At 45.0% G+C, this 62,634-nt stretch overlaps 5 protein-coding genes across 6 annotated transcripts; all 5 read right to left on the bottom strand.

Annotated features, from left to right (window-relative positions):
* Positions 1 to 20,716: 20,716 nt before the first annotated feature.
* LOC120704631 (ethylene-responsive transcription factor ERF014-like) lies at positions 20,717 to 22,045 on the bottom strand. The gene has a single exon (XM_039989093.1). The coding sequence runs from the start codon at positions 21,746 to 21,748 to the stop codon at positions 21,032 to 21,034; it is 717 nt and encodes a 238-aa protein (XP_039845027.1). The 5' UTR covers positions 21,749 to 22,045; the 3' UTR covers positions 20,717 to 21,031.
* A 4,434-nt stretch (positions 22,046 to 26,479) lies between these two features.
* Positions 26,480 to 29,941, bottom strand: LOC120704629 (aminoacylase-1-like). The gene is made up of 4 exons (XM_039989091.1): positions 28,982 to 29,941; positions 27,499 to 27,636; positions 27,176 to 27,415; positions 26,480 to 27,098 (listed from the first exon to the last, which is right to left on the bottom strand). The coding sequence occupies exons 1-4, from the start codon at positions 29,843 to 29,845 to the stop codon at positions 27,018 to 27,020; spliced, it is 1,323 nt and encodes a 440-aa protein (XP_039845025.1). The 5' UTR covers positions 29,846 to 29,941; the 3' UTR covers positions 26,480 to 27,017.
* A 298-nt stretch (positions 29,942 to 30,239) lies between these two features.
* Positions 30,240 to 32,997, bottom strand: LOC120704630 (transmembrane emp24 domain-containing protein p24delta3-like). Its single transcript, XM_039989092.1, has 4 exons — positions 32,627 to 32,997; positions 30,992 to 31,201; positions 30,810 to 30,886; positions 30,240 to 30,584 (listed from the first exon to the last, which is right to left on the bottom strand). The coding sequence occupies exons 1-4, from the start codon at positions 32,843 to 32,845 to the stop codon at positions 30,440 to 30,442; spliced, it is 651 nt and encodes a 216-aa protein (XP_039845026.1). The 5' UTR covers positions 32,846 to 32,997; the 3' UTR covers positions 30,240 to 30,439.
* A 4,355-nt stretch (positions 32,998 to 37,352) lies between these two features.
* Positions 37,353 to 39,461, bottom strand: LOC120704627 (WAT1-related protein At1g44800-like). The gene is made up of 6 exons (XM_039989090.1): positions 39,127 to 39,461; positions 38,945 to 39,007; positions 38,491 to 38,854; positions 38,225 to 38,386; positions 37,996 to 38,147; positions 37,353 to 37,837 (listed from the first exon to the last, which is right to left on the bottom strand). Exons 1-6 carry the CDS (start codon positions 39,315 to 39,317, stop codon positions 37,636 to 37,638), a joined length of 1,134 nt encoding a protein of 377 aa, XP_039845024.1. The 5' UTR covers positions 39,318 to 39,461; the 3' UTR covers positions 37,353 to 37,635.
* Positions 39,462 to 45,708: 6,247 nt separating this feature from the next.
* LOC120704626 (atherin-like) lies at positions 45,709 to 48,334 on the bottom strand. Of its 2 annotated transcripts, XM_039989089.1 has the most exons (3): positions 48,136 to 48,334; positions 46,516 to 48,005; positions 45,709 to 46,431 (listed from the first exon to the last, which is right to left on the bottom strand). In XM_039989089.1, exons 1-3 carry the CDS (start codon positions 48,205 to 48,207, stop codon positions 46,038 to 46,040), a joined length of 1,956 nt encoding a protein of 651 aa, XP_039845023.1. In that variant the 5' UTR covers positions 48,208 to 48,334; the 3' UTR covers positions 45,709 to 46,037. The 2 variants fall into 2 exon arrangements, with proteins under 2 accessions (XP_039845023.1, XP_039845022.1); XM_039989088.1 differs by having other exon boundaries at positions 45,709 to 48,005.
* Positions 48,335 to 62,634: the final 14,300 nt, after the last annotated feature.

Raw genomic sequence — 62,634 nt, 5'->3', positions numbered from 1 at the left:
TACTCAGCAAGACTTAACCGTCAACGGGTATACATAGGCCACCTAACTAGACTATGCAGGGTTTTGTAAGACTCTGGTTTCCTTTTGCTGAAAAGCAATAAAGAGTAGATCCTTACTTCACATTTTAGCTTTCCATATTCTAGTTGATTAATCATTCTATGCAAGCAACTAATCCTATCCAACCATGGTAGAACTTTAGTCAAACATCAAGATTGATCATAATAATGTTGCTCTTATTACTCTGTGTGTCAAAGGGATTAAGCAGTCCCAAACCGTGAGAAGCGGACGATTCGAATCGAATTTGTTAACCTGGCCAGGCAGACCTAACACACACGTTTGGAACACCGTCGGGTCGTTCCCAAACAACCGTTTACTTTTCATTCCGACCTGTGGATAGGGTCACTCTCCCCGACTACAGGGCACCATCTTCCTCCCTGTAGCCACGGTGTTGCGCATCATAAACATAAATAAAAACCTATCTCTAAGAGAGAGTGAAAGGTATATCTACTCACCGGTCCGATCGGCTACTAGGCTTGCCGCGTACCATATTTACGGCATGTGGCTAGTACGTTCAAAAACTTAACCACCGCTACCACCTACCGCGACCTTAGCAAGTTCATCAACACAGACAGGGTCTCACACAAGGTCATGATATCGAACACGACCTCGTCCGTCGTCCTTATATTGATAGCAGAAAGTAAACAAGCAATTCCTATAGAACTCGAGAGTGACAGGCAATCACTCGACTTTTACCGGTCCTATAAGCTTAGCAATTATTCGAACTCAGGTCTAGTGTTCAGTACATAGGTTCCTAGGATCATGCATCTAGGGTTTCAATTCAAATCCTAAGAACTGTAAATGCACAAGTAAGTAATAATGATAAATTGTAATAATTTGAAATACTGGGTTATGTCCGGGGCTTGCCTTCTCGGTAGTTGCTAGCTAAAACAGCCTTGGGCTCTTCCGGACTTTGGTCCGGGTCTTCAGTTAATACAGCAACATTCACCTGGACTTCTGTATCACCTCCTTCGGACTCCGGGATAAACTCATACGTCCCGTCCGCTAGAGCAGTCATATCTATATGTGATGCAAGAATAGTATTACACAAACACACTTCACGATAAAGTTGTAGTCCAACATTTAGCAAACAAACATTCATATGGGCAAGCGTTTATAGGGTAGTTATTTAACAATGATTACTACACAAAACAACAAGATCAACTTCACAAAACAATTTGATTAAACTTACAAAGTAAGTGTTAGTTACTTTATATAGCATATAAATCATGGTTTGCAAAGAATTGAGCAACTCAGTATACAAATAGTATTTAGATTCAGAAAAAATTACTTCAAACAGGATGTATATAGAGTAATCTACCCTGGAAAATTCATGCCATTTCATGAAGCCATTTAATCAGAATAAAACAATTATTCAGATAGTACTTAGAGCAAGATTGAATTCTATAGGACAAACTACAACACTTATGAAGCTCAAAAGTTTTCACAACAGATACCATATGATTTTGAACACCTCATAAATTTTTAAGAATTTATCTTGGCATAAAACTGAAGTAATAATTTTGACAAAATTAAACCACATATGATAAAACTAATTAGTATAGGAAGTTATATACTGTTTATGGATATGAAATTTTACATACATGAATACACGACCAACAGAGTATTATAAAAAAAATATCAGAATTTTCTAAGCAAGGGAACTATTTATCACAATTAAAGCCTACTTAATCAGCATTAAATCAAAGAAATAGTTAAACAGATCAAAAATTTCCCAAACTTGGGAAACAACAAAGTTTTAATAACATGTGATCATGGAAAAATTTTCACACACAGAACTTGATTATTTCTACCAGTACAAATAAATTAGAAAAACTAGTATATTCAAGAATCTTGAAACTTTGACACAGCTAATGATGTCGAAAAGGTTTCAAATTTTTACCAGATGCTAACAACACTGCAAGACATAAGCTAGCCAAAAATCACATGAAGTTACTGAATAGAACTCCTCCAGGTGCTGGGCGCGCGCGATTTGGGGAGCCGAGGCTCTGCGCTGCGCTGGCCATGGCGGCGGCGAGGTGGCGGCCACAGAGCTCGCTGGAGGTAGCGTGGCGAGGGGAGGAGGGGTACAGCGCGTGGGGAAGTGGGTCCAGAGGCTGCGGAGGTGCCACGTGAGGCGGCAGGCGAAGTAGGAGGTGGCCTGCGGCCTCCCTCGGCGGCGGGCAGCGGTGCTCAGCGCCGGCGGCGCTGAAGCAGAGAGGTGGGAGATGAAGTCTGGACTGGTTTGCAATTTCCAAAAAGTTTAGGGGCCCTACTGTAAAACAAAAATATCTCCTAAACTAGGGCTCAAATGAAAAGTGCCCAACATGAAAGTTGTTCAACTTTTCAAGATCTACAACTTTGATGTTGTGCAAAAATTAATTTGACCAAAGGTTAAAGAATTATTTTGAAAACATAGGAAGGATTTTGAATTTAATGGACTTTTGCCTTTTCCAATGCAAATTCAGTTTAATTTCTAACTAAAAAGCAAAATTTTCTGCCAAGCAATGATTACACTGAATTTTACAAATAAACCCTCCACAAAAGCAATATTTGCTCTCCCTATTCAAATTAAGTTATAGAAAGGACCCTGCATTAAATCATATTTACACAACCACCCTTAGATTTTTACAATAAGATCCTTTTTCAAGCAAAATAAGCACATGATGTATAAAATAAATGCAATTCTACTGTGTAGACACCTAGGGTGTCACAGCCTTCCCCCCTAAAAGGAATCTCGCCCCGAGATTACATGAAGAAAAGGAATGGAAAAGTTTGATACCTGAATTTGTTATAAGAAAGTCGGGAAAGTTTCTTTGGAGAAAATTTTTAGTCTCCCAAGTGGCTTCTTCCTTAGTATGATGATTCCACTGGATTTTGTACATTTTAACTTTCTCCCTTCTAGTACTTCTTTCTTTGGTGTCAAGAATTTTGATTGGGTACTCAGCGTAAGATAAATCGGGTTCAATCTCTATATCTTGTGGTTCAAGAATCTCAGTGGGCACGTTGATGCACTTCTTGAGTTGAGATACATGAAAGACACCATGAATTGCGGCCAACTGAGAAGGAAGACGAATCTGGTAAGCAACTGGTCCACAAGTTTCGATGATTTCAAATGGTCCGATGTATCGGGGTGCCAATTTCCCTTTTATGCCGAAACGTTGAACACCTTTAGTAGGAGATACTCGCAAATATACAAAATCCCCTACCTTGAACTGTAAAGGATCTCTTCTTTTGTCTGCATAACTTTTCTGTCTTGATTGGGCTACTTTAAGATTAGCCTGGATATCTTTGACTTTCTCTTCTGCCTCAGTAACTAGATCTGCCCCAAATACTTTGCGTTCTCCAACTTGTGACCAACTCAAAGGAGTTCGACACCTTCGACCGTATAACGCTTCAAATGGTGCCATTTGCAAGCTAGATTGGTAACTATTATTATATGAAAACTCTGCCAGTGCTAGGCACTTATCCCAGTTCTTGCCATATTGAATATCACATGCCCTCAACATGTCTTCAAGGATTTGATTGATTCGTTCAGTTTGCCCATCTATTTGTGGATGATAAGCTGAACTACGAATCAATTTAGTTCCAAGGGATTCTTGCAATTGCTCCCAGAAACATGCAATAAACTGAGCCCCACGATCAGAAATGATCGTCTTTGGAACTGCATGTAGACGGACAATCTGGTCGAGATAAATCTCTACATACTTCTTGGCAGAATAAGTTGTATTCACAGGAATAAAATGAGCGGTCTTGGTGAGTCTATCAACGATTACCCAAATAGAATCATGCTTCTACGAAGTGTTGGGTAAGCCAACGATAAAATCCATACTGATGTCCTCCCATTTCCAGGATGGAATGGGTAAAGGTTGGAGATTACCAGCTACTTTCAAGTGACTAGCTTTAACTCTTTGACAGACATCACACTCAGAAACATATTTGGCGATCTCTCTTTTCATCTGAGTCCACCAGAAATTCTATTTAAGATCCTGGTACATCTTGGTACTACCGGGATGAATAGAAAACTTTGATAGATGTGCTTCATCAAGGATTTGTTTTCTAAGCTGGTGATTCTTGGGTACAACAAGACGAAATTCAAACCATAAAACTCCTTTATAATCCACTCGGAAACACTTGTACTTTGCTTCTCCTTGGGATAGCTTTTCCTTGATGATTTTGATACCTTCATCATGTAATTGTGCCATGATGATACTATCATGAAGTGTAGGCTCGACAGCTATATGGTTCAGACTTTCTTGAGGTACCATTTCTAAATTTAGTTTCATCATTTCCTGGCATAGAGTTTCGTTGAATGACTCTACAAATAGACAATGGCATTGTGACTTGTGGCTGAGTGCATCCGCAACCACATTAGACTTTCCTGGATGATAGTGCACTTCTAGATCATAGTCCTTTATCAATTCTAGCCAGCGTCTGTCTCATGTTGAGATCGGCTTGGGTGAAAATATACTTGAGGCTCTTATGGTCAGTGTAAATGTTACAGTGAGTTCCCATAAGATGATGTCTCCAGAGCTTGAGAGCATGTATGACAGCTGCTAACTCCAGATCATGTGTTGGATAGTTCTTCTCATGATTCTGGAGAGCTCTTGATGCATAAGCGATCACCCGGTTGTCTTGCATAAGTACACAACCAAGTCCCGTACCAGAAGCATCACAATAGACATCAAAAGGTTTGGTAGTGTCTGGTGTAGCCAGCACTGGAGCAGTAGTCAATCGTGCTTTGAGAGTTTGAAAGGCCTCTTCACATTTATCATTCCAAACAAATTTCACTCCTTTCTTTAATAACTCCGTCATAGGTTTGGCTATTCTAGAGAAATCAGGAATAAATCAACGATAGTATCCTGCTAAACCGAGAAAACTACAAATCAGATGGACTAAAGTAGGAGGTTCCCAATCCATCACTTCTTGCACTTTAGTTGGATCAACTGATATACCTTCACTGGAGATAGTATGACCTAAAAATTTCACACTTGGAGAATTTGGCATAAAGGGATCTCGTAATCGTTGAAGAACGATGCGTAAATGATGAGCATAATCTTCTTCATTCTTGGAGTAGATCAAAATGTCATCGATGAACACCACAACAAATTTATCAAGCTCTGGCATGAAGACTGAATTCATCAGGTATATAAAATATGTCGGGGCATTGGTAAGACCAAAAGACATAACCAGATACTCATAAAGTCCATATCTAGTCGAGAAAGTTGTTTTCGGAATATCATAGGGCTTGATTTTTATTTGATGGTAGCCAGAACGAAGATCGATCTTAGAGAAAACCTTGGCTCCAGCTAACTGATCAAACATGATATCAATGCGGGGAAGAGGATACTTATTTTTAATAGTAACCGCATTGAGTGGTCGATAATCAACACATAGCCTCAAACTGTTGTCCTTCTTCTTCACAAATAGGGCTGGACATCCCCATGGCGAAGCACTTGGACGAATAAAACCCTTGTCAAGAAGGTCTTGAAGTTGGATTTTTAATTCTGCCAACTCATTTGGAGGTATACGGTACGACCTCTTAGAAACAGGGGCTGTGCCGGGTTGAAGCTCGATAACGAATTCGGTATCTCTATCAAGGGGCATTCCAGGTAAATCATCTGGAAATACATCTGCATACTCACACACAACAGGAATATCTTCAATCTTAACTTCTTTTATGGCATAGGCACAAGAGTTGAAGCACTCTCGTTGTGGTAGATAGAGTATGGTGGCTCCTTGATATGGTGAATCTATCTCGATAGCTCGGGAAGAGATATCTAACAGTACTTTATGTCTAGTCATCCAATCCATGCCCAAAATAACATCCATGCCTTCTAAGTTCAGTAAGATCAAATATGTCTTTATCCATTTGCTACCCAACTTAATTGGCACATGTCTAATAATTTGATTGGAAGCTATCTTCCCACCAGGGGGTGCTATCATGAAAGGTCCCTTAGTATGACAAAAATCCAATCCTATTCTTGCTCCAAATTTGGCACTTATAAAACTATGAGTTGCACCAGAATCAAATAATATGTCTGCGGGTTTATTGTGAATAGAGAAAGTACCCGCCATGACTGGTGCTCCTTCAGGAAGCTCTGCAAGAGTAGTGAAATTAACTCACCCCTGTCGGACTTGCACCATTTGCTTCTTGCCCTTGCCCTTGTTGTTTTGATTAGAGTTCTGCCCTGGATAAGACTTCTTGGGTTGCGGGCAATTCTTGGCAAAATGGTCAGTACTGCCGCAACTAAAGCATCGATTGTTGCCATTCCCACGATTGAATTGTGGGGTATTTGGCCTTGGGCCAAACTGTTGCGGCTGCTGAAAGACTGGAGGTCTGAATCCTCCCTGTTGCTGAGGCGGCCTAAAAACAAATCTGCCCGTTGGGGCATTTCTCTGTGGAGGTCTGGGTGGAGTATTCTGCACCAGACGATACCTCGGTGGCTGAGCACTCGAGGGTCCTGTTGGTGCCTTTCGCTTCTTCTCGGCGCGATGCGCTGCGATACAATCTTCTTGAGTAATGGCCATATTGACCAGCTCATTATAAGTATTTGGTTGAACAAGGTTTATGCGTTCCTTGAGTTTGGTGTTGAGGCCACGACGAAAATGATCGCGCTTCTTGGCGTCAGTATCCGCATGATGGACCGCGTACTGGCACAGATGATTGAAGGCATGTGCATACTGAAGAACAGTGCGGGTTCCTTGATTCAAAGCCAAGAATTCATTCAACTTTCTCTCAATCAATCCCTTAGGAATATGATGTGTCCGAAAAGCATTCCGGAATTCCTCCCAAGAGATAACATGTCTAACAGTCTGCATAGCACAATAGTGATCCCACCAAATACGAGCGGTGCCACAAAGCTGTTGGGCGGCAAACTGTGCCTTGTTCGCATCAGCACAAGGTACTGCTAGCAAGGCAAACTTGGACTCAATAGTACGGAGCCAAGCATCAGCATCCAAATGTTCATCAGTTCGGCTGAACAGCGGAGGTTGGGTACCAAATAATTCTTGGTAACCCGCCGGTTGTGCATCACGTCATCCATGTTGCTAGCGTGGCGGATTCTGTTGCCCTTGCACCAGCTAACGAAGTAATTCGGTTTGCATGGCCATTAGCTCGGCCAGATTCGGCGGTGGTTGAAAGCATCTAGGCCCCTAATTCGAGTTTTGGTAATTAATGACAACAGTTTGTGGATTAACGATTTCAGTTGAGATAATGAGTATAGGTTGATCCACAGATGGAAGAGATTTGATTGTGAACGTATGGAGTTTTGGAGATGATGACCAAAGCTCGGGCTCAAGGCAAAGGTATAAAATATGGCTTTTGTATTTTACCGGTCACAAGGCGTTTAGTGGATGAAAAGTGACCGGATTTGTTGGATAGGTAGCCGTACTATCAAGAGGGGTTGTGTACTCATGCTTGACGGGTCTTTAGTGCCATTTTGCTCAAAATGTCTAGTTGTATGCATGAGGGCTAACGGCGTTATGAAAAGATTTGAAAAAGACTAAGTTTGAGAGCTGACTGAGTAACGGCAGACAGTCCGCACCATAGGGGCGGACAGTCCGCGCCCGTTCCAGAGAGCTTGCAGAGTCTCTGGTGGGCTCGCGGACGGTCCGGCCCAGGTGGGCGGACGGTCCGCCACTGTTTTTCAAATGTGTACCAGAAAGGGTGTCTGTCTGGTGCGAGCTTCAAAGTTGAACGGCGGACAGTCCGCCCATGGGGCGCGGACGGTCCGCCGGCTAATCTCAGGTTTGTACCAGAGAGGATGTTTCTCTGGTTTGGGCTCAAAAGTTAAACTGCGGACGGTCCGCTGCTGAGGCGCGGACGGTCCGCAGGCTAATCTCAAAGTTGTTCCAGAGACGATGTTAGTCTCTGGTAGTGTGGAACTTTTAACTGCGGACGGTCTGTGACTGGGGCGCGGACGGTCCGCCAGGGCTTAACGGCTAGTTCTGACATGCATTTATTGCACTCTGACTCTCTGGTTTATAACGGCGGACAGTCCGGTTTTTGAAACGCGGACGGTCCGCGACTTCGCAGAAAAGAGTGTAACGGCTAGTTTTTTGAGGGGTGTCTATATATACCCAATGCCCGGCCATTGGGTGGGTCTCTTGGCCATTTGGACAGCATTCTTGACACATTAGAGCTAAGGCATCCCTCTCTCACACACACTTGCTTAGAGATTGCATTCTTGAGAGTGTGAGAGCTTCCTAGTGCATTGCATCAAGAGTTTGAGCTTTGTGGCATTAGGGAAACTTCAAGCAAGCGTCATCAACTTGTTACTCTTGGGAGTTGCCGCTCCCTAGACGGCTTGGAGAAGAGGATTTCGTGGAGCACCTCCAAGGAGATTGTTGAGGAGCCCCGATTTCGGTTGTAAGAGGTTTTGTGCTCACCTCACCGGAGTGGTGAAGAGCAACTCTAGTGGAATCGAGGTGTGGAGCGGTTTCTTGATTCAAGCCGGTTCAAGATCAAGAGGTTCTTGATAGAGGAGCGGTTGATTCTTGGAATCCACCTCAACGTGGATTAGGGGTGACCGGCAAGTCATCGACACCACGGGATAAACTCTTGTGTCAAGCTTAGTTACTTCTCTTGCTCACTTTAATTGTTGTTTTACTTTGAGCAATTTACTTTACTAGAGCTTGATTTGTATCTTGTCACCCTAGGTTGCAAACCCATCTAGAGATAGTAGTAGCATAACATAGGGCTTTCCTTTGTTACTAATTAAATTTCTCTAGTGTTATTGGTTTTAGTTTTTAAACCGCCTATTCACCCCCCCTCTAGTCGGTGTTCTTGATCCTACAGTGGTGGCGTTGGCTGCTGAGATCCACTGCCAGTTTCACGGCCGAAACCTTCAGGCGATCCACGGGTATGACCAACCATCTGTATTTATGGAAGACATCCATTAGATACATCATTCTTACTCCCAAAATTATTGGTATGTGCAATGATCATACATTGGACATCAAAAATCAAATCAAATCAGCAGAATTAACAAAATGCGGTGTAACACAATATGCATAACACATATTTGTTCAACCAATATAACTCAGAATTGGTCAGCTGTTAGATGACTTCATACTCTTTCATTTCGATATGCATCAAACAACCTAGAAATGCACCGATAAAGAGATAAAAATTTGGAAAGCAGAAAGATCAAGATTTCCAAACTGGTAGCCATTATTTATACTACATCCAAGGTAGTCTTTATAGTACAAACCTAGCATCACGCTTTCTTACCACATATGCTACAACAAGTGGTACTCCTTCCTAGCGCTATTTTACAACATCTCCTTCCTTATTTACATATACTACAACAAGACAGATCACATGCTATCTAGGACTATCCTAAGATGCCTAGAAGTCGTCGAGGTTGCCCACAGAGGAAGCACTACCGGAGGAAGAGTCGTCCGGCTGAGGGTTAGGCTCGGCAAGCGCGTGCTCGGAATCTATCTCAGAAACTCCCTCAATCTCCTCTGGGTCTTCTTCTGCTGCTGCAGGCTCGGCTGGAACAACTGGGGGTATTGGCTGCTCATGGAGCATACCAATATGGGCCATAGCATCATCCAGATCCACTTGGAGCTCGTGAACCTGCTCCTGAAGAAAAGCAATCATCGTGTTGCGCTGCACTATCTCAGTACCATGCTCCAGAACCTGAAGCTCAAACTATGCAATGGCGTGATCTCTCCCAGCAACAGCCTCATTAAGCCCCTGAATCTGAGTGTCTCTCAAACTAAGACCTCGCTGAAAAGTCTGGGCCAAGTCCATCACCTGATCCATGTGCCTCTGCTGAAGGATCTGATAGTGGGACTGGGCATTCATATACCTGATCACCGCCTGGATAGTCTCCTCAGCTACATCTCCAACTAAGTGTCCAAAGTGGGTGGTCCTGAAGAGCCACTCTACGTTGCCAGCACTGACTGCCGGAAACAAGCCAATAGGATAAGCGGCTACTTCATCGGGATGATGCTCACAGAAGGTAGTGATAGCTTTGAGAGCTGCTGTCTCAAAAGCATCCACAAGACGATATCCAACCACCTCAATCTCAATAGGTGGCCAACCCAAGGTGGGGTGCTGAGGAATGGTCATGGTGACTCTGCTCTTCTGAACTCCATCCTCAGAAAATTGTCGTCCCTTGTACCAGGGTAGGTCTGGGTAGTGGAAAATACGGAGCGTATCCCACAAAATCCTCGGAAAGCCCTCCCAGTATAAGCAATCAGTATGAGAACATCCATCCTCATCCCAAAAGACATTGTGACAGTCCGCCATCTGAATCAAAAAGGATTCAAATGTGAGTTATACGCTTATCTCAAGACTTCTCAAATAAAGCTTTTAAGAAGACTGCAGAAAAATGTGAGTCTGATTCAAAAGATTTTACGGTTTTCACAAACTCAGGAGGTAAACAAACCACAATTGGTACTGGTTCATCATTTGAGATTCTTTGGAATGAAAAGATCATTAGAACATCGTGATGGGGCTAAGGATAAAGGCATGACTTAAATCCATCTTTTTATCCAAGGAAATCTAAATGTTTCAACAAACATTCTCCTAATATCAAGTTTAAACTCAACTTATGATTTAAGCATACTAATACATATCGATGAAGATCCACACTAGAAATTCCTTAAAAAGACTCCTGTAACAATTTCAAATTCTAGGAATCAAATCATACATCATCAAACCATGCATGCACGACCTTTTCGTTCCTCACAAGGTAAACAATTGCCAACTATTGTTGGGCTTACGCGGTTAGTACGGTGGCATAACATCAATACGTCTCTCCCTATTATATCTAGTCGATAAATTCTAACAGTTCTTAACTTATCGAATCGCGGTTAGTGTACCTGCAGAAGATTTACGGAACATATATATGTATATGCATTGAACATTTTATGCCAGCACTCATGAAAGTGTACCCATACATTACCGCTCAATATAGAAGCGGCATCCATAACATTTCCGCCGTATGGCCAACGTTAACATACGCCACTGAGATAGCGTATTCACAATTTCCTTTACTCCCAATATAATCGACCGAGGGTCGGTATATTGGCAGCAGCTCAAGTAGGCCACTGCTTGAGCGCATCGTTCGGTTCGCATCGCCGACGGGAAGGTCAGACTCCCTCAGCTGACTGAGTACACTTTACTTCCAATATAGTCAACTAATAGTTGGTATATTGGGAGTACCTCAAGTAAGCCACTGCTTAAGGGCAGCGTTCGGCTCGCATCACCGATGGGAATGTCAGACTCCCTCATCTGACTGAGGATCCTTACCTTCTTACCTTAACGTAGATGCGTCATTACAGAAATTAAGGGTTGCTTGTGAGTATGGTTTGACAAAAATATAAAGTGCTGGAAGTCATATATAATAAACCATACATAGATAGCCACCTGATAAATCCCATAATTTCCATAGGGCTTTATGCTCTATGCACAATCCTTAACGAAACCAACGTAGTTTTATAAACACTTTGTTGGTCCAATTTTTATACGAAAATCGATTTTTAAGGTTCCAACACCTCTGGTGTACACTTGCAGCTCTGATACCAGCTGTGACAGAACCACCTGAATTATCCCGGCTCAAGTGCGCTGGCCATCACCATAAAGGCAAAACCGGCTCAAACACACTTCAAATGGAATAATTCTTGGTCTGTCGGGTAACGTCCCGATACAACCACCGGTTCTCGGATCGAATAAGCATACCCCGCACGAAGGCGAGTCCAAAGATATTACAACCATACATATTTTACAACACAGGCATAGTAGTGATTACAACATGTTTCAAAGTACTTATTACATATCCAAACTTAGTAAAACATTATACAAGACATAAGTTTAAAGTTCAGAGTTGAAAAGCAGCGGAAAGAAAACACGACGGCTACAACACGTCGCAAAAGTATACCAAGCTAGCCCAAGCAAGGTATCACTCGTCAAGGTCATTGCCGACCGAAGACGGATCACATTCTACGGACCAGCCAGGAGGCAAAGAGCAGGGCCAAGACAGACTAGCGATCTGATCCTCAAAACTCATACCTGAAAAAGGTTTCAACAGCAAGGCTAAGTATTCTAATACTCAGCAAGATTTAACCGTCAACGGGTATACATAGCCCACCTAACTAGACTATGCAGTGTTTTGTAAGGCTCTGGTTTCCTTTTGCTGAAAAGCAATAAAGAGTAGATCCTTACTTCACATTTTAGCTTTCCATATTCTAGTTGATTAATCATTCTATGTAAGCAACTAATCCTATCCAACCATGGTAGAACTTTAGTCAAACATCAAGATGGATCATAATAATGTTGCTCTTATTATTCTGTGTGGCAAAGGGATTAAGCAGTCCCAAACCGTGAGAAGCGGACGATTCGAATCGAATTTGTTAACCTGGCCAGGCAGACCTAACACACACGTTTGGAACACCGTCGGGTCGTTCCCAAACAACCGTTTACCTTTTATTCCGACCTGTGGATAGGGTCACTCTCCCCGACTACAGGGCACCATCTTCCTCCCAGTAGCCGCGGTGTTGCGCAACATAAACATAAATAAAAACATATCTCTAAGAGAGAGTGAAAGGTATATCCACTCACCGGTCCGATCGGCTACTAGGCTTGCCGCGTACCATATTTACGGCATGTGGCTAGTACGTTCAAAAACTTAACCACCGCTACCACACACCGCGACCTTAGCAAATTCATCAACACAGACGGGGTCTCACACAAGGTCATGATATCGAACACGACCCTGTCCGTCGTCCTTATATTGATAGCAGAAAGTAAACAAGCAATTCCTATAGAGCTCGCGAGTGACAGGCAATCACTCGACTTTTATCGGTCCTATAAGCTTAGCAATTATTCGAACTCAGGTCTAGTGTTCAGTACATAGGTTCCTAAGAACTGTAAATGCACAAGTAAGTAATAATGATAAATTGTAATAATTTGAAATACTGGGTTATGTCCGGGGCTTGCCTTCTCGGTAGTTGCTAGCTAAAACAGTCTTGGGCTCTTCCGGACTTTGGTCCGGGTATTCAGTTAATACAGCAGTATTCACCCGAACTTCTGGATCACCTCCTTCGGACTCCGGGATCAACTCGTACGTCCCGTCCGCTAGAGCAGTCGTATCTATATGTGATGCAAGAACAGTATTACACAAACACACTTCACGATAAAGTTGTAGTCCAACATTTAGCAAACAAACATTCATATGGGCAAGCGTTTATAGGGTAGTTATTTAACACAACGATTACTACACAAAACAACAAGTTCAACTTCACAAAACAATTTGATTAAACTTACAAAGTAAGTGTTAGTTACTTTATATAGCATATAAATCATGGTTTGCAAAGAATTGAGTAACTCAGTACACAAATAATATTTAAATTTAGAAAAAATTACTTCAAACAGGATGTACATAGATTAATCTACCCTGTAAAATTCATGCCATTTCATGCATCCATTTAATTAGAATAAAACAATTATTCAGATAGTACTTAGACCAAGATTGAATTCTATAGGACAAACTACAATACTTATGAAGCTAAAATTTTTTAACAACAGACATCATATGATTATGAACACCTCATAAATTTTTCAGAATTTATATCGGTATAAAATTGAAGTAATAATTTTGAAAACATTAAACCACATATGATAAAACTAATTAGTATAGGAAGTTATATAGTGCTTCTGGATATTAAATTTTACATACATGAATACACGACCAACAGAGTATTCTAAAAAAATTATCAGAATTTTCTAAGCAAGGGAACTATATATCACAATTAAAGCCTACTTAATCAGCATTAAATCAAAGAAATATTTAAACAGATCAAAAATTTCCCAAACTTGGGAAACAGCAAAGTTTTAGTAACATGTGATCATGGAAAAAGTTTCACATACAGAACTTGATTATTTCTACCAGTACAAATAAATTAGAAAAACTAGTATATTCAAGAATCTTGAAACTTTGACATAACTAATGATGTCGAAAATGTTTCAAATTTTTACCAGATGCTAACAACACTGCAATACATAAGCTAGCCAAAAATCACATGAAGTTACTGACTAAAACTCCTAGAATAATTAAAGCCTACTATTTCTATTCTATTTCTTGGATTAAAATACAAACCAGAACTGAAAATATTCATGTAACAAAACTTATAGTTCTTATAACAAGGATTCCAAAACATTTGGATTTGCATTTTTCTAATTTTCTACGAATATCTAGGCATTTTCAAATTTAAGCCTAAAAGCAAAAAGGAAAAGACATGAAATCTTGCAGACAGGCCCCTAAAAGAATTCGAATCCTAGCAGATATGCCCCTGGCCAGAGTCAGGGCAGGGGGTGGGCATTGACTGGCCGAATCCCGGTGGCTCGGGTCGCCGGCGGTGAGGGTGGAGAGGCGTGGGAGCTTCACCAGGTCAGGGCGCACCTCTGGGTGGGCTTGGGAGGCCGAGGGGATGGTCGGAGCTAGGTCGTCGATGGCGAGCAGCGGCGGTTGGAGCTCGGGAAACAGCGGCGAGGTTGCTTCGGTAGGGATTGGGCGAGGAAGAGGGGTCTGCGAGCTGCGCGAGGTCGAGGCAGAGCTGATAGTGGGGTCTGCGTGGGCGGAGGAGGGCTACAGGGGCTGGTCGACGGTGAGCTTCGAGCTCGTCGGAGCTCAGGCGGTCGGCGGCGGTGTTCCAGAGGTTCTGGGCAGAAAGCGAGCGAGGCAAGGAGGGGAAAGTGATGCGGGACTCCTCCAGGTGCTGGGGCGCGCGCGAGTTGGGGAGCCGAGGCTCTGCGCTGCGCTAGCCACGGCGGCGGCGAGGTGGCGGCCACAGAGCTCGCTGGGGGTAGCGTGGCGAGGGGAGGAGGGGTACAGCGCGTGGGGAAGTGGGTCCAGAGGCTGCGGAGGAGCCACGTGAGGCGGCGGGCGAAGCGGGAGGTGGCTTGCGGCCTCCCTCGGCGGCGGGCGGCGGCGCTCAGCGCCGGCGGTGCTGAAGCAGAGAGGTGGGAGATGAAGTTTGGACTGGTTTGCAATTTCCAAAAAAATTAGGGGCCCTACTATAAAACAAAAATATCTCCTAAACTAGGGCTCAAATGAAAAAGTGCCCAACATGAAAGTTGTTCAACTTTTCAAGATCTACAACTTTGATGTTGTGCAAAAATTGATTTGACCAAAGGTTAAAGAATTATTTTGAAAACATAGGAAGGATTTTGAATTTAATGGACTTTTGTCTTTTCCAATGCAAATTCAGTTTAATTTCAAACTAAAAAGCAAAATTTTCTGACAAGCAATGATTACACTAAATTTTACAAATAAACCCTCCACAAAAGCAATACTTGCTCTCCCTATTCAAATTAAGTTATAGAAAGGACCCTGCATTAAATCATATTTACACAACTACCCTTAGATTTTTACAATAAGATTCTTTTTCAAGCAAAATAAGCATATGATGCATAAAATAAATGCAATTCTACTGTGCAGACACCTAGGGTGTCACAGATGTGATCTTGAACTCGATGTAATTAACTTGTGCTGGATATTTACACTCTTGCTTTGTGTGCTATAATTAACTTTTGTTAATGTGATGAAAGTTAGGAATGCTGATGGTTTGACACATTTATCTATCAAACAAACATTTTGACACATTTGTCTGCTGCAAGGGAATTGTGGAGGCCCTCTTGTGAATCTCGATGGTGAGATCATTGGAGTTAATGTGATGAAAGTCAGGAATGCTGAGGGTTTCAGCTTTGCAGTACCAATTGACTGTGTTGTTAAAATAGTGGTTCCGTTCAAGAGAAACGGGTATGCGTACTGGAAATATGTTGCTTGCAATATATTATTATCATGGTATTACCTATCTGTCCAAAACATGTAATTCATTTGCTATTTGTACCAATGGACTCTGTTATTCATTTGCTAAGCTATATGTCCAAAACATATAATTCAATTCACTCTGATAGTTCAGTTTTGCAAGTTAGGAGTCATTGTTCTTGTTTTGGACTTAAAGATCACTCCTCTGTACAAGTTTGTGACCATTTTGCATATTTCAGTAAATGGTTAACGTTAGGAATTGGCCACTATGTATTGTGGTGGTATGTTGTACTCTTTTGTTGTAAAAAAGGATTGGTGAATGGACTATATTACTATGGTATTGTGATATGAATAACCAGTACTGATTTGTGGTTTGGCGCCATATATTTGGTTGTTGATATTGGGGCCTTTTCTTGTTTGAATTTAAAAAGGGTTGTTCAGCTGATTTGTATTGGCTGGAGCTAGCTGGATGCAGGATGGCTAGCTGGCTGTTTCAGCAGCCCCAGCCTAGCCCAGCAAAATCTGTCCATCGGAACAGGCTGTCTAGTGGTCTAAATTCTGGTGTCTCTGACAAGAGAATTTTTTATGCATGCTTAGTCTCTGCATCACAATACCTTTTAGGATTTGTTTACTTTTTAAACTTGGAGTTGTACTGCATTATTATATATACAATTTGTATCCACGCATGATTTGTATTCTCAGTTTCACTGCATTATTCATGGCATGGTTAGGTTGCAATGGTTGGAAACCATAATTGTTCTGGTGGATGCAATTTTAGATACTTCTGTTTGTAGTTCACACCTCTTTCTTCTCCATGGGGTTAGTATTCATATATAGTGATTAGTGAATGAACGCATATGTGTGCGTTGCTTTGGCATTACCTTTTCAAAATTACCTTGCTTTTATTTACCATATTTCCAAGCTCACTGATTTTTTTTGTCAGTGGTACTTCGATTTGGTATAGATTTTGTTGCATAAGATTATATGCCAATCAAGCCAGTTTCAAGTGCAAATGGATTACTGTGCATCCAGTTTTTAAAATTTTATTGATGTGTTATGGAATGCCAGCTCCATTAATTTTGATTGCTTACAAAAGTATTATTGCTCCTTATTTTGCTAAACTTTACAAAGTGTGTGCAATAAATAGATAATGATATGGATAGTGTAATGCCTAGCATGTAATCAAGTTATGCTTCTACCTTTTAAACGTAAATACAATATAACTCTACCGATCTCTTTTTTTTGCCGTTTCACATCTTTTTTATAATTATTTTGGGTGTGCATCACCTCCAGTACATACTCACCTAACTACATTACAGCATATCGTTATGCCCTTGTCTGCATATTTTTATGGCCCTTGTCCATATATTTTCTTGATTCATGGTAGGCAGTTTTAACAATATAAATCATCTCCATGAGCTATTAAAGTTCAAAGCTGAGTTTGTTTTTGTAAACCTGTGTTGTATGAGATTGTTGTGATTCTTGGCATTCCTTTTTAAATAGCAGTTCTTTAACTGATCCAAACTAATTTTATTCAGGAACTTTGGACATGAAGACATGCATCCCTAAAGCTGCTACACAAGCTATGAAATCTGTGGTGATTGTGTTCGACAGTAAGTTTGATGATGATTACTCCACTGGTTTTGTTGTTGTGAAGGCTAGGAGCCCAGGACTATTCCACAAAACTCACAAAGAACACTTGTCGTTGCTCCATCAACATTTATGAGGGGAGCGATGAGGCGATATCAACGTCTCATTGTTTTCTTTTTTGATGGAAGTCACCAGCTTCGGTGGAGGCTGAGGAGGAAGACTTCTGTGTACTCAGTACAACACATCACTCAAGGTGTAAGGCAGTCACTTAGATGACTCGGCTCTCCCTAGTACAATCATGTTACTCACTGTTTCTCCCACTGGTACTTACTATCAAACAACATATGCAAATGTAAAGTCTACTGAGACCTATCTTAAATATTACAACAAATTGATGACTGATTCAGGAAACTATTTTCTGATATCATGTGATTACTTTGAGAAGACATCGAGTGGATTATGCAGACTGACAAGAGGACCTGTGTTTACCATGGACAATGGGAAAACAAGAGTCAGAAACCATGGGGATTTTGTTGCAGGACTGTAACCTAGGAAATAAGATTAGCTTCAACATATTTCAAAAAGATCATGAAGAAGCTCGTTACACCACCACCACCAAGGACTCTAATCTTATGATACTATGTTTGTGTGACAGACGGCTATGGCTATTCCTAATCATATGTTTGTGTGACAGACGGCTATGGCTGTTTCTAATCATACGTTTGTGTGATAGATTGCTATCGACTCTAATTTCATGTTCCAACTTTTACTAGCAGATTAAATGTGCTTTGGTGTCCACCAGTTGTGTGGCGTTATATTGGATCCTTATTGCTAATTCTTGGTATTACCGACCACTACACTATGGTGAGAATGTGAGATCATGCATATAAATTAGAACTTTTAGATATCATACGGAGCTAAAACACATGATTAAAAAGACCTACAATAAAGTCACCAAGTACAACTCCATTTTCTAGTGAATTATAATGCCAACGGTATTTCAATTTATTTTAGAAAGACATGCTTTATTGTAGGTCGGTAATACAGAGGTAATATGTGATCAATATGAATACTCTAGAATGCAGAGGTAATATGTGATCAATATGAATACTCTAGAACTATGGTGAGATATGCATATTTATTGCTTCGTCAATTATATGAAAGTCTTAGAATGCAGAGGTAATATGTGATCAATATGAATACAAAAACGGGTAATGTTAAGAAAGAGTGCAAGGCAAACTTATAGAGTATTTTTCAAAATACAAGAATGAGATATTTTCTATAGAGCACTCTAGAATTAGTAATAACTAAATTTAGAAAATATTAGAATGTTTAGGAATTCTCTAGAAGAAGGCACTTGTCTAAATATCGTATCCGTAGGCTGCGGTCGGTGTTCCGCCGCCAGGAACCAGCCGTCCTTCGCAATGGGGTGCTGCATGGCTCTTGCCGATGGCCTTGCCGGACAGGAGCTCTGCCTTCCTGTCTTCCTGACGAGGCCGCGGAGCGCCTCTATCTCCGTGCACAGCCTCTTCCTGAGCCACAGCTGGGGATCTTAGTTAGAGATGTAGGACATCACCTTCGTGCTGAGCCCTTTGGTAGCGACGCGGTGGCAGTCGGCCCTAGCCATGTCGTGCGATTCCCTACGCTTACTCGCTAGCGCCCGGGTTACGAGACCAGACATCTTTCTGGCAGCAGCGCATGTCGCAGTGGGGAGGCGGAGATTGGATTATCAATTTGATTACCCAAATTACATAGAAGGCAAGAACATTGGGCCCTCTTTTATTATGAGTTATAATATTACCTAGACTCGTCGCCGCTCCTCCGATTGGCCTTATAAGGGTGCGTTTGGTTGGAGAGCGAAGTAAAATGGAAGGTTCCATTCCAGATTAGAAGAATAGAATGGCTCTATATCGTGTTTGGTTGGAGGGATAGGATGGCTCCATTTTCTATTTGGTTGGAAGGATGAGCACCAACTTACTTCATGTCCCGTTAGCTTCCGTTTTGTGCGGCCCACATGTCATTCACCAATCTTCTTCCTCTTCCTCCCCTCCATGTTCTCTTCTCCCTTCCCTGAGCACACCTACCCCCGGCGGTGGCGGCTCCATGCCCCACTGCGCCGACTGCCAGCTGCAGCCATGCACCGCCGCCGCCCGCTGCCGCTGCTCGCGCTGGCCGTCGGTGTGCGCAACTCGTCGTCGGGGCAGGCTCCTCGCGCTAGCCGTGCTGCGCCGGAGCCCCTCACCGGCGGGGGCTGGCGCTGGCGCGCACACAGCTGCACCCCCCCTCCCGCCAAGGCCTCCTCCGCACTACATTCCACTGCCCGCCGCCGCCATGACCTCTGTGCGCCTACCGCCGTCCAATTCGTCGCGTGGCTGCTAGATTCGTTGCGCCACAGTCGTCGCGGGGAGCAGAATTGCCGGATGGAGCACGAGATGGAAGACACGGCATGGAACTGGAGTGAACTCGTCCGGTCATTTTTGCGTCCCGAGTTGGTCCCGAATATAGAGCGAATATTCGCTCGGAGGAATCACTCCGCTCCTGCGCTCGCGAAGCAAACACGTCACAGAACGCCGTCCCGCGCTGCTCGTGAACCAAACGCATCCTAAAGTTGCTGGCTGGCTGTTCCGCCTCTGACACAAACAAGGGGATCGCCGAAGGCAGGCAGTCGTCGTGTGGTGCCAACTGCTTGCGATCCACGCTGCGGACGCATGAGACGAGTTCGACTCGTCCCAGATTGTTTTCCTCGGAGAAAATGTTTTTCCTACGTGAGACAAGTTTTGGGAGTAGTTGTCGGAAGTCAGATTCAGAGAACGAGGAGGATTAGTGCCCAGATGCGTTTATTCTGTTGTTGATGAAATCGATCGGTTGGTTCATGATTCGTGGTCGAAATTACGGCGTGTGGTGGCAACTTGGGCTACCGTTCTCACATTGCCTCGGACATTTACTAATTATGGGCCTCATGAAAACAGTATATGGGCCGTAATGGGGACGTCAACCTTATCAGATGAACTGGGCTGCGACGCTGACACATATGACGGCCCGGTTCTTATTCTTAGCACAGTTCTTTTCTCCTAATCTTCTTTATACTATTTAGCTCCTCTCATCCTTGTTGTTTCTGGCTCCACCCCTGGTAACTCAGGTCCTCAAGGTGTAATCACCACTGCTAAAATATACAAGTACTTTGTGCTCTCAAAAAAAAAAAGATTCGGGCTAAAATATAATAGTTAGGATGGAGCAACCCATTGGCCATTGCAATAGGTTAGTGTGGCTGCAGGGAGTGGCAATTACTCATAACAGTCAATTATACTTCTAATAAAGCTGCCTTTAGCCCTTTACTGAATACTGATAACAAGCAACTATAGGGAGGTTAACTCCATGGAAGCTACCTTAAAACATGGAGCTCCATGAGAGCTCCCCCCTACAACGCATAATTACTATAATTAGCTTATTGAATTGTTTACATTGAATTTGAATTATCAAATAGTATATATGTGGAATTTAACTATACTTTTTTTGTGCCACGATGACCGGTGTTCTTGGTCACCTGATCGGCGATTGGTCAGTAACTGAATTATCGCTCCCATTTCTCTGACGCCGCTTCAGCAGTCGAGAGTGGAGAAGCTCCAGAGCGCGATGTCGCCTTCCTCCTCCCAGCAGGCGTCGTCCGCCGCCACCGGCGCCGGCGCGAAGAAGGCGCTGCAGGGGTCCATCATGGCGTACTCCATGCACTTGGGTGACTGGAAGAAGGCGTCGATGTCCGCGAGCGAGCTGTAGTAGTCCGCGTCCGCGTCGCCGTAGTGGTGGGCCGCCGGCAGCTCGCTCTCGCTGCTCACCGTAGACTCCGGGGAGCTGACCGCGGAGGCGTCGTCGCTGCGGCTGGGCGAGCCGCCGCTCCACGCCGGGCTGGCGGCGGTGGTGCCGCTGCACGCGCTGTCGGCATTGTCGGCTGCGCACGCCGCGAAGCCCGCGCCGCCCCCGGCCGCGGCGGCGGCGGCGGCGGCGGCGGCGACTCGCTGGATGGCCTTGGGCGACATGGCGGCGGGCGGCAGGTCGAACGGGAGGCGGAGCGGGAAGTTGAGGTCCGCCGCGGCCGCGGAGCCCTTGAGGCAGAGCAGCGCGGCGTCGTAGGCCCGTGCCGCGGCCTCGGCGGTGGAGTGGGACCCCAGCCATATCCGCGTCTTCTGCCCCGGCGCCCGCACCTCCGACACCCACGACCCCCAGCTCCGCATCCGCACGCCCTTGTACGTCCTCTTCGCGCTGCGCTTCGCCACCGCCGCCGCCGCGGTGTCATTGCTCGCCGCCGCCGTCTTCACCATGGCTAGCTGCCGCGCCTCGCTTGCTTTGGTTTCTTGGGGTTGCGCCTGACGCGACGGCGATGGTTCCTTCCTCGGTGCGATGTGTCGCCGGGTGTGCTACCAGCTCGATCACTGCTGCTGCTTGTTGTCTGTCTGCTTGGAGAAACCTTGGCGATCGACGGCCAGATTTATAGGACGGCACGTCACGACTGTGCCAATGTCAACGTGAGCGTCTAGCGCATTAGTTTAAGCATTGCCCAGTGGTTGAGCATTTGAAAAACCTTTCCCGTTCACATCAGGGCGATCCTGATTGAGCACACACACACACACCATGCCATCCCTGGTCAGCCGTACAGCTGCCAGTGATGCAGCGGAGGGGATTTTTAAAGCGAACGAGGAAGCATCCTGCACGCTCCTGCTGCTGAATCGAGAGCGTTGGTGGTGGTGGAGGTGTAGACCGAGTGGATTCTGGTTAAGGATCCGGCGTGATGCCGGCCGTACGACCTGCGCGCGTAGCACAGCTGTGATCCGATCCGAGACGAACTGGGAAAACCGAGTTCGGATGATGGCGGCTCCTGATCGTACACGTATCGTTTAGATTAGATTAGAGTGCTGTAAACCTGTGGACATTGTAAACGGCTCGAGATTTAAGCTTGGATCTCGCCACTGGATAGGCCTGTGGACTAGCTACCGTTTGGTTAAACCTGTGGACATTGTACACGGTTTTCTGTTTTCTGTTCTGATAAAAAAAACTCTGTGGACAGTAGTGGTTGCGGTTGCGACCGAACCTAACCCTGCATGTGTGATGCGTAACCTGGTCGTTTTTCCAGCTGTGAGTTTAACCTGCCGACGCCCGGGGTTGAATGCACTCCACTGCACACCATGTCTAGATCTTGACGAGTTGGTGCGGTTACATGGCGGCCACATGGCCGCGGCAACTTTTCCCCACCTCGGCACGCGATCGACGAGGCCGGCCCGGCCATGAACAGCAGTGGGAACTCACACCTCGCCCACACACCTTCCAGCAGCCGCATTACATTGCTGGCGTCAGGGATTAGTACTAACCATTACCGGTAGATTACCACATTTTTTTTGAAATACTGTAGATTACCACATTGCTAAGAGGAGTTAGAGAAGGGGTAACATGCGAGGTGGGGGTGCTTTGTTTATTCGGCCCGGCAGCTTCGCGGATTCCGGGGGCGTAGCGTAGGCGATGAGATGGGGACGGCGACAGGAGATCGGTTGGGGGACTCGGCGGCGGCGGCGTACGGCGTCAGCACGGCGGCCTACGTACGAAGCCGTGTGCTCCGGTCGCCAGCAGAGGCAGCTGGAGCTTAGCTGCGCGCTGGCCCGGGGCAACTTGCAGCGGCTGTGCCTGCCCTGCCTGCCGAGGACGGTCGGGAGGGTGGGCCGGGGCAACTTGCAGCGGATGCTATGTTTGGTTTTTTCGTGATTTTTTTTTTCACAAAAAAACAAATACATACATGGAGTACTAAACGAAGTTTATTTGCGAAACCTTTTTATGGATGGGTATAATTTTTCGAGCCGAATCTAATGAGCCAAGTTCCATCATAATTGGCTACAGTGATGCTACAGTAATCGCCCCTAAACATTTTCTAATCATGCGGTCAAAAACTTTATTAGCTACAGCACATACTACAGTATTGTAATTTTGAAAATTATTTTGTATTAGACTTCATTTAATACCTCTAATTAATAGTCAAATGGGCGAAAAGTTTTCATGAAAACTTTTTCACCTCTAACCAAACATGGCATAGGGTTGGATGCATGGTCCGTTCAAGGCCTGTTTAGTTGAAACGCAAAAAAAATTTGAAAGAATTTTGCTAATTTGAAATACTAAATGAAGTCTATTTACAATTTTTTTGCACATATGGGTTGTAAATCGCAAGACGAATCTAATGATGCTAATTAATCCATAATTAGCGGATGGTTACTGTAGCATCACTGTTGCAAATCATAGATTAAGTAGGCTCATTAGATTCGTCTCGCGATTTACAGCCCATCTATGCAAAAAAATTTATAAATAGACTTCATATAGTACTCTATATATGTGTCGAAACATTCGATGTGATGTTTTTTGTGTTAACAGGGCCTCGTTGGGGTGGGACGCCTCCGGCAGAAACCGCGTTGCTCCTGTGCGCGAGATAGGAGTACTACTCTGCAGGCTGCAGCTAGGGTACCTAGCTACTGAGCGTGGCCATTGGTGGCCGATGGTTCTCAAGCTGCGCTGAAACGGCCAGACGCGTAGTGTATGATGCACCTGCCGACGAAGGTTACAGCTCCTTCAGACTTCAGACAGTAAACCATCGATCCATGAACAGTCTGAACGCAGATACGGCAGATGGCCGGACCAAGTGAAGTGATTCTTAATGTAAAACGGCTTGCATATCCTTATGAAAAATGATGCGTTGCACAGTCCTAGTGGTCCTGTGTCTTTTTTTTTGAACGGTATCGGGGGAGGATTCCCACCTACTATTCATTGAAACTTATTAGGTTTGTTACAAGCAGTACATTGGAATTCCAAGGCTGGGAGAATACATGAGAGTATATGAGAGAGGAGCATGAAGGGAGACAGTTTACGAGATGCTACTCGCAAACCAATCGCGCCAGGCCTGCACTTCCGGTTTCGTTTTCTTGTAACGGCAGCTCCAAGCATCAAGATCCTTGAGAACTCTGCGAATAATGTCCGTTGAGGATGAAGGTTGGCAGTCGAATACAGGGCCATTTCGTGCCTTCCAAATGTGCCAGAGGACAAGAAGTATCATGTCGAGTTTGACAGTCACCGAGAGGACGCTGGTAACCTGAATCTCCCAGGGTCGTCGGAACGTATCCCCAAGGATGGTGATGTGTAGTCGTTCCCAGGTCTCGATAGCAGCATTGCAGTCAGCGAAGATGTGTTTATCAGTTTCCAGGGTGCCATTGTAGCGGGCGCACCAGGACTCTTCCAGTGGCTTGATATTCCGATGGAAGAGATGAGCACGAGTGTTGAGGCGGCCATGAAAGAGTAGCCACACGAAGAATTTGATCTTCGTGGGAAGCTTGATCGTCCAAATCTGAGCCATGTCGATTGCCGGGGTAGAATTGCAGAGGGCAAAGTATGCACCACTCGAGATAAAAGGTTCTCTTTTGCCCGTGTCAAGGAGGCGGACATCCGGCTTGTCAAGGATAGCGACACTGGCAAGACAGTCAGTAAGCATAAGAAGCTCCTCACGCGCAGCACGTGTGAGCCGTGGTTGTAGGAGGGGCCGCAGCCCAGACTAAAGGACCGAGCGGACATCGTTTTCGTGGTGGATGCAATGGGAGAAGAGTGCAGGAAAGGTTTCGGCCACAGTGGTGACACGTGCTGTGTCTCATCCTCTGCAAGTCGTGTTGACACGCATGGTAGAGCTCCTATGCATGGTTTGTCTTGAAGAGAAAGAGATGCAGTGAAATCAAAAACCATATTAAAATGTTTGCGTCGACGATATTAGAAGCTCTCCAAAAACTACCACGGGCAAACATTGATTGAAGCGAGCGAAGGACAAAGTTGAGAATAAAATGGAGTTTACAATTTGCCATTTCCCTTGCTACTCGTCCAGCTTCATGTGTCACAACAACGAAGCCGTTCCTGAAAATTGCGTTGCTTCTAGCTTCCATGTTTTCACCTGATGACCTGATACTGATAGATCGTTCGCAAGTAACACATGCATGTCTACTTCAGAGCGTCAGCAAAAGGAACCCTCGACAAGCAGAGCCAGCAGACTAGTCACACTAGCGTCATCAGATGATCGGATCAGCAGCCCGCCGAGGTTGCGTCTCGGCGTGGCCCACGCTCACGCGGTTTAACAGCCTAGCTCGCAGAGACCGGCCACCCCCCCTGCAGATGATCTCATGATGCGAGAGTGACAGACAGAGACCAATGATGGATGAACATGCATGATCCCTTTGTCTCTCAAAACCTGTATTCTTTTTCGTCAAAGAGGACCGAGGAAACAGTTCATCTTTTCCATGGGTATCTTTCGCCCCGTCGTCAGCGTGGAGCTGGAAGCCATTGGGCCGCGCAGCGGACATGGAGCTGAGGCAGGGGGATGGGCAGGAAGATGGCCGGAAGCTTCTTCCCACGAGCACGGCCACTGTTCTTCAGGCTCTCAAAAGGGAGAAAAAACAAAGGTTGCAGTTCTTTCAGGATTTGTTTTCTCACAAAGGACCAAGATTTCGTACTAAACATTGAGGGATTTTGATTCTCGGATAAAGAGTGAACAAAAGAGCTTTTGATTCGCCCAAAAAGAGCACGAGCCTTGTCTCACTTTGAGCCGGAGCGTCACGCTGGCCTGACGCGCTCAGGAGTGAAGACAAGCTGTGCGTGAAGTGTGAACCCTGATGAAACTGTCCGGTTCAACCCACGGTTCCAACTCACGGTTCAGCAACGTGCCTTTGGACCTTTGCTGTACATTCTTACTTTTTTTGAAATCTGATAATTGCAGCTTTCAACGCTGCAGTGGGACTCCACAGTTTCGTCAGCGAGCATGTTCGCTAATAATTGCATTCCATTGGAACGCTAAGTGATTTATTTAGTCCCTACGCATTTGCTTTGAATAAGGCAGTGCAAAGGGCCAAAGGGGGAGAGAAAAGATCAGCAGAAAACCACGGCACAGCAATTGGTTGGTAGTATTCAACAACACTCAACAGTAAGCTGCCGACACGGGCAGATCGACCACACAGATCAAAGCAGATGGAACAGAGGGAGAGTCCTGAGAGAGTGACAGTGACAGCCATCTCCTTTATTGCAATATATGTTTGGACATGCGATACAGTTTTGGGGATATCTGCCCCTTTATTTCATACCTTCTCTACCCATACATGATACAAGATCAGAATTTCAGGGGTCCATCTACAGTATCCATGCATGGCTTGTCTCTCTACTCATTAAAATGTTCAAGTGGAGAGAAATTATTCTACAACACCCGGTTTCCTCTAGCACACGGGTACAACCAATGGAGCCTCCAAATGGGAGAAATATCTATCCAGACATGAGACATGGCTTCTATGCTATCGTGTTACATTCATGTCATAACTTCATACCATATGCATGCATGAATCAATATGCTTAGATTATCATTCAAATCAGCATCTTAGGCGGATTTGATTGCTTCAGAGTGTTTCCTTTGGTATGTTCGAGACTGAACCAATCATGAGAAACCTGGAAGCCAGAGCTCTGACTCCTGTCTTCAGTGAATGAGATGGGAACTCAACGATGCATACTCTATGCACAACATCATCCTTTTCTGAATCAGCCTTGGAAGGAGCTCAGTGCTCTGATAACATGTTCATAAACTTTGATGCCCCTCAGGAATACTTTATCCTCCAGAAACTGAAACATTGAGATAAAATCGATTTTGAGCATCACATTCTGGACAAGGAAAACGATATCAAGCCAGGATCACTTACCTCATTATTGTCATGAAGTAGTATCGGAGTATTGCTCATCGGAGAAAACCCAAGGGCGGGAATGCCCAACTGCCTCACAAACCGTGAATCTGTGGTTGAAGATAAGATCTCAGGCTTGGATAGCTTTCCACCTGCAGAGGTGATAGCCTGCTCAAATACAGACCACCATGGGTTTGACTCATCGGTTGCTGTAAATATGGGACGTCCTGCCACATCCGTTACTGGTCCTTTCCGTATCAGCTGTATGAACATCAATGGATTTCAGGAAATAAAGAAGTTGGTTTATTTTCAGTTATCCAAATGATAGCGAAACTAATTTTCACCTCATATGTTAAGTTTTTATGAGCTGGTGCCCATTCCTCTTTGACTCTTCGTTTTATCTGTTCAATGTCTGCAGTTGGGGGAAGGCGAAGATCAAAGCCAACCTCTGCTTCTGAAGGTTGCATATTCATCACAAAACCCTGCATCAATCTGTCTTTAGAGACTACAGAAGCAACTAAAGAAATGAGTAAATTGTATGGTAAAGTTGAATTTGGAGCATGCCACTATCATTACAGGAATTCTAAAATCTTACCTTTAACACAGGTAATAGACCTATTCACTGCTGAAAGTTTTAGTTCGGAGCTTTGAAGGAAATTATATTTGTAAGTACACAAAATTAATGTTGCAAAAAAGTGCAGCAAATGTACTAAAGTAACATTCAGTGAAATCAAGGGGGCAAGGACCTATATTATTTAATGAGACTGAAAGAATGCAGACTGAGACAATAACGTTCATTTCTCTATATGCTTATGAAAAATATAGTCTTAATTAAAATATCACATTCATAATTATGAAGCAACTCCTAGCTTTAGGAAAATCTGCAACCTGTATCTACAGAATACATGGTTCAGTCTGCTCCTTCAACTCTACTTTGCTGGTTTTGATCTACAGAAATACAATTTAGTGATTTTATTCAATTGGGTTTGTCTCCCTCCACATGTTTGGTAGATCATCACAAATTGATCCCTCTATCATTAGATGACATGGAAAGCAGCATACGGGATTCTTTGCACTGTCAATAAAGGTTGAATTATTCAAAAAAATCAAGGTTGACTTAACAACTAAATGTTGATAAAAGATACATGAACTTTGAACATCCTTTGTCATTAAAATAAGCTCCTGTAAACATCTGTCCAGTGCACCTTATTTTTGCATGAAACTTATGCGCAAGTCCTACAACTGTAAAATTCAAAACGCATAATATTTTTTGCTCTTGTAAAGAAGAAATAAAGGGATGCGGGTGAACAGGATTATAAAGTTGAGGGACTGATAACAACAAAAGCAGTAGGACCTAATGTGACACTATCATCGAGAGCGAATCTACACTTTGTGGACAAATTTCAATAGTGTAAACTTATGAATTCATAAAGGAAGATACTGCCTTCCCAATTGGCGCACTTATACAAATTGTCTCTGACAGAAATGCAGACTACCACATGTACTGCAGGATTACATGATCTTTAGTTTACTAGACCAGTTTAATAACTTTATCAGATCAAATATTTTGCAATTTTTGGACAGATTATTTCATACCAGAAAAGTAAAGCATGCAAATTACTAGCTGGTCATAGAATCAAGCCTATAAAGTTCAGCAGCATACCATATTGTGGAAAGTGAAAACAAGCAAATATGTGGAGTCTTGTGGTATCAATGACTCTTTTAGACCATCTCTAGTTACCTATGTTAAAATCTGATTGTTTATGACTCTTGCACTAAGCTAATTACAGTAACTAGATAGTAGCAGCACAAGTGCACAACCCTTACCGTGGGGCTTGGTATGCCGGCCTTCATGTACACAGGGTTCACTGAAACCACCTCCCCGGGACCCCTCTCCCCGGCCTTCACCATCCCGAACTGCGCCTCCCTGAACCCGGCCACGGTCTCCAGGCAATCCATCAAATTGTCCACGGCGGCGCCGTCGAACATCCTCGACCCGTGCCCGGGCGCCCCCGCCGCCTTGACGATGAGCCTCCACACCAGCCTGTCCGCGTAGAAGACCCTGAATACATCCGTGGGCGACGCCTGCCCCTCGTCGAGCATGAACCCGACGTTGAGGGCGCGGAACTCCTCCGACTCCGCGAACTTCTCGAACCCGTCCGCGCCGCCGATCTCCTCGTCGGGGACGAGCGAGATGTGGACGGTGCGGGCGGGCGCGAACCCCGCGGCCCGGAGGCCCCGGATGGCCTCGAGGTACTGGACGGGGAGGCACTTGTCGTCCTGCGCGCCGCGCGCGTAGACGCGGCCGGTGGCGGGGTCGCGGTGCGCGGCGAAGGGCGGGTGCGACCACCGCTCGGCCTCCGCGGGGACGGAGTCGATGTGGGAGTTGAGGAGCACCGAGGGGAGGGACGGGTCGGAGCCCGGCCAGGTGAGGAGGAGCAGGGGCTTGGTCCTGCACGGGGTGAAGTGGAGCGTTGTGGTGCGGAGGCCCAGGGACGCGGCGTAGGGGAGGAGGAAAGTGGCGGCGCCGGCGTAGTCGGGGGACGGGTGCGCGGTGCGGATGCGGAGGTACTCCTGGAAGCGGGCGACCTGGTCGGACTCGAGCTCGGTGAAGGGGTGGGCGGGGCGGGGGAGACCGGAGAGGAGGACGACGACGGCGAGCAGGAGGCGGCGGTGGCGGAGAGGCGCCATCGTGCGATGGCTGTGCTGCGCGGCGTGCTGAGCTTTGTGGAGTGTGGATGGCGTGTGTGCTCCGTTGACTCCCACCGGACCGGAACATCGGCGAGTGAGGTGAAGTCTGACGTGGCACGGTTTGCCCTACAGAACAAAACCGTCCGGTCCGGTAACGGCCCAGCACGGCCCGAAAAGGCCCAAGGTCACCTCCATATTACCACAATTAAGGGTCTGTTTTGTGCAAAAGTCAGTTTTTTTAGATTTACCGGCCAATGAAGCTATTTTGGGATAAACCCTCCTAAAGTGCTCCAAAGTATCACTTCAAATTAACAGTCTATATTTTTCATGCATATTTTATATATATAAAAAAAAATCATACATGCCAGATATTTCCGCAAGTACCATGTTTGCATCAGCAACGGCAAAGTAATCAAAATTCAATGATGCGCATGATTGCGTATAATATCAGTTGCTAGCTATTGAAACCATGTATCATGTATCAACCAGCTGTTTTGTCCACCGTATGAGTTCCTGGAAATAAATATGGCAAAAATGTCCTTTTCCTAAGGTAGTTAACAACGGAGTACACACATCAAACGGCTGTGGGTGAATCTATATGAGCTTCTTCTTCCGGAAGAAACCTTGAAGATGCCACAGCTGCAGCACAGAGACCACAATGCAGACTCCAAGTGACAAGATGCTGAACCAGGCAACTCTAGAATTTGTTTTCTCGCTCACCGTCCGCATATCCGCTTCCCTGCACAGCACAGCAACAGATAACATTCAATCATGCCATGCACCATCTGTTGCAAATACCCTCAACATACAGTGGCAATCATTTTGCATTATCACCATCGCATATATATTGTCACTGACTCGAAACAAGGAATACTACCCCCAAGAGTTTAACGTAGTTATTATGTTTTTGAAGACAGACAGTAGATACCAGTTCAAATGAAAAAAAAAGGGATAGATAACTTGCCTTGCTTTGAGGTACAGCAAGTTGTGATGGATGGATTCGACAGCAACTTCAAGTTTCCTAAGCTCTAGCTCTACACCCTGATAAAAAAGGTGAAAAATCCAGAGTGCAAATAGTTAGAAACCCAAAGCAATGCAGTAAATTTGGAATTTTGTTGGACTTGTACTAGACTGTATAAGTCATACCTCAATTTTCTCCTTCTTAGCAATTGTATCCCAGTCCTTTGCTGCAATCCCTATCTTCCAATCAAGATTTAGAGATGTTCCTGACCCTTTCTCTGCACTGTCTATCCAGAAGCATGCAAGGTAGTTTCCAGCTTCTGAGGTAGTGAATGCAAACTGACCCGTTGTGGCATTCTCATTGTGATGTACTGTATTGCCATATGGTGAGGTAACCTAAACAAAAACAAAAAAGTAAAGGGTAGGGGCACCTAAGAAAATTAAACTATAAGACATTCAACAAGCAGCAGCACTAAGTTATGTCGTGCCAGAGTGATGGACATGACTTGTAAGGTCATTATCACAAGATAATATATACAAATATAAAGTAAAACAGAGAACCCACTCATTAAATTCAAGTTCAACATGCTGATGTTGCTTTGTGAAATTAAGGCACAACCGTGAATTACATCGACGCATTAGCAGGTTGAGATTCCAAAATGATTCCAACAAAACTAGAGTTGGTGGGAAGAAGACCGTTCTCTAAGCACACAAATAGATCAAACAAAAAATACATTGACACGGATACCTTCCTTTTTCATTGTGGAATAATGAAAAATTGAACACTACAAAAGTCTGATAAAAATACAGGTCTAACATAAGACAAGACATATGAATATTAGACTTATGATTAATCCTTTCTAAGTTAGCAGGTATGAAAAATTGACAATGGAAGTAGCTACTAGCTACAGTGCACTTTAATGATCAAATTTTATGTTGTCTGGACTCTGGAGTTGGAAACATTCCATATGGGTCTGAAGTTCATAGAAATCTGCGACTGAGCTGGGTTAAGGGTTGAACACTAGTAACATTATATTCATATATGTTGACTTTGTCTGCTGATACACCCACATTATTACAAGGTAATGGAAGAATCTAGTAATGTGCATAACGAATAGGTATGTTACAACCACGATAACAGATATGATCCAACATCTGTTGTACCTTGGTGCTATGAAATATGATCCCACAATTTCATTAGGGCTACTAACTACAAGAACAATATTTTAAGATTGCGGCCCCCAGTAGAAAGTTGAAACCCTGCACAGCATGTTACTTGATATTGGGGCATCCAGCATTGGAATTCCCAAATTGATGAAGATTATCCCCATCCGAAGCAAAGACCGGGTGCAGTTTTGAGTCTTAAGTTAATTTGGGTCATGTGACCAAACCAGGAACTAGGTACTAAGATCAGATTCATGATGAACGGCCGAGCTACAGATTTCCCCTTCACGATGGATTCATAAATACAATACGCACTGAAAATCTACTAAGCATGAATTTGCCAGCATCTCAGGCTTTGAAAAATGTCTCCACGCTAGAGTATGTCCAATTCCCCACCCTCCGTCCATCTCTCATAAGTGCTAGTTTTGACTCGCAGAAATCCAGAGTCTGCTGGCAATTAGAAATATAATTCCACGACTTAATTTCGCACGAGAATTTAGCACAACCTAGCACGTCGGCAGCTCGGCTGCGTCCCAATTCGCCTACGCGGAGATCCCAGTTCACCGGCCCAGATCGAGATCGAACACGAGAACCAACACGACGAAACCGCCCATTAGGCTCCTCCGGGAGGAGAAGAGGAGGAGAGCGCGCGCGTACCTTGACGGCGACGGTGGGGTGCGAGGTGGGGTGGGACTCGTACATGATGGCGTAGTCGGCGAGCACGACGACGTTGGGCTGGATCTCCTCGGAGACGCACTTGGTCCCCGACGGCGGCAGCTCAAGCCACACCGCCTCCGCCCCGGGCGGCGGCGGCATCAGCAGCAGCAGAAGCAGCACCGCCGATAGCAGCAGCGCCGGGAAGGTCGGCGCCGCCATCCGCCCCGGCCGATCTGGGGCGCCGGCGTCTCCGCGGTCGCGGTGGAGTCGTGGGAGCTTGGACTTCGCGGGCACGAGCAATGGCGTGCGGTGCGGGGGTAAATTGGGGAGGGGGTGGGTTTCGGAGGGGACGCACCGTACAGACGAAGAAATTCCCTCCGCACGCCGCGTGACCCTGGCGGCTTTGGGCCACGCGTAACGGATCCGGGCTGTGTTGGGCCGGAAGAGAACTTTGTGAAGAAGACAGAAGCTGTATGATGTGGTCCTTTATGGGCTTTCGTGCTTTAAGCCCATCCTCTAGAATTTTTTTCCTCAAAAGCAAAAAAAAAAAAAAACATCATCAAGATACCAGAGGAGAGAACTGGACAACCACCGAACACCCTCGTCACCGGTCTCAATGGAAGTGTCATCGATATAGTTACCTAGACTAGAATCTTAAGGCCAGTCTTAGTGGGAGTTTTATAGGCGCAGATAACTAGACTGAGAACTAAATAATCGTGCCAGATGAGTTTCATGGTGATGAAACTCTTCTCACATCCCATAAAACTCTAGCATTCTCTCCTTGCCATGTCAGCAAAAATGATAGTATTTAATGCTATAAAACCCTCCATGAAACTCTCATTGAGACTGATCTAAGAATTGTGCCTCTCACATTTTATGACACTATTCTCTTCTATCTTCTCATACTATTAATATATATTAGCAAATTTAATATTCATTATACTCTTATGATACTTCTATTGAAATTGGCCTCCGGTGTCCGTCGTTCTCACGAGTCACGACACGAGAAGAGCCATTGGCCATCACCCTTTGGCCCCTGGCTCGGTCGGTTGCTCCTCAGAAAACCAAGAGCCAAATAAACCAAAAAAAAAAGAGAGGCCGGAAAAGGCTGTGCACACGTATACTACGTCGAAAGACGCCGAAGGTGCCGAGCGGCGAGAGCGACGACCTCGACTCGCTGACCCATGCATGCGGATGCGGCGACACGCCAGGTCTAGTGGACCCTTTATTTCCGTCGTCGGCGATAACCTGGCGAACATAGCAAGTAGCAAGGCCACACGTCACACGCTAGGATTAAGCAGCTTTAATTTTAATAAAATCGTGTGAGCCAGCAGCCCGGACACGGTCGCTCTAACTTTATCCGTGGATTGCGACCAGAAAGTTGTAGTAAAATCTCCAAAAAAAAAAAGAAAGTTGAAGTAAAGAAATGTCCCCCCCAAGAATGCTTATGCTATTCAGATGCCCATTCTCCTCTAGTGTCTGGACATCGCTTCATGTCGACACAGCGGGGTGCAGCGTGAGGCATCTGTGGTGTGTCCCTCGTCCGGACGCCGTGCCGGAGAAGTACTACAACTGCTTTATTCTCCTCATATGTTGGCAGCTGTGGAAACACCGCAATGGTGTGATTTTCCAAAGCTTGGATCCCTCCCTCACTCGTTTGTGGGCGGACTGCATAGAAGAAGCGAAGCTCTGGCCGAGTAGGTGGCCGCGTGCAGATCGCTGTGTAGTTGAAGCCTGGTGCCAATCCCTGTCTCCCATGTAGTACAACCACCTTGTATATTTCAGTTTCTCTTTCAAAAGTGCTCAAACTTTGATGTAAAAGCATTTGGCTTGCTCAAAGCCCCCTCAATATATCAGGTGGGGGATACTCTCCCCCCGTTGACCCTCGAAAAAAAAATGCTTATGCTTATTTATCCAAGCCTTTCGCCAGTGAAAGTTTGGTAGAGGTAGTGAGTCTTTCTAGTGATAGAACGATCAATTGTTCGAAAAAAAGTGATAGAACGTTTCTTTTTTGTCATCTTCTTCATTTGGCGTCAGGATCATGTATTCTTCGCTCTCTTATCAGTAGAGGAGAGTCAAACACTAGAATCGTAAGGGCCCCAGGCGCGAGCATGTCTCCTTCGTTTTTATGATGTGCAACAGTGCAAGAATGGAGTTTGCAAGGCGGGCGGTGGAACCAAATCATTCATCATTCACGCAAGAAAACTGCAAAACCAATAAACCGTGCGACTTATCACAACTACAAAAAAAAACTGCGACCTTTTTTTAAACACCTCCGAGACGGGCAGGAATTTCAGCCACCTCGGTACGGTCATTTTTTTATTAACTGTGATGGTTGAAAAAACCGTCTGGCAAAACGGATTAATCGAGACAGGCACAACATTAATTAACCAAGGTGATTGTTCTAAAGCAAACACCTCAATTAATCGATTAACCTAAATGGGCACACTATAATCCTACCTCGGAAAATACAACACCGGCTTGGAGCCCAAACAACCCATCTTGGCCCGATATTGCCCTTTACCACGTCCTCCACCGCAGCCATCCAGATCCGGCGCGGGCGAGGACAGATCCCTGCAGGGATGGGTTGATCCACAAAGGCGTCCTCCACCACCTCCAATGCGGTGGGTGAACTTCTAAAATTTCTTGCAGCCAATTATATATGAAGAAGTGAATAATTTTGTCCTTAACAATTCTTCGAGTAATTGCATCTTAACTTGTCTAGAAATTCAAAAGAAAATTATGCAATGTTGTGTTATAGAAACTAGAAAGAAAATAATTGAATAACTTGGTGAGGTGCCCTTTGCAACTTTAGCATACGAGTCTAGCCACATATGTCACATAAAGAACAACTAGCTCTTTGCTAGTACTGTGTTGATAAATTGGTGAGGACATGTGAGTAATTTTTTTGGAGTTGTTCATGTAGATGATACTACCTCTGTCACTTAAGAAAGCAATTGAGACATTACTTGTTATGGCTTGACAATAACTCAAATTCGTAGTCAAGGTTATGATGGGGCTAGCAATATGAAAAAGGATAGATTAAAGGGCTTAGAACATTCATCTTCTGCTTATGTACATTATTTTGCAGATTAACCGTAGCTTGTTCTTATTGTTGTTGCTAAGGGAAATGATGATTGTGTGTGGTTTTTTTATCAAGTATCTATCTACGATGATGTATGCAACTTTCAAATTTAATGGTTGAATTTATGATATTATAATTTTTTTACTAATTTGTTATTTTGATTATATCGACTTGTATTTTAAACTATTGGCCCGGCATACTCTATATTCAAATCCTAGGTCCGGTCAGTGGCGGAGGGCCTAGTGTGGCGAGGTATGGCGCTCGCCATATCTCGGCGCGCCGCATCCCCTCGCCATTGCCGGCCTCGGTAGCCGCCAGGTCCGCTAGGAGCGTCCCCCGCCTGCGCGCCGCATCCCCTCGCCACACCTAATTTTTTTTGGCATCCTCCGCCACTGGGTCCGGTACTGATTGCAACACTTGTGCATCATCATCGGCCATCGACACACGCTCGCTACTAGCCTTGCATGATGTACACGCCAACTTTATCTTTTCTTTTCAACAAACAGAACAAGAGCCTCTCAGTGATAAACTTATTAGATAAAAAGATTCTTCCATTGCTTATGATTTTCAATCTACTTATTATGACTTGTTGGAGAATTGGAGATCGGTTGGATATTTATATAATTATATGTGTGTTATTTTTCCAAGTATTTTCACCACATTTAAAATATGTAAATATCAAAAGATACCTAAATGGACATGCAAAAGGCAAATATTTGACACATTCATTTTTTAGCAAGAAACTAAAACAACATTGAGTAGTTTTTTCAACTCCTCTATTCCTTAAATGGACATTAGTCATTAGATTATTAATAGGGTGATAGAAGCTATAGGAACATATGTATTTTTAGAGGTGGGTAAATTTTCTACGTGTAAGACATCATTGTCCCCTATAGTCGATTAATTATCGCATATAATGATTGAAAAGTGTACCCTCCTTATTTTCATATTACAATATGATCGGATTCCCTTATTATATCGATCACTAAACTGATTCATTAAACTTGTTACCTTTAGAGATATTTTTGAATTGATAGCTTACAGAATAGGAAGCATCCGACCAGTCAGGAAAGGAAATGCAAATCTTGTTGCATCAAAATCTCGAGCCGGAAAGCTTCTTGCACCGTCCCATTATTTGTCCCCAATTTTTCTGCGCTGAGAGTGGTCACGACGACAATCCAGCGAGGTGACCAAAAGCTACCGATTTTGGCGTGACCTTCCGGCCACGCATCGCTTTGTACTAAACTTAATACAATGATACGCAATCCTCCTGCGTATTCGAGAAAGAGAAAAAAAAAAAGAGCTACCGATTTTCGTGCATGCATTCAGCCTATTACATGCTCTACAGTTCCATCAGAGCGAGGGAGACAACACACAACGGCATTTTGTCCCATCCATGACCGAGGTAAGTAAACAAAAGCCGGGATGGACCAAGCCGAATGGTTAGATCGGTGTCATCCGGCACTAAGCTAAAGCCATGAATTATGGGCGTGGGAAAGCGGTAGCAGCTAGCAAAGCTACGTATCTGACGGCGACGCGCGGCTTTTCGATCGCTGCAGATTCAAAGGGGAGGGCAGCGCCCGCTTTGAACTGCTCGGCGTCAGAAATGCTCGGCCGATGGAATCAGATGCAGGCAGTGCAGGCTCCAACAAATTTCTTTAATTTCATTCTCGGACACGAATTAAACGAGCTTATATTAATTAGTGGCGGTGGCGCACAACAAATCAAAACGCAGAAGCAGATGCGGCGGATCATCAGGTCAAACAGAAGCCGTTAATGCAGAATGGTAGTTGCAGTCCCGTCTCTACGAGAGCAGAGCAATAATCGTGAAGGCAATTACAGCCACTGACAGTGCATGCAGGCACGGCACTACTGGTGTGCAGTGTAATGGGATCGAGGGAGCTCGACCGGCTGGCTTGTCAGATCAGTAGGCGCACTTGGCCACGGCGGCCGGCGTCTCGACGTCGGCGGCGGCGAGCGCGTGCTTGCCGTTGGCGGCGATGGCCGGCGGGGTCATCGTGGGCAGCTCGGCGACGGCGGCGGCGCCGGGCTTGCTGAGGTGGTCCTTGCTCTTGCCCCAGATGAGGGAGTAGAGCCCCACCACTATGATCGCCGCCCCAATCACGCTGCAAACCACAAGGCCGGGAGAAAAGGAATCGATCAGCAGCTGATGAGTGCTCAGCAGCTAGTTTAATTTATTGGGGATTGATGCCTACTAATTATTGGCTGATTTAATTTATTGGTGACTAATGCCTACTAATTAGTTGCTTGTATAATCTGTTACCTTCCCATGGTGGTTTCTTCTTTGAGAATGGTGGAGCCCAGGAAGGTGGTGATGATCATGCAGAGGGGCTGGAACGCCGTGACGAACACCGGGCCGCGCACCTGCGTCACGACCCCCTGCACGTAGAAGGCCACGCCGGAGCACACGATCCCCTGGAACGCCGGCCGGTGGGTTAGCTGAAGGCAAGAAATCGTAGGTGCTAATGGCGATGGAGGATTTTGGTCATTACGGAGTAGACGACGGTGAAGAGGCGGGTGTCGAAGCCGATGGCCCAGACGCTCATGTCGCGGCGCTCCGCCACGAGCGCCACCGCGCCGCTCATCAGCGTGCCCAGCCCGCAGATGAGCGCCGCCAGCGACATCTCCGCCGGGTAGCTCTGCAGCGTGTTCGACTGCACGGCGGCCAACGCAAAGATGCATTAGTAATTAGCCGCCGTGGTGTCGATCATGCAAATATGCAATGGCGGCGCCGCCGTGTCGTGCTCGTATCGTGTACCTGGAGGATGAAGAAGCCGGCCCAGGTGACGCAGCTACCGATGACCATGGCGACGCCGTTGAGCCAGGCGGCGCCGCTCTGGGTCGCCGCGGCGCCCGCGGCGGCGGCGTGGTGGTGGCCCCTGGTCCACGGGAACTCCACGACGGGGCCGTGGTAGAGGACCATGAGCACGGCGCCGGCGACGGTGCAGACCGTGCCGAAGATCTTGGCCTGGCTGTGGAGGCTCCGCAGCCTCAGCCTCTCCATCCTGAGGAGCAGCGCCATGATGAAGGTGACGGCCGGGAGGATGTTGACGAGCGCGGAGGCGAACCCCGCCGATGTCAGCTTCGCCCCCAGGTAGTACATGTTCTGGTCCAGCACAGGCCTGAAGAACAAAACAAAAATCAGGCTAATGCATGCAGATCGCAAGAACAAACAAAACCATGGATGGCATGGCGGCCGGCACGGCACGTACTCGAGCAGGACGAGCCCCATGACCTTGAGGAAGATGAGCGGCGTCATCTTGGGCCTCACTCCCCTGCAGCGGCGAAATAATAAACCACCATCGATCAGGCGATCAGCAGCAGCAACATTACGAGGACGAAGGATCGGCAGTTAATTAACGACGGAGCTAGCCACCGTCGTCCATGGCGTTACCTCTCGAGGAGGAGGGCGAAGGGGGCGAGGAGGAGGGTGGCGACGAGGTTGCGGTAGACGACGAGGACGAAGTGGCTCATGCCGAGGCGGAGGGAGGCGACGGAGACGATGTACATCCCGGAGAACCCCACCTGCAGCAGCACCATGTACAGGTACGGCTTCACCTCGTTCAGGACCTTGCCCACGCCCATGGCGGATGCCTGCCTGCTAATTATACCACCACTAGCTATGCAGCTTGAGGCAGCTAGCTAGGCGGCTAGATCAGAGCTCGCTAGCTCTCGTTCACTTCACTTGTGCTCCTCTGCTCTGCTCTGCGGCGAGGAAGAGAGCTCGCGGAGCCGCCCAATTTATAGCACGCGCGCGAGCGGGGGCACACGTCTGGTCAACGTCGCCGCATGCATGGGGTGGCCCGTGTGACGTCACGGCACGAGAGTGCAGTCGCCGCGTACCCCTGCACTCTCTCCCAAAGCCGCCATTTCCTGCAGCGGCAAAACTCAAGATGTGAGGGCGCACCTTCAGGGAAAAGCCAAGTTTGGGAACCATAAACATAGTGAAAAATTTGCATCTTGAAAAAAATTTGAATTTTGAAATTTGAATTTTACATCTTGAAATTGACGAAGACAGGTGCGATCGAGGCGCGTCGCTATCGACGGATCCGAGTCACTTGTGCACTCAGTTAAGGATCCAATTACACTCTATTGCAGTAGTAGCTAGATTCTATGCGTTTTTTATATTCGAGGAATAATTAACACGGGGTGTGTGCATATGCATCCACTACACTACTACCCCAGGCTCCAGGGAAAAGCTGTCCTTGCTGGTGTTACCTACTGCTCCCTGTGCCGGCAACAATGGAGGTGCAAAAGGGTAGTAGTAGTAGTGTCAGTCTTTCAAGCTGTGCACCGCAGAAACACAAAGGATCTTGAGCATTGAGCGTGTGTCGCACACCGCCTCAAGCTTGCTTGTACGGTCCGATTGATTAGTGTGGGATGTGTTGGATTCGAATCTCCTTTTCTTCTTCTTTATTAGCGACGCCAATACGACGGCAGATTCTTGATGACTATCCCTCTCTTGGGAGGATTTATTCGCAGCCATGGCATTCCTTTTTTTTTTTGATATATAGCTAGCTATGTGCTAGCACAAGTTGCAAATGCAATGGGGGACAATCTCCCAAAGGCCTTGTAGAAAACCACTCCAGCTAGATCAGATGGTGTGTGTGTGTGTGTGTGTGTGTGTGTGTGTTGGGGGGGGGGGGGGGGGGGGGGGCGATGGGGTATGGGGGAACAAAGCACCAGGTCAAGTCCTAAATAACTCGAGTATAATAAGCGCATATGATTTTAATAATTAAATTTCTTAGATTATTGTATCTATTTTAATTTTGTACTTCCAGATGATGGGGATCCCAACAACCCAGGGAAATTTAACAGTGCACCCAAAATAGGAACTTTTATATTCATCACAGCACCGTGAGGGTAAAAACTTTGATTCTTCATTCAGGTCCCTCTTTTTCGTGCACCACCTATCATCTCTTCCTTATTACCAAAGGTGGAAAAAAAGAGAAAGAGAAAGAGTTTGCCCAACTCTTCCTTCCCAAAGATGGAGAGCAATGGCTAGGTTACTTGCCTCATAACGCAACCTGAAATGTGCATGAATAATCCTGGATGAATGTTGATGACAAGGAACGGGAAAGTAACAACATGAGGAAGGAGACTGAGGGAAAAGATGAAGAAGCGGCAGACGAGCATGTTAATCAAAGTTTGGCTAACAAGTTCGTAACCACAAGCGAACTGAGCGTAGCACATTTGGTAAGGTTTGTTGTGGAATCTGTCCATCCGGATTCGAGTCTTTGATTCGGCATGGATGTTCGTATTTTTCTTAATTTATTTCAGGATTTAACTGGTGCGACGCTATTCTTTCATTGAATCTCGGAGTAACCAGTGCGGCACTATATTCTTCCAGTGGCAGGCAACGTTTCCCTTGACAGCGAGGCGTCTGTGGTGACTTCACCAACCTCGAGGATCTGCTGGCTCAGCCTCTCCAAGGTGCTTATATAAGTAGGGGTTGTGTGCGTCTATTCATAGGGGTGCGTGTGCGTGCGTATTTGTGAGTGTCTACGTCTGTATTGTATTTTTTTAAAAAAACTTTGTAACCACAAGTATGACAAAGTCGTTCCGAAAACTAAGTCCATGATGCATGACACGTGGGCTAGAGCTAGACTAACAATTAAAATGTGCCTTGTAATAGTCGTGGAGTATGCAAAACTGATGTCTACTATCTGAGGAACTACAATACGACTAATACGTTTCTGTTCGTTTCACCTTTAGACTGATGTAGATTGTGTGGTTTATTTTAAAAGCTCTAGGATAGCTGAAACAAACAGTTCCTTTTTCTTTCTCATATTACACAATTCAACAATCAACTCTTTACAGGTTTTTCCAGTTTATGATCCCACAAAAACAACGATGCTACTCACGTAGAATCTAATTAGGTTCATAGCAAAAAAAAAAGGTCTAGTTTGTTTCAGCTTGCAGAATGTTAGATTCCACAATACAATCCAAACCTGCTTTTCGTAATCTTTAGTTAAAACCAACACCAATAAGCTTAGAAAAAGCTACATACTCCCAAGTAGCAAAAAACAAACCAAAACCTAAAACGGTTACCGACATATCTAGCTATTCAGAGAGAGAGAAAAAAGCATGGTAAATGCTCCTACTTTCAGAATAGTGCAGTTTATTCCCGATCAAGAAACGGAGAACACACATTTGTCCTTGTCTTTTCTCTCCTACGCGCAAAACAATAGCACACATCCTTTCCAGTCTTGCAAGCATGCAGACCCCGGCGCACCGCAGATGAGGCGCGTCCATCTCTGCCCAAAGCAAAACGGAAGCATATCTCCCCATCTTTTCCTTTTCCTGATCCAGCTTTAAGCAGCCATCCGGCCAAAGAGACGGGCAGTTTGCTCGTGCCTTTCACGAGACCAGCAGACAATGCGAGCAAGCAAGCCCTTCACCTAACAATTATGCATCGCCTAGTGCTTGCTGATGAGTCCCTGCTGCCATGGTGCGCTCCTCCGAGGATTGCATGATCTGGAGCCCGACGAGCCCCTTCTGCTCGTCGGTCCATCGACCGGCCGGCCGGCCGGGCCTCCTGCATGCTGCAACTGGAGTAACCGGATCGAAACCTCCGCGTGTGATGCGTCTGTGAAATATTTTTGTAACTGTTGACCTCCAGAAAGATCTGGGCCTGATTGGCGAAGGCAAAGGCGACCTGACGGACCTCGACACAGATTGACGATGAGGTGTTAAGCAACGAGCGAGCACGAGAGAAAGCTGACCATCGAGAGACGGCAAGAACGTTCTGACGAGCTGCTGTCCTGTGCTGAGCCGCTGAGTTCATCCCCATCTCGCAGCTTCGATCCTCCGATCTGATGCTCGTCAGGCGCGGCTGATCGGCGCCGTCGTCGTCCGGCATGCCAGCTGCAACGGCGAATCGTGGCGTGTTTCTGGCAAGCCGCTGTCGATTGGTGCTGGGCTGCGCAAGTCGTGCGCTTCTCTGGTTCGTTCCCCAGAAAAAAAAAAGAAAAAAAAAGGGTTACGCTTCTCTGATCGTGCTGTGAATCTGTGCGGTTGATGATGGATAGGATAGGAATTAGGAACTGATGCTGATGGGAGTAAGCTTTTGCGTTGGGATTGTGTGATTCTTGCAGGTAGCTAGCTCGATCAACATGTTGGTAGTTAACTGGCCAGCCACAGTACTGTCGCTAGTGCAGCCCAGACAAACATTCTTTGCTGGAAACCGTCTGATAAGCATGCGTATCAATTACATGCGCCATCACTGCACATCTTTAGGAAATTAAGTAGGGTTGTGGAGGAAACTAACTATGCCTTGTGGAGGATTATCCTGGCAGCTGCTCAAATCAAATGGCTCGAGACAAACTGAAGAGCAATTGCTACTCGTTTTGTTGGTGGTGCGTTGTTGTGGTAGTAGTTTCGTTGTCGCCTCCGAGAGTGTTTTTTTTTTGCTTTGTTGTTGTAAGTTGCTTGCCTGACAAAACTTCTTGTCGATTGCTTTTATTTTTTGTAAAAAAAATAAAAATATCTATTCGCTTGAAATGTTCTTTTAGGACAGATTCAGATAAACAGAGACAAGGACCCAGTGCGTGTCCTGAAGGCAGGGAGGTTGTGTAGCCTCTCTGTCCACCAGTAATTCCTGGGGATCGCTTGAGTACTATCTCCTTGCTTGCTTACTGAACGTCTGAACTCTTATCGGATCGGGGCTTTATTAAAAAAAAATCAGAGACGATAAGGCCTGGATAAACTACATCACGTGGCATACTGACCTTTTTTTTGCGCCGAATAGTGGTTATGGTTGATGATATGATGGTTCAGCTACAAATTTGTATTTCCAAAAATAGTTAGCATTTCGCTCCACGAAGCCCATAACGTGCCGATCCAATTGTGACGTTTCTTCCCCCTATCTTCTGCATCCCCGGGAACAAAAAGCATGGGCAGTGTGGACACACTGTCCACTGAGCCAGTGACGCTAGCTGCAGCCCTATGGACCGGATCAATCCAGGTGAGTGAGACTTTGTCAAAAATTTTACCAGAAATCATAGCATCCCAGAGATTTCAGACAGGAGGGGCTGTGCTTTGAGGCACATCTACTGTCAACGTGCATGGTCAGTGCCGAGTGTGTAGAAGTGACTGCTGATGGGCACACTCACGAATGGTGCAGCTGACACACACTGATGGCAAGCAATGCATGACTCCTCAGAAGTACACTCACAAATCGGGCTAGTGGATAGGCTAATGGCGAGCAGCGTGGTTGGGCGGTTGGCCATGATTGGAATTCGCACACCAAGTGCACAGTGTCGACCACTGAAAACCCCATTCGTCCTGATGGAGAGTGAGGTTGAGGGGAGCGAACGTCCCCTTCGTGTGTCCTTGAGAAGAAGGACCGGTCGAGGTCGAGGATTCGAATCCGGGTGGGCTAGCTCGCCAACTGAACAATTGTGCCGCTGCCACTAGGCCAAAGAGTGTCCTCAATCCGATTGTCCTAGTCACACATCCAGATCGAAACATTTGTGAGGACGTGAAGTTGCAAGCTGACCATTGCTGGGTTTGTTGTGGGCATGCATGAAGCCAAAAGGGATCGTGTCATGGGAGCCTGTCTGTCTCTGTGCTTGGAGAAGTTTCTCTCTGCTTGGCGTGATGGCGTCGGCGACTAACTGAACATGTATGGATGATCCCTATCAGATTCTGTCCAGACGATCACTGAATGTACTGTTAACCTTACTTGATAAAAGACCCTTGATTTGTAACTAGCTAAAACTCCACTGTGCGGCATACATGAATCACTTTGAATTTACAACTATTTATGATGTCTTGTGCTTATTATCAAGATTTTGTTTTTTTTGGTGGAACCTGAAATTTATACTTGAAAACATAAATATACCATGCTTTACGATACAATTTGAAAAAACTGATCATATAGAGAGCCAATCTTACTAGTTTCGAACTGTAATGGTCAAACTAGACACATGGGTATCGTGTGATATCAAAACAAAAGGAACGGTGTGTGCAGTATCAAAATGTATGAATTAACGTAACCAACATTTCCAAACCAAAACAAAGTGTAGGAAAGGCCCTCGCTGTTCTGTTCCCTGTACAGTCGACATGGGTGAGATTTTAGAGCAAGAGAATTGTCATTCAGTTTGCAAAAATCCCAGAATCTCAGCGAAAGAATCAGGGCATATATTTCATCAATTGTCATTAAGTTACAGGCTTGCACTGAGTTTCCACAGTCCCATGCTGTGGGTTACCTGAAAGAGATGTTCACCTGCAGTGGTCAGTGGATTATCTTAAAATAGGGGGGTAACAATTTTCATCACGCTTTGTTAAAAAAAATCTCATAAGCAAAGCAAAAGAAATACAAACATACGACAAAGAAACAAAAGAAGAGACAACCTGAAATAATGAAGGATTATACATTTTGTAAGTGATGCTGCTGCCCGTTGAAAAACATGGCTAGATAGATTGCTGCTGAAGATATCAGAAATATTTACTTGAACAGAACCAACATGCATGTCAGAATGGTTCATCATTGAACGCCAGAATGGTTCATCAGAAATATTTACAGTGCTAGTGGTTAACTGATAACTGTTAACATGCTGGCTCAAAATTTATTTGCGCACATATTAACATGTGATACAACAACACAAAATTCTACTCTACTGTCATGTCAAATAAACATGTCATGCTAGATATCCTGAACCCAGGTAACCAATTGAAATATATGAGGGTTATTGGTATGAGAACCTTGACGGTTTGGCATCATGGTAGCATCCTCCTAGAAATTTTATTCAGATGACACAAATCATTATTTTTTGGTACATCATGGTATCATCATTCTCTAAATTTTACTCGCATGACACAAATCCTTGTTCTTTATACTAAGTACTATATGCTCCTGACTATGAGGATGAGGCGGTAATAATGCACCACATCACATCCCATTCCTCAAACCAAACACCCCATATACTTATTAAAGAAAAACAGAAACAGAAATATTATGTGAACAGATCAATAAAAGATGATGAAACTGCAAAACAAATCTTATCATTACTGAGCTAGTTTCAGTACAAGCAACAAACTACAAATGCTCTAGTCTTTGTCCATGGAAGAAGATGTAGATTACAAATTTAAATCTAACCCCAAAAGAAACTCATCCAGTGCAGACTCCAATTAACTACTTAAATTCCAGTAATCATCTTGGTTGCAAACATATGGCAATCTTTGCAGTATGTTGATTAACTATATCCATTATGACATGAACACAGTTCCACAACTACAGGTTCTACTCTGCTTTCCAGGTACTATCATTCTCTCATTCTTGCTGTTGCGGCCCTCAGCCCACTAATGACTCTTGGTGCCCACGTCAGAGTCCATTGGATCAACCCCTGGCATTGCATCACCAGCATCCATGGGAGCAATTGCTGCCTCCTCTCCTGACACTACCCCTGGCACTTCACCTCCAGCATCCCTGGGAGCAATTGCTGCCTCTTCTCCTGACACTACCCTAGGCACTGCCCCTCCAGCATCCATGGGCGCAATTTCTGCCTCTTCTCCAGACACTAGCACACATCCAGAATTTGCAGGCCGAGCATCCATCTCCTCAACCAAAAGTACACCTTGAGTTTCTGTTTTCTTCCTTGGTGCCAGCTTTTCAGGCCTCCCTTCTGTCAATATTGTAGATACCTCAACTGCAGTTTCCACAGACACGGTTTCAGAAGGCCTGGCCTTTCTTGGCCTTCCAGGCCCTCTTTTGATCCCCATCGATGCAGTAAGCCCGGTTTCTGTAGACCTCCCTGACGATGGATTCTCCTTTCTTGGCCTTCCAGGCCCTCTTTTGATCCCCATCGATGCAGTAAGCCCAGTTTCTATAGACCTCCCTGGCGTTGGATTCTCCTTTCTTGGCCTCCCCCGCCCCCTCTTGACCACCAATGCAGCAACTCCTGTTTCAGCAGTTTCAGTTTCCAATGGCCTCTTTCTAGGTCGCCCGCGACCTCTCTTCTCCGTCAAAGGAGTGCCAAAGGGTTGCAAACTCCTAGCTTCAACTTCATTTTGCACAGCCTCAGCTTGGCTCGCAGCTTGTGCTAACAGTGGCAATGCTTCATGTTGACCCTCAGCCATCTGTGCAGCTTCCAAGTGACCACTTTCCAATGTCTTCTCCTTCCTTGGTCTTCCAGGCCCTCTCTTAGTCAATGGACCATCTGCAGATTGCACAGATTCAGGTTGCATCTTCTCCTTAGGAGGTCGGCCACGCTTTCTCTTCCCAGCAGCCACAACCTTAGGAGGGCGTCCTCGTCCCCTCTTTGCACCAACTACACTGTCACTACTCACAGATGCTACTAATCCCTGCAGCGGCGAAGCAACAGGGTAGGAATTCTTGCACGGGCGTCCACGCCCCTGCTTGACCCCATATGGACGCGGCTGAACAATCGCTCTCGACAGAGGCAAAGAAGAGAAAACTACCATGGCAAGGGCGTTCTTCCGTGGGCGTCCACGCCCCCGCTTGACCCCAGATGGAGGTGGTGCAGCAGTTGCTCCTGGCAGCGGCCAAGTAGAGGAATCCACCAGGGCAAGGGCGTTCTTCCGTGGGCGTCCACGCCCCCTCTTGATCCCAGATGGAGGCAGCAGAGAAACTGGTCCCGGTAGCGGCAAAGTAGAGGAAGCCACCGGGACAATGGCATTCTTCCGTGGGCGTCCACGCCCCCGCTTGACCCCAGATGGCGGCGGCGGAGCAGTGGCTCCCGGCAGCGGCGAGGCAGGGAAAGCCACCGGGGCAAGGGCGTTCTTCGGTGGGCGCCCACGCCCCCGCTTGACACCAGATGGAGGCGGTGCAGCAATGGCCCCCGGCATCGGGACAAGGGCGTTCTTTCGTGGGCGTCCACGGCCCCGCTTGACCCCAGATGGAGACGGCGCAGCAATTGCTCCCAGCAGAGTGAAAGCAGGTGAAGCCGCCGGGACAAGGGCGTTCTTCCGCGGGCGTCCAGGCCCTCGCTTGGGCCCCTGAAGGTTCGGGATCGGAGAGGAGGGAGCCAAATCTGCGTTCTTGCGAGGCCGCCCCCGGCCACGCTTCTGCTTGGGCGGGCGGCCGGGACCCCGCCGCTGCTGCTGCGGAGGGGGAGCCTCGGCGGAGAGGAAGTAGTTGCCGGAGACGAGTCGGAGCTGGCCCTGGGACCTTAGGCGGCGGAGGTGGACGGAGAGCAGCGCCTCGTGGCTGGAGTGGAGGCCGGAGAAGTGGTCGGCGATGTACTTGGCGATGGCGCGGCGGCTCGAGCCGCCCGGGTCCCGCAGCTCCGTCAGCGCCTGCACGACCATCTGCGCGCATCCAGGGCAACCCATCGATCGAGATGCAGCAGCAAGAAAAGAAGTCAATTTTCATTTTTCAATCCGAGGAAGGGAACGGGGGAGAGGCCAGGACGGGAGCAAGGGGGAGAAGGAAGCTTGCCTCCTTGTACGTCGGGTGGGGGCGGCCGGCAGAGGGCGCCGCCGACGAGGGCGACGCGACGGCGACCACCATTCCGCCTTGCCGCCGCTTGCTGGCTGCTGCTGCTGTTTCTTCTGCTCCTGTTTTTTTCCCCCTTCCCACCGGGGTATCCCTACACTGGGTGGAGATGGGGGGAGGGAGCGGTGCGGCGGCGTGGGTGATGGGAGGGGAAAGCGAGACAGGCGCAGGCGAAGCCACCGATGGCGACCAGGTCCAGGTGACCCTTCATCGGACGGCTCATGCGGGTGCTGCCGCTGGGAGGTGGATCGCTGGGCTGTGTTTAGTATTAAATTTTTTACCGAATACATCGAATTTTACGATATATATATGGAGTATTAAATATAGTTAAAAATTATAATTAATTGTATAATTTGATTGTAAATGACGAGACGAATCTTTTTAAAACTAATTACTTCATGATTAGATAATAATTACTCCCTCCTTCCCTGTTTATAAGGCATACACGTATATCAAGATTCAAACCTTGTCATCTTTGACCAATAATTTGACTATTAAATTTTTATTTTTATAATGCAAATTTCATATGATTGGATTCAAAATCAAATATATTTTACAATGATTATAAGTTTATAATCAAAAGTGATATAATATATGATAAATAAATGGTCAAAGTGTTGTTTAGAAGACCGTGTCATGTTCCACCATGCCTTATAAACGGGGAAGGAGGGAGTACCAAATAAAACCAAAACGTGTTAGGACAACTTTTTCGCGAAATTTTGGCCAACTAAACACACCCGTCACGTTGCACACGGTCAAAAAGGAGGGGCTGCTCTGGCGTTACTTGTCCGGTTGTCCGGTTGTATTTGCATCAGATCTAAAATTTGGTGTGGGTTTCAGTGCATCGAGGACCCGTTTCCAAAGAAAAGACTACTCTCTTCGTCCAAAAAAACAAATCATTCTAAAATTCAAATTTTATCCAAAGAATAAGTCATCCCACACTATTTGAAAAATCTATGTGCATGTAAGAATCAATTAGTGCCAAATATAAAAAATAAATAAGAACAAACATGATCATTTTATATTTTTGTTAATCTGTCCTAAAATTTCTAAGATGACTTGTTTTTTTGACAAAAGGAGTAAATGACACTTGAGTATGTCAAAAAATTATATAACAGTAGCGTCTTACTCCTTCGGTTTCAAATTATATGTCATTTTAGCAAATTTAGATCTATAATTTTTGCCACGCACCTAGATAGACACTATGTCTAGATACTTGGTAAAAATTATGTATCTAGATTGGTCAAAATGACCGACAATTTGGATTAGAAGATTTCTATAATCAGTTTTATCATGCTAGTGCACAGTAAAATCATCTTTTTTAAAACCTTGATAAAGTTTGAGTTATAATATTTTTTCTTTAAAATGTGGGGGTAGGCTTAAATAAAAAGGTCAAATAGGGTGGGCTGGGGTGGGGGTGGGGGGGGGATCGATGATGTTGCACACGGTCAAAAAGAAACAGGGGGTACTTTATGGTTATTTGTCTGGTTCTATTTGTATTACAAATTTGATGAGAATTTAACAGCTGCATTGATCAAAGAATATGTTCTAAAAGAAAAGGCTAACTAACACTTGGCTGTTTTGAAAATAGTAGGATGGACTTGTTTGGAAACAAAAGGTTAAAAAATAGCTCTAGAGAATCTTACAATTTAGGAGTGTTTAATAAAATCTTTGTACAAAACCATTTCAGAACCCTTAGGCTATTTCGCAAACGAATCTAACGAGGTATATTAATTCAGGATTTGCGATTGATTACTGTAGCATCACTGTAACAAATTATGAATTAATTAGTCTCATTACGTTCGTCTGGAAAAATAGTCTAGAGGTTATGAAATAAATTTTATCAGTAATCTACATTTAATGCTCCTAAATATCGAGATTCCGGAGGGCTATTTTTTAGCCCTCCGGATCCAAACACCCCCGATGATGGTCTTTGTGGTGACTTTTACAATTAGTTTTACAACATAATGTGTATTGCAATTTATTGTATAGTTGTGTTCTTCATGGTAAATGTTACATTTTTTATTAAAAACTAGGTAAATATGTATGTGCATTGTTAGGAACAAAATTGGTATAAATATTAGATAGATATAGTTAGCTATATGTTAATTTGTAGGAATCTACATAATCGAACCATGGACGGAGGACTAGTCCAACTCACATACGAGATGGACTAAGGCCATCTGTCAATGACACAAGGAAAACAAAAAATTTAGATGGAAACGTTAAATGCCAACTAGTATACGCAGTTTTGACTCTTTGGTTGTCCTCATTTGCTGGCAGATCTGGAAGGAGAAGAATGATAGAATATTTTATCATAGTACCCGAACGATAGATGGGTTGGATGAGATCGCATCTTGGTCTCATGCGGGCTACAAGCAACTAGAGCTGGCTTTAACGTTTTCAGTAGTGCCCTAAGGTCGCGATTTTGTAGCTATGTAATCTTTTTGTTTCAACTCTTTCGTGTGGTCGATTTCTATACTCCGGAACCCGGCCTCTTGTATTTTTTTTCTTCTCTCCTCTTCATGAAAAATATGCCTAGGCACGGTCGTGAAAAAAATATTAAATGCTAACAAAAAATTTAGATGAAAATGTTACATACCTTAAAAATATGTATAGATATGGTGCAGACTTAGAGAACAAAAGTCACATGGGACTGATTGATAACGCAAACGCCACTAGACACTAGAGCTACTTACACTGAAGCCAAGGAAAGGAGAGGTAGGAAGCAGACATTTACAGTAGACACAATGGTAGGAAAATATCAGAAATGAGAAAAGTATCCACTTCTTTATTTGGACCTAATTGAGGGAGCAACACAACGGCCAAGGTAAGACATGCGAAAAGCTAAGCCATCAATAGCTATAAGATGGTCCTTTTATCAAACTATTCAATTACATGGCAAGTGATCAACGAAGGGAGGACTTGCGTTTTGAGATAGCCTTGTTATCTGCATTTGTACTAAAATTTTCTACACTTGAGTTAGGGCCTGTTTGTTTCAGCGTTGGCTTCGATTTTGAGCGAAAGAAGCAAGTTAATCCCGCCAAACTGCTCGCGTTTCACACGCGTTGTCCGGCCGCCGGTCACGGAATAAGCGGGAGTTACAACGTGCAGCCTCAGAATCGCGAGAAGCGAGCTCCCAGCCGCTTAACGCTTATGCGCACCGCGCTTTTCTGGTACGCCGTCCCAAACAAGGCCTTAAACGGCCAGTATAATCGAGGACTAGACCAGTCATCATGGAAGAAAAGTAGACATTTTAGGCGCTTCCATACTTATAATTTATCATGCGATGTGTATCAGGATTTCCACTTTAGTTCTCTTCTTCAAGACTTCAACTCTATTGAGGTTATAGTTAGGGTTAGATTTAAGGGTTAGTTGGATTCATGCCACTACAACTTCTTGAAATTGGATGTCATGTTGAAATCCATGCCATTGAGTGGTATGATTTTCAACGTGACACCCAATTTCACGGAGTTGTGGTGGCATGAATCGAATTTTCCCTAGATTTAAGGTGTACGAACTGAATTAGAAGAAGAAAAAAAAGGTCACAGGTGATGGCTCGATGTCGCCGAAGCTGCTATGGCAATGAGTTTACTCATGTAAGGAGGGAAGCGGAACGCTGACGTGGCGCATGATCAATAGAGCAAGTTTTGGGCTTACCTGCTAGATCAAGTTACCACCGCGTCCAACATCTCTAGTCCCTACCATGGCAATTTAGCAAGTCCTACTGTCACTGACATCAATGGCACACAAGGGATTGCAATTTTGTTCGACAGCAAAGGGAACTGTCAAAGCATAGGACTATCACCAAAACTTCTATATTGAAAAACATACATCTTCCTCCCTCCATTCCAAAATATAGGTCGTTTTGACTTTTTTAGATTTATAAATTTTGTTATAAATCTAGACATACGTGCTATCTAAATGCATAGCAAAATCTATGAATCAAGAAAAGCTAAAACGACCTACAAAGAAAAGCTAAAACGACCTACATTTTGGAACAGAGAAAGTATTCATTGAAGCAAAAACTACGGACTGCAGAAGAAACTTGCTATTGCTTCAGAAGTGTTGCCAAGTTGAATTGGATCAGATTGTGTGGCAGAACCGCCTAAATTATCCCGGCTCAAGTGCGTAAACCATCACCATAAAGGCAACATTAGCTTAAACGCACTTCAAACGGAACAATTTTTGGTCTGTCGGGTAACGTCCCGATACAACCACCGATTCTCGGATCGAACAAGCATACCTCGCACGAAGGCGAGTCCGGAGATATTACAACCACAATTTTACAACACAGGCATATTAAAGATTACAAACCAGTTCAAAAGATTATTACAAAACCAACTTAAGTAAAACAGTTATACAAACATAAGTGTAGAATCAGAGTTTAAAACAGCGGAAGATAAAACACGACGGCTACAACACGTCGCAAGAAGGATACCAGGCTAGCCCAGGCATGGTATCACTCGTCATAGTCATTGCCGGCCGAAGACGTATCCCATTCTACAGACCAGCCAGGAGGCAACGAGCAAGGATAGGTCAAGCTAGCGACCTGATCCTCAAAAGTCATACCTGAAAAAGGTTTTCAACAGCAAGACTGAGTATTCTAATACTCAGCAAGACTTAACCGACAACGGGTATAAGTAGCCCACCTTCGCTAGACTATGCAAGGCTTTGTAAGGCTCTGGTTTTTCCTTTGCTGAAAAGCAATAAAGAGTAGGTCCTTACTTTCAAGTTTTAGCTTCAAGATTCTAGTTGATTAACCTTTCTATGTAAGCATCTACCAACCAAACATGGTGGAACTTCTAAGCAAACATCAAGATTAATAAGAATATTGTTGCTCTTATTACTCTGTGTGGCAAAGAGATCAAGCAGTCTCATTTCATCGTGAGAGGCGGACGATTCTGAATCGAAATTCAACCTTGCAAGGGTAACCTAGCACACACGTCTGGAATACCGTCGGGTCATTCCCAAACAACCGTTAACCTTTCTTTCCGGCTTGTGGATAGTGCCACTCTCCCCGACTACAGGGCTCCAAGGCCGAACCTTGTCCCTAGAAGTCGTAGTGTTGCGCAACATAAAATAAAACCTATCCCTACTGAGAGAGTGGGAGGTATATCCACTCCCCGGTCCAATCGGCTACTAGGCTTGCCGCGTACCATATTTACGGCATGTGACTAGTACTTTCAAAAACTTAACCAGCACTACCACACACCGCGACCTTAGCAAGTTCATCAACACAGACGGGGTCTCACATAGGACATGATATCGACACAACCCCGTCCGTCGTCCTTATATTGATAACAGAAAGTAAACAAGCAATTCCTATATAGCTCGCGAGTGACAGGCAATCACTCGACTTTTACCGTTCCTATAAGCTTAGCAGATAGTCGAACTTAGGTCTAGTGTTCAGTACATAGGTTTCTAGGATCATGCATCTAGGGTTTCAATTCAAATCCTAAGAACTGTAAATGCACAAGTAAGTAACAACAGTAAATGATAATAATTTGAAATATAGGTTATGTCCGGGGCTTGCCTTCTCGGTAGTTGCTAACTATTTCAGCGCTAGGCTCTTCCGAACTTTGGTTCGGGGCTTCAGTTAGTTCCGCAGTGTTCACTTGAGCTTCGAGATCACCTCCGTCAGACTCCGGAATCAACTCGTACGTCCCGTCTGACAAAGTAGTCGTATCTATATGTAATGCAAGAACAACATTATAAACAAACATGGGCAATCGTTTATAGAGTAGTTAAATGACAAATTTAACTACACAATGCATCATGATTAACAGCACAAAAGAAGTTAACTAACTTCATAAAATGAGTGGTGGTGATTTATCATACCACTAAGTCATGGTTTGTAAATAAATCATCAAATCAGAGTACAAAAAGTAATAAATTATACCAAAATTACACTAAACAGAACATGAACAAAGTAATCTACCCTTCAAAAATCATATCAAGACATGTAACCATTTAATCACAATAAAACATTTATGCAGGCAACACCTAGCACAAGCTTGAATTATACAGACTAAAATATAGCAAAGTAGAAGCTCAAAAATTAACAGGAGATCTACACAGGTAAGATCTATCTACTGTGAATTTTTCATGATTTTATATACACGGAATTAATTCAGATAAATTAAACAAAACAGACACCCGTTTAACAAGATTCAATTTTAACTCCTGTTCTAGCCATGAACTGAAGCTTAAACTTCCTGGACAAGCTAAGCTACTCAAAAAGGACATGCCAAAATAAAATCATGATTTATTACAAACAGAAACTATTTACCAAAAATAAAGCGTACTAAACAAAGTTTTAAAACAAATAAATAGCTACACAAGAGAACTGACCATGAAATTTTTATAGCAAAGCTAGTGTTACATGTGTAAACTACCATAAAAATTTCAGAGCAAGACAAGCTTTCAATCATCAGATAAGAAAAAGATTAAATAACTAGTCTTTATTAAGCTAGTGACACAAAACAACTTGTACAGCAAAAACTTTCAACAAAAGCCTAACATATTATGATTCTACTGCATAGATCTCTTCAAGAGGATTCCAAAACATCAGAATTTGCTATTTTACGAATTTTCTACGAATTGATATTGAATTTCAAAATTCACAGCAAATCATAACAAACAAGTCCCTATAGCACTATTCATCTGAGTCACGAGGTTTGCAGACAGCCCCCTGGGCTTTTGTATCTTTCAATCCCGAGGTCCCTGGCCGGTCAGAGGGGAGGCGCGGGGTTTGACCGGCTGGAACCCGGCGAGGGGGTCGTCGGCGGCGAGGGTGGGGTTGGGGCAAATGGAGAGCAGGCCAAGGCGGACCTCCTGGTGTACTTGGCGCGTCGGGAGAGGGTCGGAGGAGGGCGGTCGGCGGTGGACAGCGAGATGGCGGCGGAGGCGCTCGTCGGTGGGGGTACTCCGGTGGCACTGGGCGGCGAAGGTCGAGTCGGGGAGCACCGGTGGGAGTGTGGTATGCTCGTGGGAGGGTTGATTTGGGCGGAGCAGGACTGCAATGGCGGCTCCGCGGCGAGCTGGGCGGCGGCGGAGCTCGGCTACGATGGCGAGGGGGCTCCGGTGGAGATCTGAGGGCGGGATTAGGCCTGAGAGTGGTGCAAGGTCGAGGCAAAGCTACTGGTGGGGTCAATTGAGGGCGGAGAAGCAGCAGAGAGGCGGTTCGACGGCGAGGGTGAGCTCGTCGGCGTGGATATGGGCGGCAGCAGCGTTCCGAGCTCTGGGAGTGGGGAATTGGCAAAAGAACGAGGGATGAAGCTCTCTGGGGTACTTGTATTGCGGCTGCGCACGAGAAATCGAGCTCTGGGGGTGTGTCTTGGCCGGGCCACGGCGACGGCGAGGTGGCGACCGCGAGATGGTTCTGGGCGGCGTGGCGAAGGGAGGGAGCTCCAGCGCGCGGGGAAAGTGGGTCCAGGGGTCAAGGGGTGACGCGTGGGGCGGCGGCGAAACTGGAGTTGGCCTCCGGCCGGCCTAGAGCGGCGGCGGGCGGCGTGGCACCGTCGATCGGCGCGGGAAGCAGAGCAGGCAGGCTGGGGAAGAAGACAGGGACCTAAACAGAATTTCCAAAATTTCAAGGACCTAACTGTAAAACATTGATAACTATTAATCTAGGGCTCAAATGAAAAAGTGCCCAACATGAAAGTTGTTCAACTTTTCAAGATCTACAACTTTGATGTTGTGCAAAAATTTATTTGATCAAAGATTCAAGCGCTAATTTTTAAAACATAGAAGGGAAATTTGAGTTCTAGGAATTTTGCCTTTTTCAAGCAATTTCACTTCAAATATGGGCTGATTTGAAAAGTTTCTTGCCAAGCAATAAATGCACTGAATTTTGCAAAAACACCCTCCACAAAGCTATAATAGCACACCCTATTCTATATAACTGCAGAAAGGACCTTGCATAAAATCATAATTACACACATAACCTTTTATAATTACAAAAAGATCCTTTTTCAAGCAATTCAAGCACATGATGCATGATTTGGTTCTAATTACCCTAAATTGGCTATTTAAAAACCTGGGCCGTTACAGCCTACCCCCCTTAAAAAGAATCTCGTCCCGAGATTCCGAACGAAAAACTCTCAAGGGAAGAGGAGTAAACTAACCATCAAAGCCAACAGGACAAAGTCACAATAAAGAAGGTTGATGTTGACGATATGATCTTTTGTAGATAAGGATTGAGAACTTAGATAAAGTTCAAGAAACAAGGTATGTATTTATGAGCGAGAGGAATTACTGTGCTATTGTGTGAACTAATCAATTGTTTTTCCACACTAAAGGCTCCAGGACTTCATTCTTTGCAGCAAAAGTCGGTGGATAAAACATGAGATCACAATCACCATCAAAGTCGGCTGGAAAAGACCGGTGGATTATTCTAGTACTAACATATAGTAGGATTTTTATAAAGAAGAGAGGACCTAAGTTCTGGAAGAATCAAGGTCTCAACCTGGTGGTGAATCTAAATAGAATAGATATCAAGGGAAGTTTTTGCTCAAGGACATTTTTGCTCAAACTGTTGATTAAATTAAACAATATGATGCGAGATGCATATGCTCAATGACCATGAGAATGATGCATCCTCGAGATGTATGATTGCAATGCTGGTGCAATGCAATAACGAAATATTTTATACACAATTGAAATGGTGCTTATAACACAATGCAATTTTCATGATGCTGATCTAATGATGCATACACCATGAGTTAATGATGCACACAGTGCCATGCACAAATCGTACCCATACTCTCCCGACTAAAACTCGTTAGCCCTATACACTTGAGGAAAGATCAGAGGTTAGGACACTAGTATGGTTGCATAGAAGGGGATTGCAGTGAGTTACGTCACACATACTAGACACCAGCGCGCTCCTAGTAACTCAATCATGTGGCTGCAGCACACACGAGAGTCTAGGTTTCGTCGCGGCATCAAGGTTATATGACTAAACTCCACCACAAAAGTAATCAAGAGTGGCAACCCAATAGCGCCAGCAACGATAAGATAGGAACCGAAGACAACCCACAAAGTGGTACTCAACGCATAACCCTTAGTCAGTCTACAGATCCCCGATCATGATGCAACACTATGCATTGACGAATGTCATGAAATGATGTGACGCATGATTATTGCATCAAGGATTGTATTTCAAAAGTTTATTATTACCATAAAACTTTTTAATTTTATCCAAAAATTGAGTGAGCAATAATAAAAATATAGGATTTAAATATCAAAATAGCCGGCAAGATCCGGCATAACATCAAGAGGAATAGAATGACTATTGATGGGGTTTTGTTAACAACATCATGGCTTAACCAGGGAGCCATGAAGGAAAAGGAATAATAGTTTTGATAGTAATTGATTCAAGGCATTGATCAAGAGTTGGATTGATTATCTAGCTAAGATCAATGGTAAGGTTCATATAAGATCCATAGCCACTAACTTACAAAAGACTTTCTCAAATAAGCTTTTTAAGAAGACTGTGGAAAAACAACTATGATTCTAAATCAAAAGATGATATGGTTCCAAACTCAAAGAATAATAAACCACAATCGGTACTGGTTCATCATTTGAGATTCTAAGGAATGAAAAGATCCTTATAACAACAAGATGGGGCTTAGGAGGAAGGCATGACTCGAAACCATATTTTTCATCTAAGGAAACCTAAGCATTTTACTAATATGCTACTAACATCAGAGTTTCGCTCACTCATGTTTTAAGCACACTAACACTTATCTTATAAGGATTCATACTTGAAATTCCTTAACAAGCTCATGTAGCAACTTCAAGTACTAGGAACAAATCAAACATCAACTAGACATGCATGCACGTCCTGTTCGTTCCTCACAAGATAAACAACTGCCAACTATCGTTGGGCTTACGTGGTTAGCACGGTGGCATACATAAATACGGCTCTCCCTATATAGCTAGTCGATACATTCTAACCGTTCTTATCTTATCGAATCGTGGTTAGCGTACCTGCAGAAGATTGACAAAACATATATATATCCAATGAACCTTTCATGCCAGCACCCATGAAAGCGTTCCCAAACATTACCGCTCACTATAGAAGCGGCAGCCATACAATTTCCGCCGTATGGCCAACGTTAACATACGCTACTTAGTGGCGTATTCACGAGTTCCTTTACTCCCAATATAGTCGACCGAGATCAGTATATTGGCAGCAGCTCAAGTAAGTCACTGCTTGAGCGCAGCGTTCGGTTCGCATCGCCGACGGGAAGGTCAGACTCCCTCAGCTGACTGAGGATCCTTACCATCTTACCTCACGTAGGTGCGTCGTTACAAGAATTAAGAGTTGCTTGTGAGCATGGTTTGACAAAATATAAAGTGCTGGAAGTCAGATAACATAAACCATACAAAAATAACCACCTAGTAATTCCCATAAATTCCCTAGGACTTTACGTTCTAAACACAACTCTTAACGAATCCAACGTAGTTTTCCGAAATTCTTTATGGTTCCAATTTTATATGGAAAGCGATTTTTAAGGTTCCAACACCTCCGATGTATGCTTGCAGCTCTGATACCAGCTGTGGCAGAACCGCATAAATTATCCCGGCTCAAGTGCGTAAACCATCACCATAAAGGCAACATTAGCTTAAACGCACTTCAAACGGAACAATTTTTGGTCTGTCGGGTAACGTCCCGATACAACCACCGATTCTCGGATCGAACAAGCATACCTCGCACGAAGGCGAGTCCGGAGATATTACAACCACAATTTTACAACACAGGCATATTAAAGATTACAAACCAGTTCAAAAGATTATTACAAAACCAACTTAAGTAAAACAGTTATACAAACATAAGTGTAGAATCAGAGTTTAAAACAGCGGAAGATAAAACACGACGGCTACAACACGTCGCAAGAAGGATACCAGGCTAGCCCAGGCATGGTATCACTCGTCATAGTCATTGCCGGCCGAAGACGTATCCCATTCTACAGACCAGCCAGGAGGCAACGAGCAAGGATAGGTCAAGCTAGCGACCTGATCCTCAAAAGTCATACCTGAAAAAGGTTTTCAACAGCAAGACTGAGTATTCTAATACTCAGCAAGACTTAACCGACAACGGGTATAAGTAGCCCACCTTCGCTAGACTATGCAAGGCTTTGTAAGGCTCTGGTTTTTCCTTTGCTGAAAAGCAATAAAGAGTAGGTCCTTACTTTCAAGTTTTAGCTTCAAGATTCTAGTTGATTAACCTTTCTATGTAAGCATCTACCAACCAAACATGGTGGAACTTCTAAGCAAACATCAAGATTAATAAGAATATTGTTGCTCTTATTACTCTGTGTGGCAAAGAGATCAAGCAGTCTCATTTCATCGTGAGAGGCGGACGATTCTGAATCGAAATTCAACCTTGCAAGGGTAACCTAGCACACACGTCTGGAATACCGTCGGGTCATTCCCAAACAACCGTTAACCTTTCTTTCCGGCTTGTGGATAGTGCCACTCTCCTCGACTACAGGGCTCCAAGGCCGAACCTTGTCCCTAGAAGTCGTAGTGTTGCGCAACATAAAATAAAACCTATCCCTACTGAGAGAGTGGGAGGTATATCCACTCCCCGGTCCAATCGGCTACTAGGCTTGCCGCGTACCATATTTACGGCATGTGACTAGTACTTTCAAAAACTTAACCAGCACTACCACACACCGCGACCTTAGCAAGTTCATCAACACAGACGGGGTCTCACATAGGACATGATATCGACACAACCCCGTCCGTCGTCCTTATATTGATAACAGAAAGTAAACAAGCAATTCCTATATAGCTCGCGAGTGACAGGCAATCACTCGACTTTTACCGTTCCTATAAGCTTAGCAGATAGTCGAACTTAGGTCTAGTGTTCAGTACATAGGTTTCTAGGATCATGCATCTAGGGTTTCAATTCAAATCCTAAGAACTGTAAATGCACAAGTAAGTAACAACAGTAAATGATAATAATTTGAAATATAGGTTATGTCCGGGGCTTGCCTTCTCGGTAGTTGCTAACTATTTCAGCGCTAGGCTCTTCCGAACTTTGGTTCGGGGCTTCAGTTAGTTCCGCAGTGTTCACTTGAGCTTCGAGATCACCTCCGTCAGACTCCGGAATCAACTCGTACGTCCCGTCTGACAAAGTAGTCGTATCTATATGTAATGCAAGAACAACATTATAAACAAACATGGGCAATCGTTTATAGAGTAGTTAAATGACAAATTTAACTACACAAGGCATCATGATTAACAGCACAAAAGAAGTTAACTAACTTCATAAAATGAGTGGTGGTGATTTATCATACCACTAAGTCATGGTTTGTAAATAAATCATCAAATCAGAGTACAAAAAGTAATAAATTATACCAAAATTACACTAAACAGAACATGAACAAAGTAATCTACCCTTCAAAAATCATATCAAGACATGTAACCATTTAATCACAATAAAACATTTATGCAGGCAACACCTAGCACAAGCTTGAATTATACAGACTAAAATATAGCAAAGTAGAAGCTCAAAAATTAACAGGAGATCTACACAGGTATGATCTATCTACTGTGAATTTTTCATGATTTTATATACACGGAATTAATTCAGATAAATTAAACAAAACAGACACCCGTTTAACAAGATTCAATTTTAACTCCTGTTCTAGCCATGAAATGAAGCTTAAACTTCCTGGACAAGCTAAGCTACTCAAAAAGGACATGCCAAAATAAAATCATGATTTATTACAAACAGAAACTATTTACCAAAAATAAAGCGTACTAAACAAAGTTTTAAAACAAATAAATAGCTACACAAGAGAACTGACCATGAAATTTTTATAGCAAAGCTAGTGTTACATGTGTAAACTACCATAAAAATTTCAGAGCAAGACAAGCTTTCAATCATCAGATAAGAAAAAGATTAAATAACTAGTCTTTATTAAGCTAGTGACACAAAACAACTTGTACAGCAAAAACTTTCAACAAAAGCCTAACATATTATGATTCTACTGCATAGATCTCTTCAAGAGGATTCCAAAACATCAGAATTTGCTATTTTACGAATTTTCTACGAATTGATATTGAATTTCAAAATTCACAGCAAATCATAACAAACAAGTCCCTATAGCACTATTCATCTGAGTCACGAGGTTTGCAGACAGCCCCCTGGGCTTTTGTATCTTTCAATCCCGAGGTCCCTGGCCGGTCAGAGGGGAGGCGCGGGGTTTGACCGGCTGGAACCCGGCGAGGGGGTCGTCGGCGGCGAGGGTGGGGTTGGGGCAAATGGAGAGCAGGCCAAGGCGGACCTCCTGGTGTACTTGGCGCGTCGGGAGAGGGTCGGAGGAGGGCGGTCGGCGGTGGACAGCGAGATGGCGGCGGAGGCGCTCGTCGGTGGGGGTACTCCGGTGGCACTGGGCGGCGAAGGTCGAGTCGGGGAGCACCGGTGGGAGTGTGGTATGCTCGTGGGAGGGTTGATTTGGGCGGAGCAGGACTGCAATGGCGGCTCCGCGGCGAGCTGGGCGGCGGCGGAGCTCGGCTACGATGGCGAGGGGGCTCCGGTGGAGATCTGAGGGCGGGATTAGGCCTGAGAGTGGTGCAAGGTCGAGGCAAAGCTACTGGTGGGGTCAATTGAGGGCGGAGAAGCAGCAGAGAGGCGGTTCGACGGCGAGGGTGAGCTCGTCGGCGTGGATATGGGCGGCAGCAGCGTTCCGAGCTCTGGGAGTGGGGAATTGGCAAAAGAACGAGGGATGAAGCTCTCTGGGGTACTTGTATTGCGGCTGCGCACGAGAAATCGAGCTCTGGGGGTGTGTCTTGGCCGGGCCACGGCGACGGCGAGGTGGCGACCGCGAGATGGTTCTGGGCGGCGTGGCGAAGGGAGGGAGCTCCAGCGCGCGGGGAAAGTGGGTCCAGGGGTCAAGGGGTGACGCGTGGGGCGGCGGCGAAACTGGAGTTGGCCTCCGGCCGGCCCAGAGCGGCGGCGGGCGGCGTGGCACCGTCGGTCGGCGCGGGAAGCAGAGCAGGCAGGCTGGGGAAGAAGACAGGGACCTAAACAGAATTTCCAAAATTTCAAGGACCTAACTGTAAAACATTGATAACTATTAATCTAGGGCTCAAATGAAAAAGTGCCCAACATGAAAGTTGTTCAACTTTTCAAGATCTACAACTTTGATGTTGTGCAAAAATTTATTTGATCAAAGATTCAAGCGTTAATTTTTAAAACATAGAAGGGAAATTTGAGTTCTAGGAATTTTGCCTTTTTCAAGCAATTTCACTTCAAATATGGGCTGATTTGAAAAGTTTCTTGCCAAGCAATAAATGCACTGAATTTTGCAAAAACACCCTCCACAAAGCTATAATAGCACACCCTATTCTATATAACTGCAGAAAGGACCTTGCATAAAATCATAATTACACACATAACCTTTTATAATTACAAAAAGA

The sequence above is a fragment of the Panicum virgatum genome, chromosome 4K, assembly GCF_016808335.1.
Source record: "Panicum virgatum strain AP13 chromosome 4K, P.virgatum_v5, whole genome shotgun sequence".
NCBI lineage: Eukaryota > Viridiplantae > Streptophyta > Magnoliopsida > Poales > Poaceae > Panicum > Panicum virgatum.
Note: the sequence above shows the minus strand (reverse complement) of the source record. Positions and strands in the feature narration are given on the sequence as shown.

Coding starts and splice junctions, on each gene's coding strand:
- LOC120704630 (XM_039989092.1), bottom strand. CDS start 32,845: ATGGCGGCGCCGACCTTCCCGGCGCTGCTGCTATCGGCGGTGCTGCTT. Junction 31,202..32,626: donor ACCCCACCGTCGCCGTCAAG/GTACGCGCGCGC, acceptor GTTTTTGTTTAG/GTTACCTCACCATATGGCAA. Junction 30,887..30,991: donor CTAAGAAGGAGAAAATTGAG/GTATGACTTATA, acceptor CTTTTTTATCAG/GGTGTAGAGCTAGAGCTTAG.
- LOC120704627 (XM_039989090.1), bottom strand. CDS start 39,317: ATGGGCGTGGGCAAGGTCCTGAACGAGGTGAAGCCGTACCTGTACATG. Junction 38,855..38,944: donor ATGGGGCTCGTCCTGCTCGA/GTACGTGCCGTG, acceptor TTTGTTCTTCAG/GCCTGTGCTGGACCAGAACA. Junction 38,387..38,490: donor CCGGCTTCTTCATCCTCCAG/GTACACGATACG, acceptor GCCGCCGTGCAG/TCGAACACGCTGCAGAGCTA.
- LOC120704631 (XM_039989093.1), bottom strand. CDS start 21,748: ATGGTGAAGACGGCGGCGGCGAGCAATGACACCGCGGCGGCGGCGGTG.
- LOC120704626 (XM_039989088.1), bottom strand. CDS start 48,207: ATGGTGGTCGCCGTCGCGTCGCCCTCGTCGGCGGCGCCCTCTGCCGGC. Junction 48,006..48,135: donor CCCACCCGACGTACAAGGAG/GCAAGCTTCCTT, acceptor GGATGCGCGCAG/ATGGTCGTGCAGGCGCTGAC.
- LOC120704629 (XM_039989091.1), bottom strand. CDS start 29,845: ATGGCGCCTCTCCGCCACCGCCGCCTCCTGCTCGCCGTCGTCGTCCTC. Junction 27,637..28,981: donor CCGGCATACCAAGCCCCACG/GTAAGGGTTGTG, acceptor AGATTGATGCAG/GGTTTTGTGATGAATATGCA. Junction 27,099..27,175: donor TACTTCATGACAATAATGAG/GTAAGTGATCCT, acceptor TCAATGTTTCAG/TTTCTGGAGGATAAAGTATT.